The sequence below is a fragment of the Carassius carassius genome, chromosome 2 (assembly GCF_963082965.1).
Source record: "Carassius carassius chromosome 2, fCarCar2.1, whole genome shotgun sequence".
Classification (NCBI taxonomy): domain Eukaryota; kingdom Metazoa; phylum Chordata; class Actinopteri; order Cypriniformes; family Cyprinidae; genus Carassius; species Carassius carassius.
The window spans coordinates 24,469,566-24,540,661 of NC_081756.1; the positions used below are offsets into that span (position 1 = coordinate 24,469,566).

At 38.4% G+C, this 71,096-nt stretch overlaps 5 protein-coding genes across 6 annotated transcripts in view; 3 read left to right on the top strand and 2 right to left on the bottom strand.

Moving 5' to 3' along the window:
- The first annotated feature begins 3,280 nt into the window (after positions 1-3,280).
- Positions 3,281-6,400, top strand: LOC132107034 (troponin I, fast skeletal muscle-like). 2 transcript variants are annotated; one of them, XM_059513178.1, is made up of 7 exons: positions 3,281-3,319; positions 4,748-4,834; positions 5,111-5,147; positions 5,248-5,376; positions 5,782-5,871; positions 5,967-6,143; positions 6,271-6,400. In XM_059513178.1, the coding sequence occupies exons 2-7, from the start codon at positions 4,827-4,829 to the stop codon at positions 6,358-6,360; spliced, it is 531 nt and encodes a 176-aa protein (XP_059369161.1). In that variant the 5' UTR covers positions 3,281-3,319; positions 4,748-4,826; the 3' UTR covers positions 6,361-6,400. The 2 variants fall into 2 exon arrangements, with proteins under 2 accessions (XP_059369161.1, XP_059369152.1); XM_059513169.1 differs by lacking the exon at positions 3,281-3,319 and adding an exon at positions 4,353-4,636.
- Positions 6,401-7,677: 1,277 nt separating this feature from the next.
- Positions 7,678-26,753, top strand: LOC132107054 (lymphocyte-specific protein 1-like). The gene is given in 13 exon segments (XM_059513202.1): positions 7,678-7,941; positions 9,810-9,956; positions 10,328-10,778; positions 10,812-10,939; positions 14,083-14,308; positions 15,581-15,619; positions 16,433-16,476; positions 17,053-17,134; positions 17,596-17,730; positions 18,724-18,822; positions 19,461-19,553; positions 20,485-20,575; positions 26,172-26,753. Coding segments are annotated over 12 exon segments (1,587 nt in total). The 5' UTR covers positions 7,678-7,882; the 3' UTR covers positions 20,569-20,575; positions 26,172-26,753.
- LOC132107046 (mucin-2) lies at positions 20,583-28,329 on the bottom strand. Its single transcript, XM_059513190.1, has 3 exons — positions 28,109-28,329; positions 27,831-27,861; positions 20,583-25,863 (listed from the first exon to the last, which is right to left on the bottom strand). Exon 3 carries the CDS (start codon positions 25,853-25,855, stop codon positions 21,542-21,544), a length of 4,314 nt encoding a protein of 1,437 aa, XP_059369173.1. The 5' UTR covers positions 25,856-25,863; positions 27,831-27,861; positions 28,109-28,329; the 3' UTR covers positions 20,583-21,541.
- A 2,592-nt stretch (positions 28,330-30,921) lies between these two features.
- On the top strand, positions 30,922-42,342 carry tnnt3b (troponin T type 3b (skeletal, fast)). The gene is made up of 10 exons (XM_059513334.1): positions 30,922-30,956; positions 31,061-31,071; positions 36,681-36,699; positions 36,855-36,900; positions 37,002-37,118; positions 38,063-38,254; positions 38,371-38,483; positions 38,603-38,693; positions 39,889-39,929; positions 41,974-42,342. Exons 1-10 carry the CDS (start codon positions 30,937-30,939, stop codon positions 42,008-42,010), a joined length of 687 nt encoding a protein of 228 aa, XP_059369317.1. The 5' UTR covers positions 30,922-30,936; the 3' UTR covers positions 42,011-42,342.
- A 1,528-nt stretch (positions 42,343-43,870) lies between these two features.
- otog (otogelin) overlaps positions 43,871-71,096 on the bottom strand; it is a 54,801-nt gene continuing 27,575 nt past the window's right edge. The window contains exons 24-56 of the mRNA XM_059513215.1: positions 62,641-62,748; positions 62,155-62,293; positions 61,928-62,062; positions 61,472-61,615; positions 61,194-61,313; positions 60,543-60,659; positions 57,555-57,711; positions 57,326-57,352; positions 57,049-57,216; positions 56,596-56,874; positions 56,158-56,275; positions 55,961-56,040; positions 53,264-55,635; positions 51,384-51,561; positions 51,134-51,282; positions 50,962-51,051; positions 50,606-50,792; positions 50,258-50,478; positions 50,019-50,157; positions 49,698-49,886; positions 49,403-49,612; positions 48,911-49,015; positions 48,712-48,816; positions 48,245-48,346; positions 47,852-47,950; positions 47,588-47,628; positions 47,377-47,452; positions 47,064-47,242; positions 46,883-46,987; positions 46,433-46,552; positions 46,058-46,103; positions 44,264-44,343; positions 43,871-44,185 (exon numbers count right to left, since the gene is read on the bottom strand). Of these exons, the coding sequence (XP_059369198.1) occupies positions 43,985-44,185; positions 44,264-44,343; positions 46,058-46,103; positions 46,433-46,552; positions 46,883-46,987; positions 47,064-47,242; positions 47,377-47,452; positions 47,588-47,628; positions 47,852-47,950; positions 48,245-48,346; positions 48,712-48,816; positions 48,911-49,015; positions 49,403-49,612; positions 49,698-49,886; positions 50,019-50,157; positions 50,258-50,478; positions 50,606-50,792; positions 50,962-51,051; positions 51,134-51,282; positions 51,384-51,561; positions 53,264-55,635; positions 55,961-56,040; positions 56,158-56,275; positions 56,596-56,874; positions 57,049-57,216; positions 57,326-57,352; positions 57,555-57,711; positions 60,543-60,659; positions 61,194-61,313; positions 61,472-61,615; positions 61,928-62,062; positions 62,155-62,293; positions 62,641-62,748 (6,586 nt within the window). The 3' untranslated portion in view covers positions 43,871-43,984. The remainder of the gene's footprint in view (positions 44,186-44,263; positions 44,344-46,057; positions 46,104-46,432; positions 46,553-46,882; positions 46,988-47,063; positions 47,243-47,376; positions 47,453-47,587; positions 47,629-47,851; positions 47,951-48,244; positions 48,347-48,711; positions 48,817-48,910; positions 49,016-49,402; positions 49,613-49,697; positions 49,887-50,018; positions 50,158-50,257; positions 50,479-50,605; positions 50,793-50,961; positions 51,052-51,133; positions 51,283-51,383; positions 51,562-53,263; positions 55,636-55,960; positions 56,041-56,157; positions 56,276-56,595; positions 56,875-57,048; positions 57,217-57,325; positions 57,353-57,554; positions 57,712-60,542; positions 60,660-61,193; positions 61,314-61,471; positions 61,616-61,927; positions 62,063-62,154; positions 62,294-62,640; positions 62,749-71,096) is intronic.

The window sequence follows — 71,096 nt, forward strand, 5'->3', positions numbered from 1 at the left end:
GATGGGGGTAGGGGTGGTGTTATCTCCACGTTCTCCCTCAGACGACAAGGTGCACCCATGCGCGTTTTTCTCTTATCGATTATCCCCTGCCGAACGCAATTATGATATTGGTAACTGAGAATTGTTGGCAGTCAAGATGGCATTGGAGGAATGGCGCCACTGGTTAGAAGGATCGGGGGTTCCTTTTATAGTATGGACTGACCACAAGAATTTAGAATATATTAGTACTGCCAAAAGATTGAACTCCAGGCAGGCTCGGTGGGCACTTTTTTCCGGACGTTTTGACTTTATTCTCTCATACCGCCCGTGTTCCAAGAATATTAAACCTGATTCTTTGTCACGTATTTTTGACCGTTCCGAACGCCCGTCCACTCCCGAGTGCATTTTACCTGAGACATTAGTGGTCTCCACACTCACATGGGAGATCGAATCGAAGGTCAAGACAGCCTTAGAAGGGGTAACGCCTCCGCCCGGGTGCCCACCGAATCGATTATTTGTGCCGGAGGGATTACGGTCCAGCGTCATCCAGTGGGGGCATTGCTCTTATGTGGCTTGTCATCCAGGAGTTAACCGTACTAAATTCTTAGTCAAGCAACAATTCTGGTGGCCACTTATGGCTCGCGACATTCACAGTTTTGTTTTGGCTTGCTCGGTTTGTGCCACTGGTCCAATCGACCCCCTGATGGGTTACTTCAACCGCTGCCGGTCCCTTCGAGACCCCCCTGGTCCCACATCGCACTAGATTTTATTACCGCCCTCCCAGGGCAACACGGTAGTTTTAACCGTGGTGGACCGGTTTTCGAAGGAGGCCCACTTTATTCCCTTGCCCAAATTACCCTTAGCCAAGGAGACAGCATTGACCATCGTAAATCACGTCTTTCGTTTACATGGCCTCCCGATAGACGTGGTTTCCGACAGGGGACCCATCTGTTTCCAGCTATTTTTATCTGTACAAAACCACTCATTTTGCTGCTTGCTATTGCAAACTGGTGTGTCTCACCATATTATTTTAGTATATTATCTTAATAATGAACACACTGGTTTGTAGAACAAGCAGTTTGAAGTACCAGTATGAACCGGAAGTCTCACACATTTGCAGAAAATGGCTTACTTCCATGCTGAAAAATAAGGTGGAGAAAAGGAGCAAAGCTTTAAGTTCATATGATCTGTTTGACAGAGGCATGTCTTCTCAGATACAGAAACTGTGATTTGAACACTGCATTTTTGAGTTATACACAGTGAGTGCGATTTGTACAAAGAGCTTTTTGAAATAAATCTTCTTCAAAAGACAATCAAAATGACAAAATTCAAAAGCATCAGCCTGGGACATGGGTTATGAGTAATTTGCACCCAAATGTGACTGAACAAATGTTGTATACAATATTTGTTTGATTTGTACAGGGAGATAGAAAAACCTGGCTCTTCCGTGGGTATGGTTTGTTACTATTCAGTGCCAATTAACGAAAATGCCCAAAAGGCTCTGAAATCTTTTTGAGCTCCTTGACAAACCGTGCATCTCGTGGACACATTACATAACTATTAAGAGCATAGTAAAGACAAGGACATTGACAACCATGCTATACATGGCGTGTCCTTGCACTTTGGGCATCCCTTACTTAAATTAACCATTGTTTTATTATCGTGAAATGCATAGGTGGAGGGTGAACCAACTGTATTAAACATCATAAACCCATTTTTAGGCAAGAACCAGACATGGATGTAATGTATGCTGAAACAAAAATGTTTAATTGGACTGAATTTGTATTTAACGTGGTTAAAATTTAATAAAAATATCAGAAATGTATAATTATATAACTTTCCACGATCATTCAAACAGTGAATAATATATATATATATATATATGTGTGTGTGTGTGTGTGTGTGTATGTGTGTGTGTGTGTGTATTAGGGCTGGTAATTTAACGCGTTAATTAGATTAATTAATTATGGAGAAAAATAACGCGTTAAAATTATTAACGCATTTAACGCACTTGCAAATGTGAAAATGTCTTCCACATCAGATTTTAGGAGCCCAATAACCTGGGCTTGGCCAGAAAATAACAACAACAAAACATTTGATCCCAAAAATACCTATTAAGAGCCTAGACAGGGACAATGATAGCCTTGCTTTATACAGTAAGGTGGTTTGCGACACTGCCACTCTGATGTTACAGCAGCATAAGCCAAGTCAAAGTTCAGTTAAAATAGCTATTTTAATACTATAAAATACAGGAAGTGGTCTCTAAGTTGCATGAACATATCAAAGCCCTGAAGAAACACATTGAACCATAAAGTTAGAAATTAACGGAGGGGCAATAGCTGCCCCCTTAAATAGATTCTGAGTTACTTTACATGTGAATTTCGTGAAATGTATGTATATGCTTTCTGAAATGTGTTTGTGTCATCTTATTTTTCTAATCAAATGAAAATGAGGTTCCAGAAAGGTATCTGGAGTTTTAAATTGGTGACAAAATGGTCCAGCAGATTGAGGACTGATCATTTAAGACTCAATGCCCTAGTTAACATGGCTATAAACAGAATGATATACATTTTTTGCAAGGTCTCACTGTTTTTAGTTTTAAAGACATGAGCTTTTCAAACAGACATGCCAACATAAGTTTGAAGAATAAGTGTATCATTATAACAATTACAAAGCAGTTGTGAGGTTTGCATGTAGTATGTGATCTAAAATGTGTCTACAGAAGGTGTTATTCCTGTGATACAGTTGGAGTTCCCACCTGTTTTATTGCTAAACGGCTGCTAGAGAGCACAACAGGTGAGAAAACACAGAGATTTCAGCAACAGAAGTGATAGGGTGCATCTTAATTTCTTACAGTTCTTGCACTTACAATAAAGGCCTCTAATGAAAGAGTGTCATGTTACTCTGTTCATGGTTTGGTGAAAGATTTGTGTAGGTCAGGTTTTTATATGGTTTTGCATATATTGCACCAAATATCCCCACAGGGACAGATAAAACTGAAATTATTATTTAACATACACATTTCTTTTTTTAATTGAAATGCAGAAATATATTTAGGTGATAGGTAGGATCGAAAGCATCATTAGCTCTACAAAATAATACAAGTTAACAGAGAGTCCTCATGATAGAATGATAGAAAAACAATATGTGTGTGTGCTGATTGTGGGGAGGGAAGGACGGAGGGTGTTGGGATTTGACAATCTCATTGGCTTAAGGAAAGATCTGTTTCCTTAAAGAGAATGGAGGAGCTGTATGGGAAACCTATATAAACCCAACTAATGTTAAAAGCTCATACTCTTTCCCTCTAATTCCCTCTGAACTCTCTGCTGTGCACTGAAAGGTGAGTCTCTATTATTTTATCCATCTCTAACATTGGATCTTCAGAAGATCTCAATCATGCTGAGCAGCCATACTCAACCAAAAAATTAGACTAATAAGGATAATAATAAGCTTTGTAATGTACCGCAAACTGGATGAAAGTACTTGTGATAAAACCGGTTAAGTGGCTGTTGCCTAATATAATACTGCGTTTTTAATATTGAAGAGACCATGGATATGGTTTGATGTCTTCTTTGTGAATAAATTCTAATCAATTTTAACTTTAAACTGTAATGTGAAATGCTCAAAAGGCTTTTATTAGAGCCCAATTTGACATATTTGTGGTATGTGTTGTTGGGATACATTTAAGGCTATATTTCATTCATTGTAAAAATATATGAATCTCATTAAGCACATGCTCACAGTTAGAGAGATCTTGCCTTCATTCATCAGCACCTGTTGTTTTTACGGAGAAACACTGGCAGTTGGGCGTGCCTGAATTATTCAATAAAAATACTGTAAAGTTGAATCAACTTTACAGACCTGTAAATTTAACAGTTTAAAACTTGTAATTTACAAATATATATATATATAGCAAATCCAACCCCCATTTTCTGATGAATTACCATAACCAAGCTGCTACTAAAATCGATTTTAAATTTTTTAACATAACAAACACATAAGGTGTACAGTGTCATACACACAAATTCAAAATACCATGGTAACATACATGACATTAAAATAATGTAATAATCAGTAATTTATCAACATATTCTGTAACATAAAACTATAGTTTTAACAAAATACTGTCAAATGTGAAGTATCATACAGGGAATTCTGGGAATATCTGTTCACTGTAAATTATATAACCTGTTCTTTTTACTTCCAAAGCTGTTCATACATAAAATATCCCAATAAATCTATTTGAGTTTTTTACAGTGTAGTTTAAGGGAACTTACCGTTAACCAATTAAAAGGTTTTACCATAAATCCTTGCAGTCCTTTTTCACAATGTACATATTTCCTCTACACACCTTACGATATACACAGGTATGGAGACCACAACTCATTTTAGAAAACTCCCAACTCAGTCCACGTCCAATCCAAAACTTTATTTGGCAAGTAAAGTAGTTCTTCAGACTAACAGAAAGTATTTTTACAGTTGTGGATGATTTCAGCTGTTGGTTGTTGAAGTTGAGGAGATTCTTCAAAAGGCAGCAAGTTGACTGTCAGCTGTCTCGTCTTCTGTATTGGGTGCAGACCTCCTGCTTCCTACAAAGGAACTCTAAAAAAAGAGCACAAGACAACTGCTTCTCAAATTGAGACCCTTAACACTTAAGGTACCTCTGTGGGTATTGACTTGTACACCAGACGTTTCTCTTTCACATTATCCCCAGCCAAATTTAGACCTGCTGCAGGACAGATGACTGAATGTAAATTGCTTCCATTAGATTAAAGGCAGCTACACCCCCACCTGCCACCCACAGGCGTCTTCACCTTCACAGAGGTTGCCACAAAGAGACTGTCAAGATGTCTGAGTAAGTATTGAATTACAAACCTCATGATGTTTGTGTGCCGTGAAAATGATCAAGTCATTGATTACTGAACTTAGCAAATACATTTAGCATCATGATCATTTTTCATTTATTCTGATGCATATTAGCATAAATGATATTAATATTATTATTGTACATTAATCAAAAGCAGTACATTTTTTGGAGTTCCATCTGTTTCTCCTAACCATAATCATCCAAGTCAGTGAAAAATGCACTGTTCTGTGCACTCTGAAATTGTAAACATTTGCTTTCTGCTAGGAAAAAGATGTCGCCCAGCCGCAGGCAACATCTGAAGGTGAGGTCATCTCATTCTTCATGAGATGTGACCTATATGAACTGTCAGCATCTCTCTTGTTGAATACTGTCTATGCTGCTTTTTTGTCTTTGTTCTCCAGAGCTTGTTGCTTCAGATCGCTCGTGGACTTTTGGAGGAAGAGGCAGATGAGGCTGAGCAGGAAAAACAGAGATACATGGAGGAGAACTGCCCTGATCTCTCACTGCCTGGACGTATGCAGGAACTACAGGTACACACACACACACACACACACACACACACAGGTTTCCACGTTTTATAGGGACATAGACATTATGGTTTTTATACTGTATGAGCTGTATTTTCTACCCCCTTAACCTAACCTAACCCAACCCTATTACCCCCCCACCCCCAAAAAAGCTGTTTTCCTCTTGGGGACCAAAAACATGCCCCCACAAGGTAAAAGATTATATTCCTATCCGTGTGGGGATGGATAACACACACACACACACACACACACAGATTCAGTCAGTAATAGAATCACATCATGCTTATGAACAGTTTTATATTGGCTAAAATTACTTCATCGTATTCTATTGCCTTCAGTGCTGTGTGATGTGCAAAATTGCAGAGGAATAGGTGACATGTAAAAATGGGCATGTATCTTTGTGTAAAGGAGCTGTGTAGGAAGTTGCACCAGCAGATTGATGTAGTTGATGAACAGAGATATGATATGGAGAGCAAAGTGGCCAAGTCAAACAAGGAGGTACTTTTGTTCTGGTTGTTTTGTTCTGTTCTACTAGTGAACCTATTTAACTTACATAACATCGAAAACCTAAACTTTATTCTTGATCTCTTAAGATTGAAGATCTGAAGATAAAGGTTCAGGACCTAAAAGGTAAATTCAAGAAACCCGTTCTTAAGAAAGTACGTATGTCTGCTGATGCCATGCTGCAAGCCCTGCTGGGCTCCAAACACAAGGTGTCCCTGGACCTGAGAGGCAACCTCAAACAGGTCAAGAAGGAGGTCAAGGAGGAGGTGAGCACATATCATTAGCCTTTAAACAGAAACATGTGAAATGAAATGTGGACATAACTCATGACGAGAAGACAAATTACATGAAGGCTTGTAGTTTTAAAACATTGTACTTTTTCTGGCATAACAGGAAAAGGATGCAGTGGGAGACTGGCGTAAGATCATTGAGGATAAGGCTGGTATGGATGGCAGGAAGAAGATGTTTGAGTCTGAGGCCTAAACCAGTTTTTCTTAAATAAATTAACATTTCCATAAAAGGATTTATTCGGTTAGGTTGTCTTAATTCTCATGCTCTTCAGGGTTTTGAGAAAAAAAAATTGGTAATACTGTCTAATTTTGTAACAAGTGATGTGACAATTGGTTATGTATCGTATAAAAGAGGTTTTGATGTATATAATTGTTGGCTTTGCAGCTGAGGCTTTAATTAGTAAAATAATAATCTGACTTTGGGTCTTTGTTATTAGACCAAATAAATTAACATTCATTAGTGAAACCCATTCAAATACTCAAAACAGTACTGAGAGGAGTCTTCTGGAGAAAAAACAACAACAACAACAACAAAAAACAAAAAACAAAAAAAATGAAAGTGTGACATTCTGCTTTTTCATTATTTCATCTTCACCTGTTAAATGCATGGCTCAGTGAGACTAAAGAACAACAGCAACCGATGGCCCTGGTGGTCACAAGGGAAAACAGCCAGACTATCACACTAGTAGTGACTTTCTCTTTAAATGTAACAAGTATGGAGTCGCACACAGAGATTGTTCATTTGATAAGCAAAGCAAGATTAATCTCCCACTTGAAAATGATATTAAGTGTTGCAAATGCATGCTCTCTGTTATGCCATTATTTATTTTCTTCTTTTCCTGTTTTCCATTATTTATATTCTTAAAAGAAAAAAGTGTTTTGTATACAGTACAAGTCTGAACATACTGAATCTATAGTGTTTAAAGCAACTATTAAACTATCAAAATTTAATAAACTGCAGGTATTTAGGGGTGATACAGCTAAAGTGTGATGTATACATCTGAGCCAACATAATTATACACCTTCACAAGCCCACCATTTTATTTGTATATATACACCTAATTTTAACTCACCATCGTGCCCTGGTTAATATTATAATTATTTTCATTCTTCTTCTTCTCCACCCATGCTAGGAAGTATATTGGACAACTATTATTTTCATTATAATTATGTTTTTAACATATTAGTAAGGCCATGATTCATTTAGTTTATAATGGAGATTTAGGTCCTTATCTCTACTTAGGTACTTACCTTAGTCTACCTGTTTATTATCTTTAGACAAGCAAACCATGCATTTGGATATATTGGTTCTGAACTGAGGGCCTGACAACACACAGACTAGTGGCTCTGCAATGCTATTGTTATGAGGTGTGGATGTGTGTGTGCGTGTGTGGTATCATCTTACTTTCCCAGGGATCATCACATGACTGGTTATCTTTCTGATGATTGGAAGAGAGAACTGGAAAAGACAGGAGCCAGAGTTTCAAAGCTCTGAATGAAAAACACATGGAGAGAGACAGAGGAAGGGAGTGAGTGAAACAGAAAGAGAGAGAGAACGAGACTGACTAAATCCTGTTCAGTGAAAGAGGGGGAGCACATTCACACCCTTTAGAGGACTCAGGAAAAGAGTGAGAATTAGAGTAACACACTGAGATACCATCTTCAGTCACAGCAAGGCTGCTGGGTTCTCAGTGAGGAGATTCAGTGAAACAAACATGTCCAGCTCAATCCTGCGACGACATTCCAGCAAAAAGGGATTGGAGAACCTCCAGAGGTCAGTTGATGTTGATTTGTATGCATGTGTGTGAATGTGTTTGTCTGTGGCCATTTGGTCAGAGTCTTTGGTCTACAGAGTCACACCGTTCTTTGATTTGAGTAGTAGGGCTACATTATGCTGCAGTTCATTAAATCCTGCTTCATGCATCTTGACTTTTATAACCTTAATCATGACTTTTAAACTCTTATTGTGCTGATAGTGATAATATGTTAACTAAAAATGCTGAGTTGCACCAGACAGTCATTAGGACAGAAAGGTTTTATCAGGCAGAAGAGAGGGGTCAAGATGGGGAAACAGATCATGAGTTCTTCCTGCTGTTTATCAGTTCCTCGGGGTGTTTGTGGGGGGAGGGTTAAAGTTATTGTGGGTTGTTTTATGGTCACTTAGTATTTCCTCCAAATTCTATGGTCAAAGAATGCATGGATGTGGTCACAGTGAGACCCAAATAATCAGGCCGTCTCAGAGGTTTTGAGGGTAGATGATTGTGTGGTCTTATAGTTGTGAGAGATGTCGTGAAATGATAATGTGTCTGTCCTTTAGGATGTGTCTGTAGTTAATAAAGTAAAATCTGTACCAAAGCTGTCCCAAATGGCAGTTGTTCACACGGCACATGGTGAGTCAATTCATGACATCATATGAAATGGCAGTGACAGGCTTCAATCGCTTCTTTTATTACTGGATTTTTCCTGAGGGTGGTGACATCATCAGATCACCCCCGGCTCTAATCCTGCTGGATCTGTGAGACACAGCAGCTTCCCCCTCCCTCTCTGCCCTAAGGACCCGGAGCAACTCTACTCTGCTGGAAAATTTGAGCTGCTCCACCACCCAGCCATTCTCATTAAGTTTATTCAACAAAGGAAAGAGTGCCGTTATTATTTATATTATAGATTCAGGCTATTCTGTATTAGTGCTTGCTATGGTCAAATTTAAATGTTTAAGCAGAATGTTTGTGTTAAAGAATTTGACTGTTGCTCTGATGTATGTTGATTTTCAGCAGCAATTTCTTTAGCCTTCAGTGGCTTTAGCCTTCAGAAATCATCATTTGTAGAAACCATGATACATTTTTACATCTTTGATGAATGGAAGGTTTAAAACAACATTTGTTTTGGACATTTGATATAGAGATCTTATGGAAAAAATATGTTTACTGTCACTTTAAATGTAATGCATTCTTGCTAATAATAATAATAAAATCTTACCTACATTTTTGAATGCTAGTTTCAAACTATGTTTCTATTTCTTCTCTTTTATATTCTGGCTTACTCTGCCAACCAGCAATGAAGTGCTTAGATTGCACATTAGAAATAGTGCGTAACAATAAGCATGCCTTTGTTCCTCATTCAGGACAGGTTAAATAAAATATTAGCAGACAGTGCATCCATTCCCATAGACGTCTGTAATGTATCTAATCTATAAGCATATTAAACTAGTGGTTTCATTGATGAAAACACAGAAATAATGTTTGATCTGTAAAGGAGAATAAAACTGTCTGGTAATCGTCAACTGCTGCACAATTATTGTAAATAGTCAGTAAAAGTGTTTCTCTGCAGATTTAATTGTGACAGTTTTTTTGTTTAGTTCTCGTAATGTAAGTCTCTGTAAAGGAAGGCAGTGAGCCATTTCCTGTCAGTGGTAACACTTCCTGTCCATGTTTGACTTACTTCCTGTCCATCTCTGACCCTACCTTCTGTCATATGATCCCTATCGCTATTATAGTCATGGTGTTATATCATTGTTTTGATCATTTGTAAATTACTGCTTGAAGATTTACATCACAGTATAATGCGTAAAATTTCTGTTTACCTTCATGCACAAATGCAACATTTTTTTTTATTTTTATTTGTATTATATTTTGTTATATGCAGGATCACTGTTCAGCGCAGCCTGGAGGATGCGGAAGAAATTGAGAGAGAACAACGACGACGTGCAAGAACCTGTTCCTCTACTGAGCCGTCTCAACCCACTGTGACCCCACAGAACAGCCCTCGCACTGCACAGCCTCTGGACAACCAGTCAGTTTCAAAAACACTCCAGTCTTCCTCAAGTACATGTGTTTTCTGATACTGTGTTTGTGTGTGTGTGTGTGTGTGTGTGTGTTTGTTTTGTTTTGTTTCCATGGAATCTCAACCTCCAGATTCTGGCTCAAGCCAACTTTCTCTGTCTAACCCTTTGTGAGCTTCTTAATCTGTTTGTGAGTTTATATTTGTATACGTGTCAAGACCACACCCGTTCTTTTGATTCGGACACTTATTCTATTCTATTCTATTCTATTCTATTCTATTCTATTCTATTCTATTAACATTCTCAACTCTTGTAAGTGGACTTATTCTTATATTGGCATCCCAATGAGAGGCAATTCTGAAGGTGTTTCACTGTTTGTTAGGCATCAGAATGATCTGGTTTCAATCTGCCCATCCTCTTTGGAAGAGGACGAAGGCTTCAGTGATTGGACACATTTGAGCAGACACAAACAGGGACAAATGGAACATAAAGATGTTGAAACAAATCTCAATGGCTCCCGTGACTCAAAACTGCAGCTTTGTTCCAGCTCCGCTCAGCAAAGTAAACGGCATGATATCAATGTGTTTGACAGCACCCCAGTCATACAGACCCGACCCCCCCTTTCAAATCAGCAGAACCTAGATGAGGATGGTGATGATGAAGACTGGGGTGCCAGAGAGCAGGAAAGAAGAGATAACATTAACGCAGCAGAGGAGGAGGAGGAGGGAGAGACTAGACGGTGGTGTGCAGAGGAGGAAGATCCAAGAAGGGTGAAAGGACATGAGTCATCTTTCTGGAAAAAACAAAACCAGAGCTGTGACATGGATGAGAAGGTATGATATTTAAGAAGGCATTTAACAAGAAAGCACTCAAATAATACTTTTAACCCTTGAACCCCCTAGATGAAGATTTCCTACACCTCTACTGTACTCCTCCAACAGAATGGGAGACAATACAGTACTAATGGACAAGAGGGGAGGAGAACAAATGACAGGTACAGGCATAGACACACAAACATTAAAAAAACGTGCAGTTACAATGAGAGCAAGAGTTTAAATATGTATATACAGTTATAGCTAAAGTAGCAGGGGAGACTAAGCTTAAACCAGTCTTACACTTAAGTGACTTTAGGAAATGAATATGATTGTAATGTAGTGTTTTATTGTTATGTTTCTATAATTATAATTATTTACTGATGTATGTAAAGATGGGAATAAAGATCTGAAGTAAACTGTCGCTTGTTGAGGGATTGACTGTTAGTTCACGTTTCAAATAATTGTAAATCTCTGAATGACTCTTTATGAGGAGCTTGTTCATCTGATTCCTGCCAATCACAATATTAAAGCCAATATGATACCGCTGACCTCACTTGCAGTGTTGGGAAGGTTACTTTGGAAATGTAATAGGTTACAGATTACAAGTTACCCTATTTAAAATGTAATAGTAGTGTAACTTTTTTAATTACTTTAATAAAGTAATGTAACTAATTACTTTTGAGTACATTTTGATTACTTTTATAAATTTCTAATGAATGTTAATTTGCAACTGTTAATCATCTTCAACCATTTTACACCATGCAGGTTTAACCTTAACAGTAGTGCTCAATGCTGTCAGACTTTCACCATCCTTCATCACCTGAATTAAGATGATCAAATTTGAACACATCCACCACACAATCAAACTTTAGTACTGCCTTTTACTTAGAGATTGATCTGCAGTTCAAAGCAGATTTAAAATCAAAAGAAATAGTTTATAGATACTGTTTTTGAAACCAAATCTTTGCATAACTACAGGCATCTAACTGCATCTAACAATGGTTTGGGGAAAAATAGTTAATAAAAAAATAAAAGCATATACATCAACTCAAATACGGTTATCTAATAAGCATGTGTCCTATTTTGTGTACTAAACTCCTGAAACATTGGTGTCTTTTTGAAACACTGCTGTCTCTTTGTATATGATATGATGATAGTTTCTCAAAATAAGTAAAAATGAAGTGACTGTTCTAGAGATTAATTTCCATGAGGGGCGGACTGGGAAAAAAATAGGCTGGGAAATCTCACACTCATACACCCACAACCCATTCTGAAACATGGACAACCCTATTTTTTTTTTTGGACCTGACATGAAAAAGATTTGAATCCTTAGGTTGGGGACTTGCAACGTAATCAAGAGTTCTTTCCTGAACTGCACCTTCACTTCCATTATCCATCCATCTCTCTCATATGACTTTAATACTGAAGATTTTTATTTGACTTTTACCATGTTTTGTAAGTGCAATTTTGTTTTTTTGGCAAATTAATTACCACTTGTATTTATTTTTACTACAAATTCCATAATTAAACCATGGTTAGTGCCATACCATAGGCTATATTAATTTTCCTAAGGGTTGTGTATTTGTATCCACTAGCTCCCCCTAAACCTATGATAAAATATGATGATTTGTCTGCTAACTTACTACTGTAACATTACAAAAGATAATAATGACGTCGTTTATACAGTATTTTGAGTGATTGCGAGCAATGTGCTGCTGCTGCTTGACTAAGTAAACAAAGACAAAACTACATTAGCATATTTACAGATGAAACTGACCTGCACCTGAAACCCTGAACAGAAGAGTCGCTTCTCTGCTCCAGCTGTGCGCTTACACAGTTCACTCCGGTCTCTCTCTCTCGCATTGATTACTCGGAGTCTGATCCAAATCGTTCGGCGGAGGCGCGAGAGCGCGCGAGCCCAACCATTGCCAGTCACGACTAACCGATTCATGATTTATTAGAAATTTAATTATCGAATGGCGGATTCGGAAATAATCGCTTTAGTATATTCGCCCTGCAATTACACAATAACAATATTAAAGTAGAAGGCCAAATCGTCTGCCAGGCCACCGGGAATAGTCCCGGTTCTCCCGATGTCCAGTCAGCGCCTGATTTCCACAGACACGCAGAATGTGCAGGATTCATATTCAGTCTTTTTGCGGCTTAATATTCACAGACATCAGTCCATATCGGGTTTTGATTCAAGTGTACTGACCTGCTTTTGATTTATTCGTCCAAAATGTGGCATACTGCGTCCGCGTTATAGGCTGAATTCCATTTTTTATTACTCGATTCTACGAATGTGTTTTCCGCGTCTCGGATATTATGGGCCATATGTCTTAGTGCAATTTGGGAAAGTATAAGCTGTATGTGGATGTGTGTAAATATTCAAATGTAATCCTCTTTGTAATCGTTACAATTTTCATAAGTAACTGTAATTTAATTACTCATTTTTTCTTAGTAACTGTAACTGATTACTGTTACATTTATTTTGTAATTAAATTACGTAACGCCGTTACATGTAACTAGTTACTCCCCAACACTGCTCACTTGTCACTCTAATGAGCATTCATCTGGTATCCCACCTCCACCTAACTCCACTTCCATTTTTAGTCTCTTCAGGGATTCGGTAGAAATGCATCTTTTATATGTCGATTATGCCAGTTTTACTCAAGCCCCACACTCGCATACACAGCTTTACATTTTTTTATTGACTGTGATGATATTAAGAGACCAAGTACAGTTAGATAAAGGCAAGAATGGAGTCTTTAAATGGAGTCTTCCCCTTGAGTCGCACACAAACAAATGAATAGAAACAAAATCTGATTTTCAACAAATGATTTGATTCTTTGAACGTATTGGTCAAAAGATTCACAATCCCGGGAGTTGGATTGAATTAGTATGAAGAATCCTACACTGAATCAGACAGCAAGGTTATGAATCAACATCTGACATACTGCGTGGAGACCATGACTTCCAGCATTGTGAGAGTTACCCTCACAATGCAATATCCTCAGCACACTGCAGGAGAACAGTTTGAGAAGAATGTGCCAATGATTGGGCAGCGATAGAGTTATGTCGATATTGACTCTGTGTTGAGAAATGACATGAGAAATCAGGTGAGTTTCGCAATTTCCCCAGAACAAATCTCCTTCCTGAGTTCAGCCTGTTTAATCTTGCTCAGAGAACTAAAGATACAAAGCAACATGGACTCTTCAGTCGATTCAGCAGCTCTCAGCAGTGCAGTGAGGTAAAATAATGCATGTGAAGTAAAAACATTTGTTCACGAGTTGCTGCTCTTTATGAATCTCTTTGTGTTTAGTGTGTCTGAGGAGGTGTTTGTGAAGAGCAGTGAGGAGGACCAGGAGCACAGACAGGAGACAGGAGATCATGAGGAGACTCATGAGGAGGTGCAGAGGAGGATGAGAGAGGAGGAGCGAGAGAAGAAGAGAAGGGATGTGATGGAAAAGCTGAAGAGGTTGAGTATATCCAGTGTAGATCCAGAGGAGCCCTTCAGTCCCCTCAGCCCCAGGAGCCCCTCCTACATGGTATGACATCATCGTCATTAGACTCAAAATCACATTATAATTAAAGATTCACTACAGATATGTCCACATATGCGTCTTAAATAGAGTTCAAACATTAACATGGTTTACTTCATCTCGTGTTATAATTTTTAATTGCTGCTGACCTGGAATCATTATCTAACTCACAGTTGTTAGCTGCAGAACAAATGACAATATCTGCAGTGATAAGTGTTTTATTAAGAGTTAATGACGCGTGCTTTCATGTTTTTGCATGTGTAAAGGGTGTCCTGTAGGGTTTAGGTCCAATTCTTTTTAAACACGCCTGAACCCGCAATCAAGGTCTTCAGGACAAGGCATATGTATTACTGTGAAAGAGGAGAGACCAATTAGTAAAGTCATGACATCAGTGCATAGAAGACAACATTTATGGGACAGGTCATGTCAGATTTTATTTTCCGATTTGAAATACATTATTTAAATGTGAGTTTGGCCAGCAGCATTTGATATTTAAGTATTTCCCCATTCAAGTAGATAGGAGTTGGTCTTGCATGTAATAGTTGCCCCGGTGGTGTTACAATATTCCTGCAAGTGAACTGACTTTTATTGTTTACACTGACTTTGTTCAGGATTGGTAAAAAACTTATAGTCACACAGGTTAGAGCTAAGGGTGGTCTTGTTTGTATATTCATGTTAGGACAATTATCTCCATCATTGTCCCCAAATTAACAAATATCTCCAATGATAAACCTTAAAAACCTCCAATTTGTTAACTTATTATGAGGAAATAACTTGATTAAGAAAACTTCAGAAAAGGAAATAAAAAATGGCTCATTTCAATTAATAAAACTGCTAAAATGTCTCTTACCTTTTTAAACAATAGGGTCTGTTGCACTTCGACTAATGAGAATGGGGGCAGGGCTATGCCTGGGATGGGGCTGAATGTTCAGGAAATTTATTTGAAAGTTATTTTCGCAGTGCATTTTTTTTTTTTTTTTGCTTTACCATTTGGCGATGTTTGTGGCACAGAAATGACAATGTCAATGATAATGGTAGGTCCCTGTCTGAAATAAAACATGATATACTGTACAACACATGTGTTTGTGCATTGCCCAGTTGCATCTGGTGTCCTCCATATGCTGTTTACGTGAATCAGACATCTTCCATATGCTATGTTTGGTTCTGATCTTTTCCTTGTAATGGTGGTGTGGGTTGTGGGAGAAAGATGCCAGAACAAGCATCTGCTTTACATTGCTGAGGTGCTTTGTGTGTGTATGTGTTGCTTGCTGGTTTCAGGCTGAGGGTGAGGAGTGCCAATCAGAAGGTACAAGCTCGGTGAGTTGCTTACATTGTGCATGTGCATGACAGCATTAAATTGCACGTTAGAATGTTTGTGTGTCTGCTACTGTGTTCCTTATCTTTGCTTTATAAAACTGTGTTTATAATTGTTATAATTGCTTTGTTTTGCATTTGCTCTGTTTATGTCTATGATCAATTTCCCTTCCATCTTACTTTTGCAGTGTTCTGATAAAACTCATTCTGATATACTGTACAACTTTTATGTAAGAATTTTTTGACAGCCTCAATATGCCCCAGATATATACGTGTGGGATTCATTTTAAAGCAACTGATCAGTCAATAAACACTTACTGTAAGGTGATGACAATTTAAAAATATAAAGGAAATGGGTGGCAGGATTACATTCTTTGTTTTTTTTGTTTAGTTTTTTTTGGCAATTAAGGCATAATATCATGTCAAGTGAAACTGAATCTTGAAAGGCCTAGACACTTTTTGTGGAAGAAAGAGAGGGCAACAGGCTGCAATGATATACTGGATCAACAAAGAACGTGAACAGCCAGATACAAAGCCCTCAGCAATGAAATTATGAAATAAATCTGCTTACAACATCAATGGGTTAATCTGCACTTCAGTATTGAGTCAAACTTTTGACTGAGTATGGTTTTACTATGTGCAATCCTCATCCGTTACCCAGTGAAGCTGCACTGCATTGCACATTTTTTTTTTGCCTGTTGCCTGGAAACATTGCACAAAATATTGCCTTAAGGTTTTTTCCTACTCAGTTGTGTAAAGATTTACAAAAACGCTGAATCTATTAACTAATACAGTAAATGTCCTTTTCATCTACAGATTACTGAGAGGACTGAGTCTCTAAACCGCTCCGTAAAAAAAATGTAAGACATCAGAAACACACATACACACTGAGATGAAAGGATACACGTGATTTAATGTAGGACTTTAAAAAAAAAAAGAAAAAAAGAAAGAAATTCCCCCTCATAGTATGGAATGTGAGAAAAAGCAGATGTGAATTGTTGTTTTTCTGTGCTGTGGTATGACTTCATGGGTTCATCGGTATTTTCTCCTTGATCTAAACATCACACATGAATGATTCATTCATGAATGAACAACTGTTTAAAACATGGTTTACATTTCAAGCAGGCTGGTAGACATGATATGACATGTTTTCATCTATGTATCCTTCTCCTATTCACTAAATATGAAAATAGAAGGATTTGTTTAGTTGTTTTTGCACATGTATCAATCTCAGAATCCAATTTATCACTGGGTATTCTTTTCCACATGGTTCATTCTGGTATGAGGTATAAACAGTATACTTCACACAGCCTTTGTTTATGTTTCACACTGCTTTGAGTCATGGTGCTCTTCGTGTCCATGCTTGTTCGGAGATGGTCTGTGTCTTGAAAGAACAGTGGCACTTTAGATAATGTTTCATTTGTTATTGAAAACAGGAACAGCATAAAGAAGACCCAACCTCCCACGATTATCTCGAAGTTAGATGGCAGACTGGAGCAGTACAACCATGCCATTGAGGTGAATTACCTTCACATGCACTTGTGTAATGTCAGTTTCATAATTAAACCTTCTGCATATATTCACGTAAATGCACCTGCATGGCTATATGTTGCTGCTTTTGCATGAATTTCTTTGCACATGTAGCTCTTATTAGGCCTACCACACGCCCAGTGCTTACTGTACATTCACCTGCTCTGATGTTTACCACTCTGATCTCACTACAGTGGTGCTTTCAGACAACCTGCATGCCCAGGCACTTCCTCTCATGCTGATTTGCTCAAACATTTTTGTTTTCAGCCGGTTCTGTTTTCCTGCCACCTAACCGTCAGGAAACGTGTAAGAGCCCCCTGGCAAATGTGTGCATTGAGGAACCAGGTGTTACTGTGCTTTTATTGTGGAGAGTCAAGCAGGTGTTTCTCATGTCCCAGATAGCATAATATTTTCGGTCATTATATGTGTGTTTTGGTCCATGTGTGCAGGAGTCCTGTAAAGAGGGCAATGTAGTCAAGGTAATGGACGTCCCAACACCACCAGAACCTGTATCTGCTCGGAAGACCCTGTTTGAGGCGGGAGAGGCCTGGAATCAGAATTCAACAAAGGCTGTGTCCTCCAAGGTTCATACAGTCACAAAGATCATCCATATAATAAAACATTATTTATTATATGTTAAAGGGATCATTCACTCTCATGTCATTCCAATCATGCATGGCTTTCTTTTTTTTCTTTAGAACATAAAATGATATATTTTTTTGTAGAATTATTTTTTATTTAGCCATTCAGTGGAAATCATAGCCTGCTGCAAGGATGACTTATTTTTGTAGGCCAAGAGCCGTTAAAAAGTTAGTATTTTAGCATTTCCAGTTTCTATATTCCGGAAGACATGTGTTTTTTTGTTTTGTTTTGTTTTTTAGTTAAATGTCTGAAGATATTTTATCATTTTATTCTACAACAAGCTTTTACTTGTTTTGAAAAATGAGTAAATTGTACCTCAGAGGTTGTTGCGGACAGAGGTTATCAGTTGAATACTCTTCATATCACTAGTCTGCTTTCACAGCCTCTGTGTGTTTATAATCACACTTTTGCAAACTATTATAACTCAAAATTTCAGAGAAAGTTTTTTTTTTTAAGTGAAGACTGAAAGAGTTGTTAGTCGCTTGGTGATGGTGTCGTGAGGGAACCAGTATAATGCTAAAAGCTTCCAGGTTTACCTACAAAAGTATGTTATCACTGATGCACTCTGTTAGGATTCAGTGTAGTTTTGGACCCCAATGACTTTCATTCTACGGACAATTATTAATATTATTATTTTTTTTCAATTGTGTTACACAGAAGAAAGTCATAGAGATTTAGAATGACATTAGGGTAAGTGAATCTTGACATAATTATAATTTTTGGGTGAACCTTACCTTTTAAGGCACCAGATTGTTTACTCACAGAGACTCATATTGTGTTATTAGTTGTTGTTTAGTTACTATAACTGAATTTCTGTTCCCTTGTGACATGAGCATACAGATATGTTGCACACTCTTCATCATTCTGGTGTGACTGTAAAAAGTAAGTGAATGAGTAATTTAATGAATAAAGGATGACTAATTACTCTGATTCAGGATACAGAGGGAATGAAAGTGGGTGTGGCAGATCTGATTAACCAATGGGTGAAAGGAAACAGTGATGTCAGCACCAAGAGCTCCTCCTCCAAAGCAGCTGTATGTCTAAATAATGTATATGTTATAATGTTAATGTTAATGTTATAATTGCATTTTTTTTTTATCCAGCCGATGGTACATTTTTCTTCTGAATCTATGGTATCCTCTATCCTATTTTAATTAATCTTTAGTTCTCTTCTTTACACTTTTCTTGTGTCTGCTGTTCTTCTCATCATTTTCAGTAAGGTAAACAATTCCTATCTCCTTTTCTTTCCATCAATACTTTATAGTTGAGTGGAAGAGATAAAGTGAATTTCTTTTTTTACTAACTGTTTGTATGTTTTCTGGATATATATATATATATTGGGTCTAGAGCCTGTAATAAAGTTATATATATATATACTTTATTACAGGCTCTAGACCCAACAACAAGACCAACAACATAACAGAAGGAATAGAATCTATGGAAAATATAAAAGATGTAAGGTTAAAGTTCATGCTGTAGCAAGTCATGTGATGGGAGAGAAACATTGAAACAAGCTTGTGGTTTAAGGACACCATCTAGTGGTTACGACTAAAATGAACCTGTTAGACTGACTGCAATTTGAATTATAATAAATGAAAAATTATTATTTTATAATAGGTGATTTTTTTATGTTTATTATGCCATTTATTATCTTTCTTTGTGTGTGTGTTAGTGTCAGGATGTTAAGGCTGGTGAGGTGCGTAACATAAAATCCATATGGGAGAATCTGGGAGACGCCTCATCACAGGATAAACCAAATGCAAAGGTACATCATGTCTCCTCGTGGCACTAAACCATGATCCACCTTATAGAAATATTTCTCTAAACTTATGATAGGATTTAATTGCGTTCAAACCAACCAATGAGCAACATGCATCAGTTCTTATAAACATCACTGGAGTTTGGCTGTTCACAAGCACAGGCTCGTTCTCTTGTAATCTGCTACTATAGATTAAGTAGTACTTAAAGGGATACTCCATCCCAAAATGAATCACTTGCTGCCACCATATTGTTCCAAACCCGTAAAGTCTTTGTTCTTTATCGGAACACAATTTAATATATTTTGGATGAAAACCGGTAGGCTTTTTTCTGTCCCATAGGCTGCCAAATAAATAACAGTGTCAACGTCCAGAAAAGTATGAAAAGCATGGTTAGAATAGTCCATCTGCCATCAGTGGTTCAACCGTAAAGTTATGAAGCGACGAGAATACTTTTTGTACACAAAGAAAACAAAAATAACGACTTTATTCAACAATTCGCTGTGCCTCTGTGTCTCCTGAAATCAGCATGGTGTCATTTTGGCAAATCTGAGCTGTACACAGGCAGCATACACTCTTCTGTATCAGCCTCGGCACAAGGATATGTTTTTTTACGTGTATTTACGCTTTTGTTTGAAGGAAAACAGCTCATCGGTGCAACATGGCTGATACATATGATACATACAGTATAAAGTCGTTATTTTTATTTTCTTCATGTACAAAAAGTATTCTCATCGTTTCATAACGTTACAGTTGAATCACTGACAGATGGACTATTCTAACCATGCTTTTCATACTTTCCTTTTACGGGTTTGGAACGACATGGGGGTAAGTGATAAATGACAAAATTTTCATTTTGCGGTGGAGTAACCCTTTAATCCCTTTTCACTGGGTTTTTCAAGGTTTTACAAGGCTGTAATTTGACCTTTACCTTTTCAGGGAGTTTCTGGGAAAAGGTGCAAATTTGTTGAGAGTGGGCACGGGAAATATGAGAAGGTCTTCATTAATAACGACACAAACTGAAGAACAAGTAAGACATTTACTTTCTTTATTAAAATATTTTTTTAATTCAAAATAACAAAATATAAATTCAGCATTTTCATTACTACACAGACGTAATTTATGCTTTACCAAAGTAACTAAAATATGATAATGTGCTGTACATGAGCTGCTGCATATCTACAAAAACAAAAAATAAATACATTTCACATGGCTGCTGTCACACCTGTCAGTCTAATCATCCTCAGTACTCATCACACTGAACAAGAAAATAATCGAAGCATGAAATCACTTGCAACATTTTGAAATGTTTTAGTAAGAAAACATCCAACACTGGTTTTAAGCTATATAAAAAAAGAAAGACCAGTTCAAAAGGGTCATATACGGTACATTTTAATCTAAATCCATGATCAAGATCTTGAGATTTCGATTTTTTTATTTTAAAGGTCTCTCCTACCTGTTCTAGTTATACTTTTCCTATTTTCCCTCTGCCCTTTTTTTAAATGAACAACACCACCATCATACCATAAGTCATTCTGAGCAGGGCTCTTGACGCCGCTCAAAACATCACATTCTGAAGCTCTCTATTCTAAACATGTCTGCTCGCACCACGCGCCTCAGCTGACGTAAGAAAACCTAGACCCAGGATCCATTCCCCAGATGCCACACCACACTCTGAGCCTCTTTCCTTGTTTGATCATTCTCACCATTACGTTTTCAGCCCTCGCTCCCTTCCTCACTCGCCACATCCTGAACAGATGCACCCATCAGTCAGCAGGAATGCACTAGGCCTCCATTTCTGCTGACCATCTCTTTACTTGCACTGCTCAGACCAGAGCACAGTGCATAGCTTGTTTGTCTCGATGTTGATGATTTCATATAAAAAAGGAAAATAAATTTACAGTGCTAAAACACTACATAATTGTATAAATTGTAAATGAATTGTAATTCTAACTAACTCTTAGTTTAAGCTTTACACTGTGCATTTGAAATGCAATCAAACGGCTGTTTTTCCTGTAGATGCACCGAATCCTTTGGCTGTTCTGTTGAAGTCTTTCGGCTCTTCACCTTGCTGTTTGCGATGCAGCAGCCCTCTTTCAAAGGCTGTAGCTATTTTGTTGAGAGGTTTCGCAGCTGCCTCCTTCAGTTTCCGGGCATCAAAGCGCGGACTGTAGAGAAGGATGGGCAGGCGATGGACGAAGGATGGGACTAACTGGCCATCCTTCTCAATGTTTTTCTGCTCTCCTTCCTCGGTTTTGTTGCTATGTATTTGTTTCATAATTTTCTCCTTTGTTGCAAACATATGAAAAAGTACAGCATCCCACATTTTTGTTGCCCTGGGATCATCTTTCTTTTTTACCACATCCTGTCCACCCAATGACTCTTCTTTGGCCCCTGCAGATTTGTCTTTACCACTTATTTTTATATCTGTTTTCTGAGAATTTTTCTCCACCTCAGACTCTGGAAAACTGGGGGCTTCAGGTTCAACCACCATGTGCTTTTTCAGTCTTGTCCAGCCACTGAGCTTGGCCTTCAGGCCTTTGGGTTTCTGAGCCCCCTTAGGTTCATTTAGTTTCTTCTGATCATCTAGTGTGGGTTCAGAGAGAGTCTCTTGGCTAAACTTGCCATCATCAGTGGCAACAGCCTCGTTCTGTTTTTCAGTTTCTAATGAATCTTTTAAACACTTTTGAGGTTTTGAGGTATCAGACTTAAACACTTTGACCTCAGCATCTATGACAAGATCAGCTTTTGAATCCTGAGCATGTTGTGCCTTTACATTCATATTAGAGGCTTTGGCTTCTGTCTGGGATTTAGCAGAGCTTTCTTCAGATAAAGAGAGTGGTAGAGATTTGGCAGCCTTGAGAAGCATGGCGGCAAGACTATTGTCTGCACTTGGGGCTTTTCGAAGAGACTTCATATTTGAACACGGTAAAGGCTTTTCCATATTCGATTTGGTGTCTTGGTGTATGTTATTTGATGGTTTGATTATTGCATTTAAATGTCTTTGTTGTGTTAGTGAATTGCTTAATTTAGATTCGTCTGTGACTTTAGCTACCGCTTTGAAATCAGTGTTTGTTTTATTAGATTCCTGTAAGTCTGATGCCAAATGGCGCTTTTGGTTTGGCTCTTTTTTATTAGCACTTAGGGCTATTAATCCTTCATTGCTGTTGTCTGGATTAGAAGATTTATCCATTGCCAGGTGGGTGACTGGGGCTTCAGTGATAGGCGCAGGTGAAAATATCTGTACATCTGGGGGGACTTTGGATGACCTGTTTGTTTTGTTTGTAGGGCATGGAATAGATTTCACATTCATGTCATGTTTCTGTTTCTGCATCTGCTGATCTTTGGTTTCTTCAGGGGTTTGATTGATTTTAGCAATGGTTTTCAAGGAGGGAGGTGTTGAATCTGGATTTATTAAAACATCAGTTTTATTTTCTTCTGATTTAGAGTAAACTACAGGATAAGATTTATCTGATTTTGCAAGTTGAGATGGCTCTGGTTTAGAGTGACTCAGAGTATTAAATATATCTGTTTTATCGGGAGTTGGAGAATTAAGTATGTTTGATTTGGGCAAAACATCAGGACTGTCTGCATTAGATATACATGTGGCTTCAGGTCTGGATATTTCTGTCTTTGAGGGGGCTGTAATGATAGATGCACCTAACTTTGAGTGAACTGTAAATTTAGTTTCCTCTGGCTTTGAGAGGGCTGTAGGCTTAATATCAGGGGGGACTTTAGTGTAACTTCTGGTGTCTGCAGATGGCATTCTAGAGTCTGTGACACTGGTTGAGTTTGTCGTGATTTTATTGAAACCTTCAGTTTTGGTGTTTATGATACTGTGAAGTTCATTACCTTTATTGATAGCAATAGAAGAGTCACAGACAGTGGAGTAAGTCTGGTGGGTTTCTAAACATGACATGGTTTTCTGCTCTTGATTTGCAGAAACTTGTAACTGCATTGCTTTCACTGACGCAGGATTAAAACTTTCTGTTGGATATATAGATCTGTGTGCATTCTCTGACTGCCCCGTTTGCAGTGGGATATTTTGAACTGATAAGAAATTCTTTGTTAACAATCCGGTTATATTTGAGTTCGGAATATTTGATTGTACGAGGGGAAAAGGGTAAGTTGGCATTTTTTTCCCCTCTGCTGTAAAAGGAGGGGAGGCTATATCTGTAGACCCTGCATTTAGTTGTCTAGGAGCCTCTGCTACAGCAGTGGGGTTTAGGGCCTTTCTTAAAGGTGTAGTTTGAAGCCCATTGTACATTGTATCTTCAGGATTTAAATCTAGATATACTAGTTTTACTCCAGGGATTGTTTCTTGCTCTGGTATTTCCGAAGCCGAAGTTTTTAGTTCAGTTTTGTCAGTTACTTGTACCATTTCTTGGTTTGTCATCAAGATTTGTGAGGGCAATGCAGCCACTGAAGTATGTAAAGCCTCTGAGGATTTCTCTGCATTGAAATTAGAAATAATACTGAATGTTTCTTGTGATGTCTTGGTAGGAGATTTGATCATGAAATTCTCATATGCCATGTTTTTAAAATCTTCTGGTACTTCAGGCTTAGATACAGAAGGATCACCATGTGAATTCACCTTGATTCCACCATAAGCAATATATTCAGCAGGTGTTAAACCGTAATAAGTTGACTTTGGTTTCGGGATGTTAATATCATTTTGTGATGGCCTCTGGTTGCCCAAAAACCGTGCTGGTGGTCTAGGTGACCAGTATACAGGCATACTTGGTGTTTGAAAGTTTTGGGAGAGTACAGGCATGGATGTCTCCTGAATTATATCTGTTGGAACAGACTTGCCTGGTGTCATTATACAGGTTTCTGGAGTTCCAGTTTTAGACATTGGATACTCCTGTGGAACTGTAGATGTAAGCACCTCACATGCTCTAGAGCTTGACTTACTAGCCTCAGCAAGGGTCTTGGATAAGGAAACCTCACATTTAGAAATCTTTGGTGTCAAGCATTCCTCAGAATAGGCATTAGAAATAAACGTTTTAGGTCCTGTGGTGAACACAACACCGTTTGGAGTGGAACTCCTTATTTTATCCAAAACATTATTTTTCAGACCATCATCATGGCCAACTGCTGCACTTTGAGCTTTTACATTAGTCGATGAGGGAGGTTGGAGCAGGTGATTTTGAGGCATGGGCCCCTTTTGGTTTTCTGTAGAAATCATTGTTGTGGATAATGTAGAGTTAAATATAAATAAGGGTTGATTATCTGCAGAAGCCTCCAAAACAGGTCTTTTTGCACCTGTAACTTGGCCTGCATATGTATTTATCTGACAAGAAGGTGTTTGAGCTTCATACAGCATCCCTACATTTTGTTTAACATCTATCACTGAAGTTTTTGCATTAAATGGTGCTCCTCCTTGAAAGGTTGAACCACAAGTCCAGGAGTCCTGAATAGGTGGCTTTGATATCTCATAAAAGGAGGTTTTTGGAGTATAAATTCTTGTTTGTGGAAAATCTGCTATTTTCTCCGCTGTGGAAATCTTGAAGTGTGACCCAGCTGTTTCCATGACGTGATTACATTTGAGAGGTGTGTGAGTAACAAGTGCAGGTGCAACATTTTTATATCTTTCCCTGTTGGATTGGCTCACTGGAACCTGAGATATGGGTTGTGTCTGGTAACCTGAAGCACAGGCCAATGTCAAATTTGGAGCGGGAAGTTGAATTGGAGCCAAAGGGGGAGCTTGTATTTGTACTGAGGCTTGATAGGTCTGTCGTTCACCAAGTGTGCCATACATCGTCCCTGCTCTTGAGGAGCTGGACTGAAGCGTTTGGCTTAAGGCTATCTCAAAGGATGCATCTGGGTCAGCATCTGTGGCCTGCTCTGAGTCATCGTCAAAAAGGATAGATGAGCATGTGTATAGAGGTGCTATCTGGTGCTCCAGTGATTGGGCAGGGTAAGAGTATGGCTGTGCAGACAGTGTGGGCGTAGAGCTGTAGTGTGAGCTGTTGGCAGGGTATAAGTAAGGGGAGGCAGAGTGACTGTAGAAAGGGCTGCAGGTGGAATATTGAGAATCGAGGGTCCTGCTGAAGAGAGGGCTTTCTGGAGTCCTTGGAGGGGTGGAGGGGTCACTGTGCTCCAGGTCAGGGCTGGCCTCATTTACTGGCGACAAGTTCGACCTGAATGGGATGGGCGTCTGAGAGGAAGAGCCGACTTTTTTCTTAGAACTTTTCTTCAGGAGTTTCTGCAGACGGGCATTGTCTGGCCCTGGTTTTGGCAGTAGAGGAGGAGGGTATTGCTGTGAAAGCAGATTAGGCTGACTACCATAACTTAAAGCCATCAGCATTTCAACACCTGCATTAAAAACAAGCCACAAATAGAGGTCTGGGATTAAAAATAAAACATCGATTCAGACTGAATGCTAACTTTGGCTTTAAACTTGATCCCTATTTTTCCATATGAACTGTGAATTTCACTCCATCGTGCTCAATACATGCTTCAAAAAATTCAAACGGATGGATGACATCATTTGGGATTATGCATATACACTGTAAACATGATTTTTCACAGTTGTAAATAAATAAATGAAATCAATTTTATATATATATATATAACTGCCTGCTCTAAAAGTTTTTAAATATTTTTTTTTTCTCTCTCTTTAGCTGGATGCCAATCACAAAGATGTCTGAAGACAGGATGCTGATATGATCATTGTCCTTCAGTTATTGCACTGTCAAAAATTTAAACCCACTAAAATTGAAAACTTGTTTTAATTGCTGCCTCAAGTTTTAAGTAAAATCAAAGTGGTGCCAAGGCCACAGACTAATGAAGAAAATCAAGTTGAAACTTTAAAAAACTAATATAAATCAAGTACAAGTGACAGAAATTAATGTTCAAAGTTAAATGTTTGGAAACAGAGATGCTGTTGTAATGATGGAAAAATTATAGTGGGGTTTTTAGTTATTGTTTAAAACATCTCATTTATGTGTAAATCTAAATGTGTCCAATCCTGCTCCTGGAGAGCCACTGTCCTAATTTTTGTCAAAACAAAAAAAAAAAAAAAAGTATTTTTCCACTTACACATGTATTATGTCAGGGATTTTCAGTTCAGTGACTGTCTAGGTGTTTAGTACAGATGGAGGAACAACACCAGTCAGTATTAAATACAAAATGCAGTCCTGAAGTGGTTATCAGAAATAATCTGATTTGTCATTTTAGAAAGTACTATATATTCATTTACTGAAGGAATTCTCCGAAATATACATGTACCTTTTTTGTCAAAATGTTGTATAATTTTTTTATCTGTTAAAATTCTCTTTTTAATAAGCATTTCATAGTGAATGTTTAAGCCTCTCCATCCTGCTCTCGTTTTTTGTCATTTTTCTTCCCTCATGATTTTTCTAGAATTGTTTACCCATATAAGTGAATACTATTCTATTAAGTAGCATTACACAGTCAACACATGTAAACCAATCAACTAAGGGACTGAGCAGTGGAAGGTGTATTTGTCACAAAAAGTCCAAACTTATACATTTTGTATAAATGTTTTTATCTCTTTGTCCATACTATTGAAAATCTGTCCTCTTCAGTTCCATACTTTTATATGAATTTATAAATTCTGTAACAAGAAGTCATTTTGTAGAGAGGTAACCTCTGTTAATTTAGGTTGATGACACTTGCATAATATGACAGAATTGAATATACAGAATTTCACCAAATTAATATTCTTCCAAGTAATACAGTCTGTGACTCACTCTGTGTCTGTATCTGCATGTATTCTATTGCCTGTGTGACAGTAGTGTCACTGAAATGTGATCATAAGCTGCTCTACATTTTATTTTTGCTCACTGAATGACTGCACATCCTGAAGCCACAATAAGACTGGAAAGATCAACACCCCAGCCTCAATTCCCACACAACAGCATAGATATGAAGATGATACTAATTGATACATCCATTAGAATCCATTTAATAATTCACAGAAGAACCAATACATTATTGCATTATATCTGATTGTTAAGCATGTTAACCTGGGCGACTCAATTCCCTGGCTGATTAATGAACTGTGCTAAGGTCTGTGTGAGTATATGCTTTCCTTAGATCTGTGTGAGATATCTGAGATAAGTGCTGAAGAAGTAGAGACCTGAGACATGCCTGATTTAGACTCTATTTCCCCGTTCCCCAACATAACAGAGAAAAGACTTCATGCTGAAAGTTTGCACTGTTAGCAATAGTGTATTCTAATACATGCAACTGCAGTATTTTTTTTTTTTTTTTTTTTTTTTTTTTTATTACTTCCAGGTAAGATGATAGTGACTTACGGTGAGGCTAGAGATGAGAGATGATGCTGATCTGCAAAAGAGATGAACATACAGATATGAGATGGATATCAGTTACCGCAGTACTGTACAGGTACTACACACCCTAGCTGTGCATATTATACATGTCAAACAAAGACAAAAGCAGCTTTCAATGGTTTTAAATCAGGCACTTTGACACTTTAGTCAGCACAACAAGCCGAGGCCTAATGTCTTTCACAGAGCCAAAACAAATCACACTCACACTGTTAATGAAAGTTAAATTGTGCAGTTTTTCTTACCTGTGCAAATATTACTGTGCAGTTAAGTGTGCAGCTGCAGGGTACAACTCCGAGTGTGCTGGCGGAAGATTAGTAGAACAGAGCAACAGGACATGGTGACCTACCCCTTTTCCATACCAAAAATAAAACTCCTTGCCTTGAATTCAAGCTGCACTCTTGACAGCCAGTGAGCTGTAACCAGGCAGGGGCTTTCCACTTCACCTGAAACCCGGTGCATGCGCTCGGTTATCAGAAGTCTGTTTCTCCTTAGCTATCTTTGCATGCATTTATGAATGCATGTCTTTTGAAGATCACATGAAACTGGTGTGATATGCTGTGGTAATAGTGGTAACTTGTCTGCCATAGTCTGTTGGCATGTTTTGTTCGGGGCATCAGTATAGATTCAGGTATGGTTAGAGGCACAAGTTGCATGTTTGTTTGTATGTAAAAGAACATTTAATTCACATTTAAATTTAGACTATAAAAAATAATAATAATAATGATAATATAAAGAGAGAGAGCTGTGCAAGAACCAGGATCACTTAAATAATGAAAACTATTTTCAGTGTTGTTGTTTTTTGGACATTATATTCAGTGTACAGATTGTGGTGGACAACTACAAATTCTCAAATCTAAACAAGAACAACTGATATGCTCTAAAATCTTACAGTTTAGGCCAAAATCTGCATAGCTTCATATTAAAATCTACCCCTTGTATAAGGTGCATTTAGTAATTTATTTCTCATTACATGTGTAAAGTTTTACAAATAAACAAATTAACATTTTTTTTTATAAATGATATACAATAACACAAGAAGACTCTAGCCAGTGGCCAAATACGAGCTGCTTTATTTTACATAGAGCTGGTGGCCACATGGGGGCAGATATGTTGAGATCACATGACCAGCCAAATAATCCTGGCTTAATTTCAGTCTGCCCCAAAATTGGAAATTGTGGCTGACTGTTAATAGCCCGTTTCTACAACGGCTTAAATTTGAAACTTTCATTTTTGCATGACGCTGCATCGTGCACAACATAAAACCCAAACCTAGACAGAATCGCTATTATAGACAACAACATGGGTTTGTACAAATAATCATCCACCTTAACATGGAAAAAGAACACAGCTAATTTAAATTGAACATGTATTGTATAATCAGTCCATAATGGCACTTTTTAGTTTGTAATGTCTACCCTGTGCCCTGCTCCCAACAGCATCCACAAAGACATTGTGTGCCCCTCTGTTAACCACAGCCAGATTTCTAAAAGATCCTCAGACCCTTAGCATGCTCTCCTTCTTAACTTGGGTTTATTTTTGCTTGCCTTGTGCTATGACAGATATAGCGACTGGGGTGCCTCAGCTTTCCAAATCTGATCGTCCTTTCATCAAGCACATTCTGTGGATCTCCTTATGGTCCAGATTCCCTCCCCCCAACATTAGCTCCTCAGCCAATGAGACTCCTTAGAAGATCAAATATCAGTATAAGTTAAGGACTTAAGAAGTTTCAAGGTTTGCAGAGCCTTACAGCCAGTCTTCGCCATCAAGACACTCTCTTCTTTCGGCTTTTCTGAGGTAAGAGTTTAAAGGTTTGGTATCTTCAAAAAAGTAAAGACAAGGCTGGGCTAGGTCTGAGCGGACACTTCTTTCTTTCTGCTCACAGCTGACAGCGCTTTACTCTTTTAAAGGTTTTTGGTATTTGATATTTTTTCCTCTCTCACATGTTGTAGTAAATAATTGTTGTAAATGATGAACTTGATGTATGCTAACAGATTTCACCTCAGTTGACAGCCTTGGATCATTTAAGGGTGGGTGCAGGCACTTCTGTAAATGGTTCTGTCTCAGTATGGCACTTTGTAGATAACACACCAAGGCCAACGCAATGCAATTTAGGATTTACACTGTTGGCTTCTTCTTTGTCCTATCCTGTAGATCACCACTAATGATAGCAAAGACAATAGCGTCTTAGCAAAGAACAGCTGACAACAGATAATGGCACAAACAGGGTGGTCGCATTAGATCAATGCTCTAATGATTTCTCAAACACGGACTAGATAGTTGTCCTTTTGACACTAATAAAATAGATGTCATAATTGTATATTATATTGGGTCTATTTTTATGTTGCATTCACTTTTTGATTCATGTCAGAATAGAAATACGTAAATATTCTGGCATTCTTTCCTTTAATGGCTCATAATAATGTAAGCAGACAGTCATGCCCACATAAGGCAGGGCTGACAGGACCAGAGCCTCACTGTCAAACGAGAGAGAGAGAGAGCTGATGCTGGGAAATCTGATCATGTGTTAATCTCCAAACGCTTCTGCAGCTGTGCTGGAGATATGAGTCACAGCATGCACACACACATTTCTCAAGCTATATTAGTAAGGACATCTGTTAGATGCAATAGTAGTTATAGTTAAGATCATTATATTTATTTTATCACCATAAAGCTTACAGCATATAAACCAATTGACATTATTTGATATAAAGCACAACATTTGGCTAATTTGTGTTCAAGATTTATTTGTGAGGAAATAGTCTTAAATTTGGCCCTAACGGCTGTAGACAAACCTGTGGACTCACATTTGTTTTCCATTTTGCTCTGCTTTGAGCATTTATCATTTCCTTGAAGTAATGAAGTCAGACAGACAGTAAAGCCATTTGCACAACTGGATGAAAGGATGACATAAAATGTTACGAGTTACCTAAAATATTTAGCAGGTTGAGGTGCCTTTCACACCTGTCAAGTCAGTGATTAACCCTGTCACAGTTGTACAAAATAAAGTCTAGAGAACAATTACAAACATTCTCGCTGTCTGCTTTGTATAGGTCTACAGTTCCCTGTCATCATGTCCGACACAGAGGATGTGTAAGTATTCTGATGTTTGATGTAATAGAATATATATTTATATATATTCATGCTCTTTGGTCAAGACAAAGTAATGATAAATCTTCTTCTCTCTCTTCAATCAGTGGGGTTGAGGGTAAGTACTAAATTTGAATTCTTCATATTTTTATTTATTTACTTATTATTATTATTATTGCAGTTAAAGTAAAAATGCATATGCCTTAGCCAGGATTTTCAAGTCTGTCATATCCAGAGATGGGCAGTATTTAATTAAATGTATTTAAAATATGTATTTAATTACTTTTGATCGAGTATTTTGTCATTTATACTTTTCTAGAGAACAAAATATCAAATGTAATTTGTAATAAAATAATTTAAGAGACAGTATTTTGAATTTGAAATTCTTAAAATACTTAATCAAGTAGGTCACTTTATTCTCAGATAATACAATATCTTTCTGCGCCTGTCTTAATAGTACTGCCAATTATAGCCTAGCAGAGTTTTTGGCTAGATACAAGTGAATCATATGACATCCTGTTGGATCCATAGGCAGATTCTTAAACAACTAGTTCATCCAGAATTCTGTTGTTAATTACTCACACTTGTGTAGTTCCACTCCTGTAAGACCTTTGTTCATCTTCGGAACATAAATGAAGATATTTTTGATGAAATCTGAGATACTATCAGATATTGCTCACTGAATGTAATTACAGGACAGAAAGAAAAGCTGTGCTTCTCTACAACTTTGCTTGCTAGCTGACAAGTGAGCTAGGTTAAGGTAGCTACTTGCTTCTATGGACAAAATGAATTTTTTAAAGGGGCTTGATGAAAGAATTTGCCAATGTGGGAACAGTATGTAACAAAACTTTAAGAAATTAGAGCCTGTAGACTCATTTTTATGTGAAGGACACAGTTTTGCTGGGAAAATCCAAGGGAATCTATCATAACAGTGTCATTTTAATGAACCTCATCTGTCCATATGATGTCGGTGGATCACATTGGCCATCGCTCGCTCGCAAGAGCATGAGCAATAAGTTGTTGGCCACAACTCATTTAATGGCCACTGGTGTCGCTAATAACAAGGGTTTTTGAATTCTACAAAGAGCCATTTAACAGCTTAATGTCAGCATTTTTATTTATATAGTATTTGGTATTTTAAAATAAATACATTTGATGAGCAAGTAATTGTACTTTGTAATAAAATATTTTTGATGTATTTGTGCCCATCTCTGGTCATATGCACATTTGTCCACTAGATATCTGTTTCCATTTTATTGTAAATGTTATGTTTATGTATTTTTTCAGTCAGCATCAGTGTTTTCTTGGTATGTCAGCAGTTACCTTGATTACAGTGTATTTAGAAACAGTGAGAGCCTTGATGATATTTTTTTGCAGGTTTGGCTTTTTTCTATTTAGCATTAAAAAATCATTAATACAAAAACACATATTTCAAATAGAAATATTTATCCATTGCAAGAGGGGTGCCCTGAATTTGCCTGTAGTGACTGATATTGTGCCACCTGCTTTCTGGCAGCTGCTTCGTGAATCCTGAATCTCATCCCAGCATACTGCCTTCTGCCACTGCCACAGAGAGCTATTTTAAGACATGTCAAACGCATGCAGTGGCTGAAGGCAGTATTAATGATGCTCATGTTACTGGTGTTCTCTGAAGTGAATGCTCATGTTAGGCTAGAAAGGCCAGAGGTCAGACCAAATTATTCATTTACAGGAATTCCTATTACAAATTTACAACTTTCCATATAGAATGTGATCAGTCTGTACTGAACTAAGGAGCACTGACTCCACAGAACACCACCAACAAATGAAAGGCTCGGCATGCATTTAATATATGATGCAATTAATATAAAATAAATAAATAAAAAGCATTTTGTAATTTTTCTATTCCTTTACTGCTTTCTTTTCTGGCATATGAAGAGTTCGAAGAAGGAGGTAAAAAAATAAACAAACAAATAATTTAACACCACAACTACAACCAAACCAACCATGAGGATTTGAAAATTAACTAGTCTTTCAGTGTACTAATTCAACAAAATGTCCCCTTATTCGTTTTAAACTGCCTGACATTGCTGACACTGTCCGTAGTAAGTTGTAACTAAATCAAATAAAAAAAGAATTAACAGAAAGCAGAAAATGATTTGCTCAACTAATTTTGGTCTGATTCAAGAATCTTTCAAATGTCAACCTTTTCACTTAACTCATCATAAGATTAACTAAAACCATAATCATAGTAATCAAATTCATGGCAGGAGATCTAACCAGAGCTACCCAGCATGTGCTGCCCCCTACAGCTTGAAGGGTGCCATGACCTTTGAAGACCTTTTGAGTAGAACACATAAAGCAGATTGGAATATTCCATTATCTGGAGGCTTGAAGTTCTAAATTGTGTGGCTGCTGAAAAGGTCTTTGAAATAATCTGTTGTTTTGATTCATTGGCTGTGTTTTTGAGATGTTAGTTTGTGGATTTTATCTGTGCATAAGTTGTGAAATTTATTCTAGTTTATTTTCCTATCAAACACAAACTAGTTGGAGATGACTTTAGATCGTTAGAATAGATGGCTTTGGCAAACAGGGAAACGCAAAGTCATTTCTTGTGGGTATTTTATTTGGCATGTGGTATCCGGGTGTCTCATCATTTTATAACAGGTTCTCCCGCTATGTGCATCCTCTCAGCCACCTGTCCAGTTTTATACATTTCAAACATGAATCTTTCTCTGTCTTTCTCACTTTAACTAATACATAATCTCCCATTTCTGAATGCTCCCTCCTCTGCAATGCATTAACTGTTGATAACCTTCCTTCCCTCGGTTGCTTGCTGCATGTACTATTAGCTGAAGAGGTAGTAGAGGTAGAGGTAGCCCCAGAGGCAGCTCCTGAACCGGAGCCTGAGCCTGAGCAAGAACCAGTGCCAGAGCCAGAGCCAGAGCCAGAGCCAGAAAAACAGCCAGAACCAGAGCCAGAGCCAGAACCAGAACCAGAGCCAATACCAGAGGTGCATGAGGAAGGTATGTGGCATGAATATTCATTCATCCTTCCCATTTCCCCCAAAACAACTAAAAACAGGCAGCACACCTCATCTGCTACTTGAAAATGAGCCACATTAATGTAGTTCCCCAGTAGTACCCTTGCCCCCAACCCCAAAAAAAACTTTAACCACTACTGGCGGTACCTCCTCTTCGTTCAGGCCCACCATGAGATTGGTGTGGTACTACCAAATGTTGACAGAGTTTAGATCCATTCCATTTCAGTCCCTTGTGGTTCATTTGAATTTTGTTTTGCTGAATTGGACAATTTCCACCCTTTATGAACAAGGAATATTTTCCAATTCAAATTCACTTGCAGACCAGGGGAGTGAGCTGGATCGATCAAGCTCTGTCAGACATGGCGCTCGCCACACCTAAAATGCAACTCTCTTTAGGGTGGATGCAGAAGGCCTGCAGTGTTGGGAAACAAATAGTAGCTTAGCCATCAAAACAGTGTAGCATTTTCAGTTATCAGATTCTGAAAAAGTCAATAATTAAACACTTTCCACTTTCTTTATTATCATGTCATTTTGGAAAGTCCCAGTAATTCAGACTGGTCTTGTAAATTCAGATTCAGTAAATGATAAAAAAAAAAAAAACATGCACATTGTAGCTACAGTATACTAAATACTGCTGGTCTTCCCCATTTTTTTTCTTCTGTTCAAGGTTAATTCTATTACACTAATTAAGTTCATTATTGTTTTGTGCAGAATATTTATGTATATTGATTGTAAAAATAAATCATAGAATCTGATATGATTTCATTTATGTATTTTTTAAAAATATGCAAACCCCTTAAATTGCTTCAGTGTACTTTCTTTTAGAAGATGAACTTTTGTATATCAGGACGGCAGTAGCTTGGCAAACAACAGTTTCAAAGTAGCTTCCCAACACTAGAGGCCTGAGCTGATAATAAATCACATTACAGATCCTGCTCTTTCCAATTACAGTGCAGCAATGATGCTTATCAGACTTATCAGTCACTGAATGTCAATGCTTATCAGTCACTGAAAACTCTGCACTTTCCTACATTCAGAACTGTCTCTGAGTTGCCGCCAGCATAACGCTACTCTAGGCTGCATCTTGAAGAAAAATCTATTCTGTTGCCTGTGTTATAATAATTCTGCAACAAATGCAACTGCTTCAGTTGCTATGCTGTTTCATTATATTCATGCAATGAATATTAAATGGTCAATAAATGGTCAGTATATTCAAAATAATTTTCAAAGGGACAAAAGGGGCTATAATATGTTGTTATACTTATTCTTTCTAATTTCCCTGGTTAGACACTGGAAAGGCTCTCTTTGGCACACTGAGATATAGTTAAACATTAAATAATAAATGACTAAAATGATGACTAAAATGTTTATTCTAAAAGCAAAATTCTGAAAGTGTCAAACAAGATGGCATCCATTATTAAGATGTTTTTGTCCACTTTGAAATACCCGTCAATGTTTTATTTTAATATGTATGCTAATATAGATTTTTCATCAGTATAAATGTTGTTATTTAGCTTATGTTCTTTTAATGACTTGCTCATTTTGAGGTGTCCCACTGAAATGTATTTATCTGAACATTATTGTGAATTTTGTGTAATTCATTGATTTCTGTCAATGAATCCTGATATAAGTTGGCACCTCAATCTGAGCTTCTGCTTAGCTGAAGTCTGCATCTGAGCACGCGGCCCTGCTTAGGGCAGCAAAAAGCACACAAAGCAACATTAATGTTCTCTATTTTACTCTTGCTTTCAACGCTTCATGCATGCAGAGGCCTATGAAGAGGAAGGTATGTTTGTCATTTTCTTGTATTTATCATTTCTGATTAGAAAGACGGCATGGGGGAGGGGTTAATGCCTGCAAGGAACACAGTGAAATCAGGTCCAAAACCTTACAACATAAGATTCTGAATGGGGAGACACAGTGAACTGGCCTGAAGTGTCAGTTGAAACTGGCACTGGTTTACCTTAAGTCAATAACAAGGGTGAAAGAATATGAAATGCTGACATTGCTCTGTGCTTTGCTTCTTTTTGCATGAATGTGCTACACCAGTTGAAGAAGAAGAACAAGATGGTATTTTTAATTCCCTTCTGGAAAATGTCTGGTCTGGATGTGGCTTTTTGCTTGTGTTTTTGGTGTGAAGGTCAAGCCAAATAGTTATGAAACATTGCAATGGCTCTAACATCTCATCTAGGTCACCTGCAGGTCTAGTCAGAGGTCCAAAGTGACCAAGGATATGTAACAAACTCAGATTTAGATGCTTTAAATCAAAAGAGATGGGAAAATGAATGAAGGATAAAAAGAAAAACAAATTCCACAAGGCTTTGTTGTTATGTTAATTCTTGGAAGAGTGAGAATGGTCCACTTGCCAGGAGTTGTGTCTGTTTATACTCATGTACTTATAAGCACCTCGTGATCTGAATACTTATGCAGTGATTATATTTGTTTCACAACTTTCAAACTAACCCAGTTTATTAACATTACTGAAACCACTGAATTAATATGTGTAATTTACTTTGTAAACATACTTTCAGAAGTTACATCATTCTTAAAGCTCAGGTAATATAAACCAGCACTGAGTTGTTACTAAGAGTAACTCCATGTTCATGGATATGGCTAACAGAATTCCCACTGATTGTTGACTGAGTTTGTTTTAAACTCTCTAACCATGTTACATATCCCTCTCCTTTTTTATTTTTTCATAACAGAGGAGAAGCCCAAGTTCAAGTAAGTGGAATTGACCAATAAGCACTTTTTATAGCTGAGAAGCCAATTTCTATGTTGCGACGAAACACAGCATGCTCTGAGTTTCACTGAGGAGCTTGGGAAGATTGAGATACACAGAATCCCACTTAAACACATTTTGCTTTAATTTCCATCAGACCAAGTGCACCAAAGATACCTGATGGGGAAAAGGTTGACTTTGATGTAAGCAAGTTCTTCACTGTTTACATTGTGTTATAGTGTTACGTATTGAACAGTGTAAGAATACATGTTTGAGGTATTGATATTTATGTGTGCGCAAACAGGACATCCAGAAGAAGCGCCAAAACAAGGACCTTGTTGAGCTGCAGGCCCTGATTGATGCCCACTTTGAGCACAGGAAGAAGGAAGAGGAAGAGCTCATTGCCCTGAAAGACAGAATTGTGAGTGTCAGCCATCCGTACATTATCGCTCTTAATAGACGGATACTCAACAAAAAAATAAATATGTGGACATTAAACATTTGAGTTGACATTTTTTTTTATAATCTTACCTGTATCTTAACTTAAAGGTGCTGTATGTAGGATTGTCACCGAGTGGCTGAACATAACTGACTTTAGCATTGTTTTTCAGATAAACAAGTATGTTAACTTGGCATTTTTCTTAAATATCTACAAACATGCTTTAGTAGAGTCAAAAACTTACATACAGCACCTTTAAAATTTCTTCTAAGAAAAAACAATTAGCCAATCAACAAGACAATCACTGCAACAATATTTCAGTAATAATAATACTCACAAGTGCTAATTTTCACTACAATCAATAACTGAGAAGCAAGATGGGCCAGTTTCATTTATAAGAAAAGAGACCGAGCTCACAGTGTGACGCGAGAGATTCTCGTGCCAGATTCCTACAGATTCCTATGTCCACACTTAGAAGTGTATTTTTATAAACTGAGTTTTTAAACAAATCTATGTCCACATGAAAACCCAAATGCATGCTATGAAGCACTATCAAGAGCATGCCAAGCCAACAGGTGGCAATGTTGTAATCTCAACCGTAAAACCATGTTGGCCAATCAGAAGCCTGAAAAAGTATCCAGTAGGCGGAGAAAACAGTGAATGCTCCCACAAGAGGGTCTGGTTTCGTTGTCTACATGATAACACTGCAACCGCAGTTTTTGAAAATTTTCACCCTGGCAGGAGTTTTCAAAAATGTGGGTTTCAGTGACCTGGTGCTGCGTCTGCATGTGGATATATTTATAAAACAAAAAATATTAAAATAAGACTGGCTTAGATGAGCAGAATGATACAGCATTCAGAATCGAATATTCCAAAGCGCAGTGTATCAGGATATTATTATGGACAAATGTATTGTGTGTGTGCAGGAGAAACGTAGGTCTGAGAGGGCAGAGCAGCAGAGGATCCGTGCTGAGAAGGACAAGGAGCGTCAGGCAAGACGTGAGGAAGAGAGGCTGAGGAAGGAGGAGGCTGATGCTAAGAAGAGGGCAGATGAAGATGCCAAGAAGAAGTCTGCCCTGTCTAGCATGGGCTCCCAGTACAGCAGCCACCTGCAGAAGGTTTTTCTAGCAAACCCAACTCTGATTCTGTCAATCATCACTCGAAGTACAGTACTGTATATGATTGTGAAATGTGAATAGGCCTAAGTGTTTCGTTTGCATATTGCTTAAAATAGGCTGATTCAAAGAGGGGAGGTAAGAAGCAAACTGAAAGAGAGAAGAAGAAGAAGATTCTGGCAGACAGACGCAAGCCTCTGAACGTTGACCATCTGAATGAGGACAAGCTGAGGTCAGCACCAATCTGACAACTTTAAGCCTACAGTCAATGAGGCTGAAAGAAAAACACCTTGTTCTGACAAAACAGAGTTTGTGTTCTAAATGTGTTCTGGTATATATGTGTGTTTACAGGGAGAAAGCTAAAGAGCTGTGGGACTGGATGTACCAACTGGAAGCTGAGAAGTTTGAGCACATAGAGAAACTCAAGAGGCAGAAGTATGAGGTGAGGGAGCTGACTAATTTACAATTTACACAATACACCATCTATAAACTTCTTTTACCTTTTGTTTCATCACAGCCTACATTTATTTTACAAGGAGAGATCCTCTACTTTGTCAACTGCACCCTGGACACATTATAACCTAAAGGGATAGTTGACTTATAAATGGAAATCTGTTACAAAAAGAGATGTTAGACAAAATGGCCATCTCAATCACCATCAATTTACACAGTATGTAAAAAAAGAAAAGAAAAAAGCATTAAAGTCAGTGTTGTCTGAGACGCACATTCTGCCCTCCACAGAAGAAAGTCAGACATATATGTTTGGAATAACATGATGATGAGTAAATGACGACTTTCATTTTTTGGTGAACTGCCTGTTCAGTTAACAAGCATTATGTTAAAACACAGTTTATGTACAACTATAATATTTGTCCACCCAACTGGATTCAGCTGGCCAAAAAGAAAGTCAATGCCCTGTTAATTATTAATACAACATTTAGTTCGGGTCCTCAAATTTTATTGTGTTTCTGCATTAGTGGCGGGGATTTTTCAGTGACTCTTTCTGCAGGTTACATCGATAAGGCTGTTGGTGGTGACAAGTCTTTTTAAATCATTTATTCAACCCATTCGTTCAAGAAAGCGGATTCATTCAGAAACAAAACATCACTATTGTATAGTGCTTGGATGGACATGATGGTTGATTCTGCTTTGGCTTAAAAGATTAAAGATGTGGTCACACCTCTTTATTCCACATGATCTATTGTCAAAAGCATAGTGATGTATGAAGCAAAGAATTCTCACACAGAATTCACCTTAAATCCAATAGCTTTCTGTTGGTCAGTGCGGTGAATTTGAGTGACCAAATTGAACCCGCTGCGAAATTCCTGATCATGTGGATTCGTTGTTGACTACATTTCATGAAACAGTAATTGTGACCACCCCTTAAGTAACTGGAAATATTGTCTAAAATGTAAGTAACTTAATATTTATTTATTGAAATATTGTATAAAAGCAATAGTGCATTCCCTCATTTGCATAATGAAACCACTAAGACAGCTAGGCATTAAAAGAACATGAACAAATTCACAATGGCACATATATGTATAGCAGGTCTGAGTGTGTCTGAACAGGTGATTCAGATTGTGTGTGTGTGTGTGTGGTATTTCGGGTCTCAGATTTGTTCTGGTGTTCTGCAGGTTACTACCCTGCGTATGAGAGTGGAGGAGCTCAGTAAATAGTGAGTAACTGGAACTGTAGGAAGTTAAGGATTTGGTCAGCAACAGGGACATGACGGCATGATCTGCATGCATGAGACTCTCTGGTGTCCACGGCTTCTGGGAAACAGGTCGATTCAGACCACAGGTGAAAGGTTGAATGTACTGTCACTCCTAAAAAGAATCTATGGTGAGAGTCTTCATAACAAGTTGATCTCTTTCACACAAGAAGCTAAACCAAACAGTAGATGTTTAAAGGAAGTTAGTCAGCTTCTGAGCTTACATATTCCGAGATGTTTCTCCTGCAGGTAAGTGTGTGTGATTGTTTAAGCTCAATACCATCTTGCTGAGGGATTCTCCACTAAGGCACAAAACACTCATGCCTGTGACATGCCCACACAATGCTGCTTTATACCAGCTCCTGGCATCTGCTGAGGTCCTGAGCATCAATCCAGAATGATTTGTGTGTGTTTGTCAGCACTCAATGCTAGAGGACAGCTGTCACAATCCAGGATCCTGTGGTTAAGGTATGATCTGGCAGCTTTAAAAAACGCTCATGTGTTGTTTTCAGGTCATCTCTCTCAGAAACCGCATTGATGAATTGCAGAAGCAGTGAGTAGCTCCTTGCCACCACACACAGCACACGGATGGACTGAGTACTGGCCTTCTGCCTTTACGCTAATATTTCCATCTAACTTCACTCTAATATTATTCTATAATCATTTTCACACCCCATGAAAACTCTCAAAGAAACTGTCACACAAAAGCTGCCAGTCAAATTGGATAAAAAGTCGGATATCTGTCATTGGCAGCAAGACTTTACAAAACATGTCCTAAAACTTGATATAGGGTTGTAGTTTTGAAGCTGTTGTAGAGGTGGTAAGTATTTGGGACATTTTTGTAGCATAGTGACAGACTTACTGAAGCGTGAAGCCTTTGAGAGGGAGTTTCTGCAGAGTTGTATGAGTTCCATCCACCCTGATCTGACAGTGAACCCTCTTTATAGTTTGCTCATACAAGCTCCCCTCTACGTTTACATGCACTCAAGTTTGATTTCAGTCAGACTAAAGTAATTATTCATCTGTTTTAAATGTCATGTAAACGCTTTAGTCTGACTTAAATCATGCCAGTCTGGTTTTTACGTTGAACTATCCAGATAATGACTTGTACAGAAATCGAACTACAGTTTACAGTCTATATTATAGGTCAGTGTTTCTGCCAGGTTTCGACACGCCACTTCCCACGACACAACCCTGCAACTCAAGTATCATGAAGAATTCTGGGTTTCCCCAGTTGTAAATACAACATTGCTTGGTCATTCATGTGTTTGAATTTCATAATTGCGAAATTTCTGACTCCACTTGGCACATGAATCCTTCAAATATTCGCTAACGCATTGTGTCACATATACTTGGAAAGACAGATGAAGATTGTAGCTCGATTACAACGGTGCATGTAAACATACTTGATTTCTGAATTGATTTACATACAATGAAAAATAAAGCTAACTCTTTTATTGCCAAACATGCGATATGTAGCGTGGCCTAAGTGGCACTATAAAGCACTATTCACTATTCCCGATCTGGTTTATTTTTCATTGGTGCCAGCAAATCTGAACTGTGATGAATGTGTTTGATATACATGCGGTAATTAGTGGTAAAAATGTGATGTGTATCAGCTGCTGCTGTGATAAACATTTAAGACTAAGACAGGCCTGTTTAACAAACTGACAGAGCTCAGAGAAAGAGCGGTAAGTCCTGCTTGGAGTGAATGCGATTTCATTTCCATGTGCATGACAGACTTTGTGTGGACACAGTAAATGAGAGGAACATCCTGCAGGACTGGACTGAGAAAACTGGGAAACAATTTGGTGTGCTCGTAGTCACATTATGTAGTAGTCACATAGGCTGTTGTGCTTAGGATTTAAGAACTCAAAATCTGAGGATTGACAATTAAAAAAAACAAACTAACGGATCCCTGTCCTGTATGGTGTTCTTGTCACTCTTCTACTAGCAGGTCAGTAAAGGTCAGTGCCACTAACTTGCTCTCTCTTTGTCTGCTATTCAGCTCCAAGAAGGGCGCCGCTGCTCGCCGCAGAAAGTAAGCGTTCATGGAGAAATCTACGCTCGTGGTCAAGACATGCCTGCTCCCTGTGTCTCCGAGCTCTGCCTTCAATCACCAGGCATCTCTGATCCCACCCACCTTTTGCAGTTTACCAGAGGCTGTCAAAGGCGATCTTCCTCACCCTGCGTGACATTAACACTGTCCGGTCTTAGCAGTAGTTGCAGTAGGAACTCCCTGCCCCCCCCCCCCCCCTCCCCCGCTGTGTCTTTTGGTTCCCACCTTCCGTTTTTGTAAATAATATTTGGCTCGCCAGCTTTATCTGTTGCATCTGGCAGTTCAATAAAGTTATTCTTCAAGACTGATAAACTAGAACTGAGCATGTGTCCTGATTGTACTGAGATACAAATCTGATGCTAAAACATTAAGTCGAACTGAATATGAACCTTATAATCCTAGCTGACATGTTCACGATGAATCTAGAAACTTTTACAATTCGAAACGTAAACTAGTACAAGCCATTTTTATGCAAACGAACAGACTAAGGCAGAGAACATTTCAAGAACCACATGATCAGTCCTGTCATCTTGAGAACTACAGAGGGGGGCCTGCATTTCTCTAACTCACAATGGGCCCCATGATTTGGATGCCCTGATCATACGTATTCATGTTTGAATACCAGTGATGATATGCCATCCACCCAAAAATAATTATTCTTATCTGTAAATGGATCTAAATGTCTTAATGCAAAGTTACATTTTTCTAAATCTTGGTTCTTGACCGTTTTTAAGCCAATGAGTTGAATATACCATGTATTACACTGAAGCTTGAACAAAAATGACAGCAGTGATTGGCTGATAACACCACATGAAGGGAAGCAGACAGGAAAACAACGTCTTTAAGAAGCCTCCAAAAATAAATACTAGTTGACATGTTGGTTGAAAAAGTGCACCAGCAGGAGCTAACACGAGCCATGCCTACTAGCACATCCAGAAACCATTGAAACTGCAGTTTTGAAAAATGTAAAAAGTCTGATATAATATGCACTGATTAAAACTCAAACACAAATAGAAACTGCAGGGGGGTTTTGTGTAAGATTTAATTGAAAATGGAAATATACATATAGTATAGTACACAATTAAAACCTATGCATGTTATGTATTTAGCATTTTTTCAGCAGGTAAAATCAAAAACCAAGAACGTAAAGAGGGCTCCATGTAGAATATTTAATTCTATAAAATATTATAAAATATTTTAGTCTATACAGAGGTATTCATTATGACCGCCCTTTACATTTTATCGATGCAACACTGCAATACTGTGAACACAGATATAAAAACAGGAACTTCACATATTCAGTTTAATGTCTGTATATAAATCTCACAAAAAAAGAAAAAACATTCTAAAGCTGTTCTTAAAATGTGCCATACTGTATAAAGCAATTTTACGTTGACTTTGCAATAATTTATACCAGATTACAAAGAGAAACAATTATTCTGCATCAGCTGAAGTGCTTCATAGATCAAAGCCCCGCATAATTCATACCATACGTGTATAAAGTCTTGTATTTTGAGTGAAGCGATTATATATTAATAAATAAATAAAGTGCTCAAAATACAGCGTAAGGTCAATTATTCAATAAACATGTGATTGCTGTATAACATGTCAAATCACATAATATTCAGATCATTAAGCAGTAACATCACCTGTAGAAAAGCATCTAAATATGACTAGTAAATCTTTATTTCAGTGGGCTCTGTGGTAGCATTCCATATATACAGATCAGGAGCACATAGCTAGTATCATTACTGTCACTGTTGGATTCATATGCTTCTATATTCCTTACACTTCAAACATGCAGCCAGACAATTTATAACATTTTCTGAAATATTTGAGAATTTTGATAGAACAAACAGTATAATGTGCACTGTATTTTACAACACTATATTTAAACTTCAGATTTGATGGTCCTTAATGTTCAAGTTGAATGATAAGTAACACTTTCCGTTGTTCTGGTTTATGACCACTGGCAGGAACAGTCCGTCGGTTCCTGTATGGTGTAACTAACCCACGTGGAGTTTCCACTGCAGTAGAGCTGGACTGACCGCCGCTGCAGCCCCATCTCTCTGCAGCACTTACAGAAGCGTGCATACGTGTTGATGTTGTAGTTGTAAATACTTGCAGATGGACACTTTCCATCACATGACACTATGTTAACCTGTGAACATGAACATGACCTGTAAGCCAGTTTACAACCAAATCAGGTTGTAATAGGTATATTCTGAAATGAACTCACCGGTCTGTTACTACGGCAATCATTCTTTCTAATTGTCATCCTTACTGTCACTTTCTGACATGACTTGCCGTCCTCTTTACCTACAGCATGAGAAGTCAATTAATGATCTTTTTCATCCTGTGTTACAGTTCAATTCAATAATACACATACTAACTTCTGCCCTCACTATGTTAGGATTAGATTCTCATTTATATGCTTGTTAATTGCTTGATTTCCTGTTGCTAAAATTATTTTTAAAAGATTGAATTGCTTACCATCAGTTTGGGTGAAGAAAAGTTATTGACAACAGTGCACTGCTCAAGAACACTTTAAGTGACATCACTGGATGACTTAAGGTTTTAAAGTAATCTTTGTAATCAGCACGTGCTAGATAATGCATTAGACAATGCTCATTTGAGAAAGCGTTGTAAAAAAAAAAAAGAAACAAAGTAATCTATCTGAAAAGTACAAAGCTGAATATAGATGATGTCCTTGTGCATTAAGATGAATCCCGATGGACTATTTTAATCTAGTTTGTGTCTGCAATTTATAGCAGGATGATTATGTTACATTAATTTTCAAAGTCCAATTATAAAAATGTATAGTATGAACGGTAAACAGAATTTTTAAAATAGATTTTATGGTTCACCTTTTTCATCCTCCTCTAAGATTGAAGGCTTTAACTTTAACTTTGCAAGATTTTAACAACTTTTCCTTGTGATGTATAACTGACAGTGGAAAAATACTATTCTTTCCCCACTTAGCTGATAAAAAAGTAATCACTATAAAACTACTCATCTACTGAAAATAAGTGAGACATGAATTTACTTGAATGTACTCAAGATCAGAGTCGTTCCACCACCTCAAAATTAAAAACAAACAAACAGACAAACAAAATAAAAGACCCAAATGATTTTCCACTAAAATGTACTGTATAGGTCAGTAGTGAGCAGAAGCTGTAATGGTTTGAGTAATGTGGCAGAAAAGGCAACAGCACTACAAGGAGACAACAGATGTAAATGCTTTGTATTGATAATGTTGCCATATCACCCAAAACATTACCAAACACCCCATTACTACAAACTACACATACTATGTGACTAGAGGCTACAACCTAAACACTCTGAATCATGCAGAGCTACAGAAACTCTCTAACAGGCCACTACCAACAGTACATTGTTGGCAATCAACAATGCACTGCCCGACAGAGCGAAATGGGGAAAGATTTAGCTGCTTCCAAGAAACGTCTGGGAGAAAAGTGACTAGAGGAATAAATGACTTCAATGAGCAGTTAAATTCGAATCTGTTGAGAGTCCTGTATTGTTTGAATGGGGGAGTACATTGTTGGAAATCAACAATGGTGATGGCGAGCCTTGAGGTCTGATGATAATATCAGGTACCTTGTTCACAGTTTGTGCTAACTGTGGGTTTCAAAGGGCTAACAGTGAAGGGGAACAGGGAGCTCGCAGCGCCTGGAGAGATTGTTACAGAACGTCACACTCAGCCCGATGCAACAAATGAACTTTTTGCTGTTGTGGTGCATGTCAGTGCTTTTACTTTTCTTTTGTGTGAAAAAGTGAATTCTCGATTGTTTCCCAGGATTTATTGTTTTTATGTTTAGGTTTATGAATTTTGCTCTTTACCTTGCTGGTACAGAACAAAAGTCCTGTGCCATGTCTCTTGTTTTCATTCATAGATATTGAGTGAAAACAACTTGTGAAAGAAACAGATGAATCTTTTAAATTATAATATTACCCATGTTTTTTGTTAAAACAAGAGCAGAATTGAACAAAGGAGTGTAACTTCTGTACTCACATGTCTTGCAGCACCCATCCATGTAACTCACAGTGGTGCCCCCAATCTAACACAAGGTGAACATTTTGAAAAATGTAGTTGGGGTCAAAAAGAAAGGACCTTTTTTTTTTTTTTAGCAGTAGTATATTTAATGACTAGCTATAAGCAGTTTGCAAACTTTTTGTTACTTATTATTGTTTCATATCTTCTGTCATGAAGGGAGCTGTCAATGAAAGTATGTAACCATCACTGAATCAAGAACAGCATTGTCTCAGAAATGTGATTATGTATTAGTTTTATATAGTGCATCTCTGTCACTTACATATGTTTGTGTGTATCTTACCTGTACCATGATGTATTATTTAGGTTTATGTTTATCAAAGAGAGAGAATTCACCTTCATGCACTCAGTTTCGTTGAAGGACGGACAGCTGTAAGGGTGGGAGACGAGCACAGGTCCTGACATAGTATCTGTACAGTCATAGCGCATGCAGTCAGACACCCAGCTGCGCCCTGGCTGGAGAGGAGAACACAGAAAATACGTTCACATCACTGCAGAACAGACCCCTATAGGAAAAAAGTCCTTCAGAGAGTCCTTCGAAAATGAGAGATTTAAAAAACTATTAATTTGGGCTTCAATACAACATACATACATACACACACACACACATATATATATATATATATATATATATATATATATTTAAACTTTCATCAAAGAATCCTTATGTTTTCCAAAAAACAAATATTAAGCAACAAAAACTATTTTAAAGATTATTGGTAGATCGGTAGTTTTTTCTGTGCAGCTTTTGAGTGGAGGAGAACACGAGCATTTGTTGAACATCACCTTGTACATAATTACAGATCCATTCTCACTCCGGGTCAGGCAAGAAATGTTCTTACACACACCACAGCAGCTGCTGGGGTCTTTAGGAGGGATGTAGATCTGGTTCTGTAGAACACGTAACACAGTTAGGAGGTATTTTGTGTTTGGCTTGTGTGTGTCTTTTTGCATTTCAAATACTCACGGGCTGGCAGTGTGCAGTGCAGTTAGTGCCAGTGGCTTTAAGGAGATAGAAACCTGTGGCAGAGTCCAGTGTGTGTGTGCAGTGTGTGGTGTAACACACATCCTGATCACGGCGCTCGACCAGTGTCTGCCCCGGCCGCATCACTCCCCGCTCACCATCCACACACACTGCCTCTCTCACTAGAAGTACACACACATAGAAATGCACACATATTTAAAAAAAAATTACACACACATATATATATATATATATATATATATATATATATAACCTAGGTATTTTCAGAGCATTTCAAACAGATGTGTGTTCTCACCACAAATGAATCGTTTGCAGGCACAGCGGTTCTCAGGATCAGACAGAAATGCTCTGTCTAACTGCATACTTTCCCCCTAAAACACAATTCATCTGATATCAGATATGAACCAACCAGTCAAAAAAAGAGCATTATCAGACACAAATAATGGAAGAATAAATGTGCGGAAAAGTACATGGTCATTTGGATACAGTTATTTATGGACACTCACCAGAGCACATTTAGGACGAAGGTTTTTCTCACATGCACATTCTAAGAGAGAATGAGGAGCTTTAGTCTTTTTCAGAAACATACACTTAATATAGATCTGAATTCTGTTTCTTTAACACACATTCACAGACAGACACACACAAACACAGAGCAATATACATTAACAGTACTGACACACTCACCCTCACACTGATATAATTTGAAAAAAGACAGTCTAATGCACAGTAAATAGTTCTAAACATTATTATTAGGTTGAAGGTCTTACCACATGTCTGTAATGGACAACACTGATCTTGAATCCTTGTGGAAACTACTGCCATGCCGAATGGACATGTGATGTCTAAGCATCGAGACGTCTCACACACTGCATACATATACACACAACACAGTTACAATAACACTTCCCTTCCTCAACTAATGTGGTGTTTTGAAGATATTTCATTTCGTGGAGCTTCAGGGCTGTCAGTTTTTATGTGACATGCGGGTTTAGGCTTCTTGTTCTTCTGTGGAAATGGTTGTTGTTGTTGTATTCTTCTACTGTAACTGGTTTAATATAAGCGTTAGCTCACAATTTTCTCAACTGCTTCTATTGGCTGTATTTTCCACTAGGAGTAAAAATGGTAAATAATGAAATGTTTAATCACATGTTTGTACTCACAGCAGTGATAAACTGGACAGCAGCGCTCTGTGCTGTTTGTGTCCACAATCAACAATTCTCCATCTTGACACACTGGAGCTGCCTCAGAACATTTGTCACACACTAACACAATAATAAACACACACACACAAATGTATTTGCTAAAAGATTGTGCTAAAGATTTACATTATACACATTAATGCAGTACAAATGCCTGTCAAAGGTTAGTTAGGCCGAAATCAAATAATGATTATAGGGAGGAAATTAGTTTTAAATTAGGGAATTTACCCAAACTGTTGCCCACTATTTACTCAGAGAACATGACTTCTAAAGACTTGGAATGTAATGAACAAGTCAAAACAACATTTATATAACATCTAATTTCTACTGTACAAGTCTTAACAAATTCTCACTTTTTATTCCACAGAAGAAAATCAGTCATATGGGATTGAAACAACATGATTTGAACCTGAATCATAATGACTTACTGCAGATGTGTGCCAAACAGCAGCTGCCTTCAGCACGAGTAGCGATCAATATCTGATCCTCGCGACACACAGGAATGTCCGAGACACACTGATCAGGATCACACTCTAAAAAGACAATAAACAAACTCGATCCTGTATGCATGGACAGATATACAGACTCCGACACACAAGCTAAGACAAAACATATGTCCAAACTCACCACATGAATATTCTGGACAGCAGGAATCCTGCCTATAATACGAAACCAGCTTCTCCCCATATTTACAATCGGTAGGAGCCGCCGCACACAAACTCTGATTACAAACTGTCACAAAACATTAAGCATGAATTAAACAATTTCCCAAAGCATCTGAACTAATTACATAATGGTCACATAATATATTAGTTATATAAATCAATATGAGTTGCATTAATACATGAGTTATTTACAGTACATTAACATGTACAATGCCAAATTTAGTTTTGGATTAGTCATTTGACTGGAAATCCAACTCCAGAATGTATTATAAATTCCATCACCATGTAATGATGTCTATTAAAAAAAAAAAATCTGGTGAATTAAATGCTAAATAAAAAAATAAAAAATTAAAAATTAAAACTTGATGGATGTAAGCCCAGTACATTTTTAAAAGTTTTCAATCATTCTGCCCAGCCCTACTAAAGTTATGTGTGAAATGATTGTGTAACAGACCACAGGCTTTGTGAGGGCAGCAGCTGCTGTCATCTGCAAGGCTGACAGGGATCTCTCCTGTACGCACACAGACTGGCTGAGGGATATTACTGCAGTTATACTCCACCGGCACTATGCTGTCGTTCTCACACTTATACATGCAGCAGCCGTCCAGCGAGGCTTTCCAAACCTCCCCAAGTGCACGTGGGGTTCCAAAACTATCAGTACATGCTGCAAACACATATCATAACACAAATAAATTCATAACAAGGGTTAAACGCCTTAAAAAAGAGAGAGAGACAAACAAGGGACATACCACACTTGCTGGGTGGAATGCATAGGGCTGAATAGGGCCGGTGTAATAGAGTTCCCTCTGGACACACACAGCCCTCTGAAAGGCTTGTACATTGCTCTGGGACAAACTCAAACTCTTGGTTTGGGCAGGATGGGGCAGTGCAAGCAGGCAGACATGCTTGGTACTGCAGATTTTCTGGGCACATGAATGCTACACAGGAAAACATACTACTATTAGAAAACACACCACACAAAACACAGATAAATGGCACATAACACCATACACTGCTGCGGAAAGCATTGTTACTTAAAGTTGTGTTGGTATGCCTAGATAACTACATACGGCAGAAATCAGAGCTCCTCCATTCCATGCAGATGTTGAATTTGTGGCAGGAAGCAGCATAAGCGGCCAAAGCAACACATGGATTATTTACATACTCCACATCTCTCACCCATATCTCACAGAAAATTGCTGGAGGGACCTGCAATACAAAAAAAAAAAACATTCAGGAAATGTAGTGCATAATCACAGGTGTGGTTGCAGGTTTGGTATTGGTGGGATGTGCATGTTGTGTGCCGTACGTAAGGATGGCAGATGGTGAAGGTACGGTTGCTCAGCATGCTCATGCATTGGGAGCAGTCACCCGTGGTGCAGTTGGCCTCCCTCCGTCTGCTGTGACTGATGTAGCTGGTGGTATTGGGAATCTGCCAGCTATCGATGTACACGGCCGGATCCTCTTGCTCAGACACAACTGTACCGTTAGATAGAGTCAGATCATTCAGAGGATTACCATCACAACTACCTGGACAGGGTGACAAAGAAAAAGATGAGAGAGAAGGAGAGTGAGGAACATGAAGGAAGTAGATGGCATTAAAATATGACACAATCATTTTTACAGTACATATAATCTGTGGTTAATAGCTTCGTACCACACAAGCCCACTGTGGGGAGTCTGTTGTTATAGCTGTCCATTTCAATCACCATCATGCCTGTAGAGTGGAACCACTGGATCTTCAGACCAGCCGGGCTTCGGATTAGATACATGTTTCCTGTGTCCAGAATCTCAAAACCAAACTTCTTAAAACGTGGCTTTGTGTACCTGGAGTTCACATATAGCTGGAAAAACAACCCATTGTATTTCTGAACTTCTTTCAATCATGTAAATCTGCCAGGCTGGAATAATAATTGTCCAGGTTTATTCAAATCTCTCTCTTTTTTTTTATTATCCATTACCACTACAGAAGTTGCAGCAAATTCCAAGAATTGCAAACAGATGGATACTCACATGTCTCTGCAAACGATTGATGAGCACTTCATTGGATTTGTGAGTAATGTTTAAAGCTGCCAGACACAAACTGGTAAAGTTCCACACAAGCTGGAATCAATAGAATATATCACTTGAGTTGTGAAGAGCTATCCTGAAGTTAGGCAAAACAACAGAGTTGTGCTTATCTTACAGTGTCATCTGGTCCAGAACACTCTTGCACCAAGATGCTAACCGTCTCATTGGGAAGCTGAGTCACCACATATAAAGCAGCTTTATAAATTGCAACACTTTTCCCATCAAATGTGATCAGATTAAGATCTGGAAACACTGAACAATGACCTACATGAAAAATTAAATGTATCTTAATAAACATTCAATAGTCGAACAAACGACAGAATAGAAAAGATCAAAGTAATGTGTGTAATGCAGGTGTTCCTCACATGGACAGTCCCATCGTGGACAACACTTATCACCATTGACCAGTACAGCAAAGCCAAGTAGACCACAGTTTGGAGGTGTAGCATCATATGGACAGCTCTGAGACTTATTGAAGAGGAGCAACTGGCCACTGACACAAATAAGCTTTGTACATTCATCCACTACCTCTGTATATGGAGACTACACACACACAAACACATTATTTAGTTTAGTGTTTAATAACTGACTTTTGTTATACAAAATGTTACAAATTATATATATATATATATATATATATATATATATATATATACAGTCGTGGTCAAAAGTTTTGAGAATTACATACATTTTAGTTTTCAAAAAGTTTGAAGAACTTTTAGATCTTTGTTTCAGTTGTTTCTGTGATGTACTGAAATATAATTACAAGCACTTCATACGTTTCAAAGGCTTTTATCGACAATTACCTGACATTTATGCAAAGAGTCAGTATTTGCAGTGTTGGCCCTTCTTTTCCAGGACCTCTGCAATTCAACTGGGCATGCTCTCAATCAACTTCTGGGCCAAATCCTGACTGATAGCAACCCATTCTTTCATAATCACTTCTTGGAGTTTGTCAGAATTAGTGGGTTTTTGTTTGTCCACACGCCTCTTGAGGATTGACCACAAGTTCTCAATGGGATTAAGATCTGGGGAGTTTCAAGGCCATGGACCCAAAATTTCAACATTCTGGTCCCCGAGCCACTTAGTTATCACTTTTGCCTTATGGCACGGTGCTCCATCGTGCTGGAAAATGCATTGTTCTTCACCAACTGTTGTTGGATTGTTGGAAGAAGTTGCTGTTGGAGGGTGTTTTGGTACCATTCTTTATTCATGGCTGTGTTTTTGGGCAGAATTGTGAGTGAGCCCACTCCCTTGGATGAGAAGCAACCCCACACATGAATGGTGTCAGGATGCTTTACTGTTGGCATGACACAGGACTGATGGTAGCGCTCACCTTTTCTTCTCCGGACAAGCCTTTTTCCAGATGCCCCAAATAATCGGAAAGGGGCTTATGACTTATGAGGGGCTTATGAGAATATGACTTTGCCCCAGTCCTCAGCAGTCCATTCACTATACTTTTTGCAGAAGATCAATCCGAAGTGGCTTCTTTGCTGCCCTTCTTGACACCAGGCCATCTTCCAAAAGTCTTCGCCTCACTGTGCGTGTAGATGCGCTCACACCTGTCTGCTGCCATTCCTGAGCAAGCTCTGCACTGGTGGCACTCCGACCCCGCAGCTGAATCCTCTTTAGGAGACGATCCTGGCGCTTGCTGGACTTTCTTGGACACCCTGAAGCCTTCTTTACAAGAATTGAACCTCTTTCCTTGAAGTTCTTGATGATCCTATAAATTGTTGATTTAGGTGCAATCTTAGAACCCACAATATCCTTGCCTGTGAAGCCATTTTTATGCAACGCAATGATGGCTGCACGCGTTTCTTTGCAGGTCACCATGGTTAATGGAAGAACAATGATTTCAAGCATCACCCTCCTTTTAACATGTCAAGTCTGCCATTCTAACCCAATCAGCCTGACATAATGATCTCCAGCCTTGTGCTCATCAACATTCTCACCTGAGTTAACAAGACGATTACTGAAATGATCTCAGCAGGTCCTTTAATGGCAGCAATGAAATGCAGTGGAAAGGTTTTTTTGGGATTAACTTAATTTTTCATGGCAAAGAAAGACTATGCAATTCATCTGATCACTCTTCATAACATTCTGGAGTATATGCAAATTGCTATTATAAAAACTTAAGCAGCAACTTTTCCAATTTCCAATATTTATATAATTCTCAAAACTTTTGGCCACAACTGTATATATACACACACACATGCTATTTAAGAGTATTTTATAATTGACTTACAGTGCATACTCTGCTTGGCTCAAGAGCAGTAGTTTTTAAAACTGTATGTGTCTGGCTCGTCATCCAGTGCTCTGTTTCTGTCGTGTAGGGGAGACTGGTCATCACAGATGAACTCAGTGTTGTTTGGGCAGTGTCTGGAGCAGGTGCCATGGCTGTGACTGTGGTGTGTTTATCCACCAGAGGGCGCTCAGTAGAGGCCCTTGTACTGGTTATGGGACTACTCTCAGTGACAACAGAGGAAGTAGGGGGCTGTGTTGAAATGGTAGTCTGTGTAGCAACTGATGCCACACTAGGCACTGGAGTTGTTCCAGTTGATGATTGCAGTGTTGTGGTCTGACCAGATTCAGTGGTGTACTCTGTAAATCCAAAGGTGTATTCAGTGGTGTCAGGACTATGTGTGCTAGAAGCAGCAATAGGGATACTAGAAGTATCTGTGGAAACAGTGGTCACTTTATCGGTATAAGTGTATGCCGGTGTTGTCAGTGTCGTTGCATTCCTAGTTGGAAGTGATATGCTGGTTGTGGCCACAATCCGTGCAGTTTCTCGCAGTGTGGTAACCACAGCCACCTGTGAGGTCAGGACTGGGGTGACACGGGTTGTGAATTTCGAAGTCATTGTGGAAGTAAAGGTGCTGGAGGTCTCATGGACCAGTGCTGGTGTCTGAGTTGTCGCAGCAGTTAACAGCACAGCTCTATCTGTGTCAAGAGGAACCCTAGTTGTCTCCGTGACAGAACGTACACTCCAAGGTCCAGCTGTAGATGTTTCACTTGTAGAAACAATCTCCATCTCAGCTGCAGAAGACGTTAGCAGAGGTTTCTCAGAAGTGATGGTTGTTTCTGTGGTTTTTGTCGGGGCTTCAGATACTGATGTTGCCATTGTAAGTATGGATAGTGAAGCTGGAGAAATCTCAGGCAGTTCAGATGAGGGGGTCATAGTTGTCATAGAATAAGGAGGATGAACTGATGATGTGCTGACTTTGTCTGAAAGGAGAGCAGTGGTGGAAACTAAACTCCAGTGAGACTCTGTAGGGCTCAGCATAGTAAAAGTTGTTTTGTCAGTAGGTGACACATGTGATGTGAGCAGGGTTGATGTGTCTTCTGTAGGTGCTGAGGTGAATGGAATGGTGGTGTAGGTGGTAAGTGGTGTCTCTGCTATCCTGGTAGTGGTTTGGGTTGTTTCTGGTGATGGAGTTGATGTGGTTTGGATCCCTCTCCAATCTGTCTGTAATGTTTCATCGGTTGTTGGAACATCAGGATAAGGATATATAACAGATGTTGGTTGATAGGTTGTTTTTGCTGTAGTTTCTGTTGGCACAAATGCAGTTTGGGAGGACACTGTGGTGAAAAAGGTTGTTGGAGCAGCTGTGGAAACAGACACTGTTGATTTTGAAGTTTCGGGTTGCTCTGAGGTTGATGCTGAAGGAATAAAATGTGTTGTTTGAGCTGAAGGTGGTATTGGAAAAGCAGAACTTGTGGATTTTACTGAAATGTGAGTGGTTGATGCTTCAGTATGTGTAGGGGAAGTGGAAATGGTAGTGATGTCCAAAGGTTTCTGGGTTACAGAGGTGCTCCCAGGGGTCTTCACAGTGTGTAAAGATGATGGAAAGGTCAATTTTTCTGTGGTGACAGAGGTATTCAATTCTAACATAGGCGTTGTGGTCGATGGTGAGGTGGACTTTGTCATGCTGATGGTTTCAACAGAAAACTGTGTACTGCCATTTGAAGTCACAGAGGGCAATGTGGTCTTTTCAGTAGATATAAAGGCATCTGAGACTCTGGGGGTCTCAGTACTAGAGGTAAGAGGAGAGGACACTTTGACTGTTGGGGAAGTGGCTTCTGTGGAACTTATGTTAGTTGAGACTGGAAGTGCAGGTAGAGTGCTTACTCTGGTCGGCTCTTTACTTGAGGTAGACGACAGAACAGGACTAAAAGTAGAAGGTGAGGGGATAGTTGTGGTACCTGTGAGAAGTGTCAAAGACTCTGTTGGCTTACTTGTTGTAGAGGTGCCTGAGAGAGTTTCTGAGATAGACATTGGGCTAGTGTGCAGTGTGGTGGCGGAAGTGGAACTGTGGGTGCTGCTTGATGCTTTAGTGGTTCTCTCAGTAGAAGCCAGTGGACTTGGAGAGGAAGTGGATGTTGTTAATGTGGTAATGGTTTCCACCACTCCAGGTCTGATAGGAGAAGATGTAAGCTTGGCAGTGCTTGGCATGTGTGCTGTAGGTGTGAAAGCAGTGGTGCTAGACCCTGACACTGTTGAAGAAGTGAGTGATATTGAAACCACTGGACTGCTCAAGGTGGAATGCTCAGAGAAGGACGTTGATGATATTGCAGTACTGGGTAGCGTGAACAGAGGAACAACAGCAGGCTTAATGCCTAAACACAAACATGATATTTATTAGACACTGCGCAAAATATCAAATTTAAACTGATTTAGCTAATTGTGTTATGTTAAGCTATCTTAACTGGAGCTTAGCTTTACTATGGAAATAAAAAGACAAACAACAAAATTATTTTTAAATTGCTCCATTTACAACTAGTGTTAAGAAATGTTTTTTTCTCAAAGATTGCTAGCATTAGCACTGGTTGAAATGGCATTTACAAAGTTGTAACTGGAAGGTAACATCATTAAAACAAAAATGGTCAGTGATTTTATTTTACACCAGCATTAGTGATAGAAGTAGCACAAACAGTAGCTTACAGTCCTCCATAAAGACACATCTGTGAGTGACCTCATCTAGAACCATGTGACTTGGACACTGAGGCAGGCATCCCTCAACCCTACAGAAAGGTGCATATCAGCCATATATTTACGCAATTTATACATTTACACTTACGTAGATATTTGCAGAAAACGAATGTGTGCATGTTTGCATGCATGAATCTGTGTGCTCTTACTTCAGGATACTGGCACAGCTCAGACTTGATGGGTCACTGCATGTCCTGAAGCACGGACTCACACATGATTCATACCGCCACTGACATCGAGGACCTATTGGATAGTGTGGTATGGCTCCTGTAGTAAAAGTAGTGATTTAGGCAAGGCAAGTTTATTTATATAGCACATTTCGTACACAATGGTAATTCAAAGTGCTTTACATAAAAGAAAGTAAAATAATCATGAAGGAAAAATAAATCACAAAAATAAAACAAGCAATTTAAAAACTTTGAAAATGATTAAAAAAAATACTTATTTAAAATTAATTTTAAACATTTAAAAATATAAAATGATTTGACATCAAATACAGTGAATATGTAGAAAAAAAAGGATATTTCTGTGTAATATTTCTGTGTGATTATGAGCAAGTTTGTACAAATATGTAGCCACATGCTGACCTGTCAGTTTGAATAGAGTAGCTCGGCGGTAGCGATCTGAGTGACTGTATTTCAGGAGTTGGAGTCTAGACAGCATGAAATGCAGAAAAAACCCTGGCTTTGCCAGGGACTCAAGCGAATCAAAGCCTGAGATCCAGGTGTCTCTATGAAGAATAAATGTAGCTGAATCCCAGAATGCCTCAGTTTCTTCCCACTTCTGCAGCCTCAGCTGACCACTGCGCTCTGCTTTTAAGTAGTAGTTGGGTCTGTCTGCCACTTCAAATGACACCAAAGATGTGTCTGTAGCATTAACAACATACTCATTAAAAAAGAAAAAAGAAAAAAAAAAAACACATACAGAATATACATAGAACAACAGATCTAAAGTGGATGGTTTGTGCTACAAAATATTTTGATTTTTGTTCATAAAAGTCACATTTTTATATGTTGATTGTGTGTTTATGTCAGACTGACCATGTGGTCTGGTTTTGCTGATGCCTGGCATCATCATGAACAACATCAGGATCTCATCAGTACTGGTCATTTCTCTTTTTGGGAACACTAGTCCACTTGTCTTATTGGCTGCCAACATTGTTCCTCTCTCTTTGTAGGTCAACAGCTTCAGTGGCCCTTTCCCTAAAGCTATGCAGATGTGCATTCCCACATACACAATTGTCAAAATTATATATGTACACATACACATATATACATATGTGCAAATGTCATTGTTATCAAAAAACTACAGATGTACCTTTGTTGTAGTATTCACAGTCATAAGCTGTAAGAAAAAGCAGATTGTATTACTCATTATACAGTACCACATAAACCAACCATGTGATAAAAAACTGTAATACAGATCACTCAGTTCCTCTGGACTATCATTGTCTTTCAAAGGAATATATGTTTTCACTGTTATATATTCAGTTGTTGGTTATTATTACAATGATTGACTCATCTTATAGGAATATGGTGTCACTCACGGCAGAGAGAGGGGGAGCGCCAATCAATGGTGATGCCCTTTTGGCAGCAGCGGTGAGCATATGCTGCAACACTGGTGCAGAAACACTCACAGTCTCCTCCACGGTTGCAGCCACAGGTGTCCACCAGGCAGTTCATATAGAACCATGTGACATCTACCTACAGAGTATAAAACACCTTTAAACACTGAAACCCTCTTTCATTCACATGCACAGGTGCATCTCAATAAATTAGAATGTCGTGGAAAAGTTCATTTATTTCAGTAATTCAACTCAAATTGTGAAACTCGTGTAGGCTATTAAATAAATTCAATGCAGACAGACTGAAGTAGTTTAAGTCTTCGGTTCTTTTAATTGTGATGATTTTGGCTCACGTTTAACAAAAACCACCAATTCAAAACAATCTCAACAAAAACAATAGAGTCTGGAGGAAGGGTGGATAAGCTCATAGCCCAAGTGTCACGGTGTCTGGTCTGTGTTTCCCTGGGTGTCCACTAGTGGTCTCACTTCCCCATAGTCACCTCACCGCAGGCACTACATTTCCCACATAGCTTTGTCTCTTCATCACAGTTAAAGGGTTAGTTCACCCAGATAGCAAATTTATTTAATTAATAACTTACCCTCATGTTGATTCAAACCCGTAAAACCTCCGTTTATTTTTGGAACACAGTTTAAGATATTTTAGATTTAGTCCGAGAGCTCTCAGTCCCTCCATTGAAACTGTGTGTACGGTATACTGTCCATGTCCAGAAAGGTAAGAAAAACATCATCAAAGTAGTCCATGTGACATCAGAGGGTCGGTTAGAATTTTTTGAAGCATTGAAAATACATTTTGGTGCAAAAATAGCAAAAACGACGACTTTATTCAGCATTGTCTTCTCTTCCGTGTCTGTTGTGAGAGAGCGTTCAAAACAAAGCAGTCTGGATATCCGGTTAGTGAATGAATCATTCTGTTCACCAAATCGAACTGAATCGTTTTAAACGGTTCGCATCTCTAATACGCATTAATCCACAAATGACTTAAGCTGTTAACTTTTTTTTAATGTGGCTGACACTCCCTCTGAGTTCAAACAAACCAATATCCCGGAGTAATTCATGTACTCAAACAGTACACTGACTGAACTGCTGTGAAGAGAGAACTGAAGATGAACACCGAGCCGAGCCAGATAACGAACAATAGACTGACTCGTTTACGAGTGAAGAAGCGGTTGCATCGGTTTTCGGATCACCAGTAGTTCTTTCGGACAGTTCGATTCAATAAACCGGATTGAAGAAAACGGTTCACTGGTTCTTTTGCGCTCGACGTATAATGGCGTCATTTGTGATGATTGCCCTTGATTCAAGCCTTCGGTTTACCCGCGCTCATAACACTAGCACAGAATCAGTTCAGAATCAATCACCAAAAGAATCAGTTCAGTGTGTCGGTCTGCTTCACGCTGAATCACACATGCGCAGTATCATCAGCTCCTCGGTTCACGAATCGGACGCGTCTGACAGAAACAGTTCTTGACTCGAGAACGAGTCAATGTTTTGTTCGTTATCTGGCTCGGCTCGGTGTTCATCTTCAGTTCTCTCTTCACAGCAGTTCAGTCAGTGTACTGTTTGAGTACATGAATTACTCCAAGATATTGGTTTGTTTTAACTCAGAGGGAGTGTCAGCCACATTAAACAAGTTAACAGCTTAAGTCATTTGTGGATTAATGCTTATTAGAGATGCGAACCATTTAAAACGATTCAGTTCGATTTGGTGAACTGAATGATTCTTTCGCGAACCGGAAGAGGTTTTACGGGTTTGAAACAACATGAGGGTAAGTTATTAATTACATAAATTTGCTATCTGGGTGAACTAACCCTTTAATTGCAGCTGTCTCCACTTCCTTCGTTATCCTGTCTATATATACCAGTCTTTCTCATTCTATTTTCATGGAGTCCTTGTTTTTCTGTCACCTAGTTTTCTCGCGGCCCCTTGTAGTTTCTAGTTTCTTGTTTGTTTTGTTTCTGGACTGATTTTATTGTTATGACCTCTTGCCTGTTTGGATATTGATTTTTGGATTACCCATTAAAACACACTGCTATTGGATCTCACGTTTCCTGTGATCTATCATTACACCAAGTTGCTTGAAGTCCAGTGTTAAGTTTCCACAGTCTGTGATGATTTGGGGTGCAATGTCATCTGCTGTTGTTGGTCCATTGTGTTTCTTGAAAACCAAAGTCACTGCACCCGTTTTCCAAGAAATTTTGGAGCACTTTATGCTTCCTTCTGCTGATCAGCTTTTTTAAGATGTTGATTTCATTTTCCAGCAGGATTTAGGACCTGCCCAAAAGTTGGTTAAATGACCATGGTGTTGTTGTGCTTGACTGGCCAGCAAACTCACCAGACCTGAACCCCATAGAGAATCTGTGGACTATTGTCAAGAGGAAAATGAGAAACAAGAGACCAAACAATGCAGATGAGGTGAAGATCACAGTCAAAGAAACATGGGCTTCCAGACCACCTCAGCAGTGCCACAAACTGACCACCTCCATGCCACGCCGAAGTGAAGCAGTAATTAAAGCAAAAGGAGCCCCTACCAAGTATTGAATACATGTACTTGCTTTGCTTTGCAATTATTTGTATCGTAAAAAGCGCTATACAAATAAACTTGAATTTAATTGAATGTACAGTAAATTAACACTTTCCAGAAGGCCAAAAATTCACTAAAAATGTTTTTTTTTTTATTAGTCTTATGAAGTATTCTAATTTGTTGAGGTGAACTGGTGGGTTTTTGTTAAATTTGAGCCAAAATCATCAGAATTAAAGGAACCAAAGACTTAAACTACATCTACATCAGTCTGTGTGCACTGAATTTATTTAATACAGGAGTTTCACAATTTGAGTTGAATTACCGAAATAAATGAACTTTTCCATGACATTCTAATTTATTGAGATGCACCTGTATATTTTGACTCAATGTGAGCATTAATTTCTGCTGGTTTTTGTGATAAGCTTACCACAGGGTGGCAGACTTGGAACACCTCACTGAGCAAAGTCCCACACTGTCTTTTTGCAAAGGGTTCTCGAAGAGGATTCAGATTGCAGGGGTGCCTTATATCAGGACTGTTCACACACTGATGGGACATCCACACACAAACAGACACAGTCAGTGTAAAGAGTTTGATTAGAGTGTTTGATTTGTAGCTACCGCCAGATTTGGGACATTCTGAAGGGCAAAAACACGTTTAGTCATCTAACAAAGTGTGCATTTATGTTTTGCATACACTACTGGTCAAAAGTTTATAATAAATAGGATTTTTTTTTATGTTTTTGAAAAATGTATCGTATGCTCACCAAGGCTGTAAACAGTACAGTACTGAAATGCAATATTACAATTTAAAGCAACACCTTTCTATTTGAAGCCATCAAAGGTATAAATGAAATTTTAAAATATATTAATATAGAAAACCTTAATTTGGCTGGGTATAAATTTCAATTTCATAATATTACGGTGGTTACTGTATTTAATTTGCATTACTATTTTAATCAAATTTAATGCAGCCCATGGTAAGCATAAGTTAATTTTTCCGAAAACCTTAAAAAAAAAATCCAAATTTATTTCCAATTGTTTGATCAGTAGTGTATGTGTGTTTATCTGTTTGCCATGCCTCTGCTGCCGTCCAGCTGTTGCCAAACTCCTGTGGTGTTGATGAGTCAATGTTCTCTGGTGTTCTCATCTCATTCGCTGTCTTCTGATCAAAGTTCCCACAAAGACCAGTAAGCTTGCCCTAAAATAGCATAAACACACAAATACTTGCTTGTAAGGAAATCAAAATTGATCTGCAAATGATTTATTCGCAAAACTTAATGAATCAGTTTCACCTTTGTTGTGTGTGTGTGTGTTGTGTGTGTGTGTGTGTGTGTGTGTGTGTGTGTGTTTTTTTACCTGCCAGCGTGGTCCAGCTTGTATGTGTACAGTGGTTTTTCTGTCCCACAGCACTGTGAGGTCTTCCCCAAGCAGATGCACAATGATGTAGTATCCTGCTTGCCAGATATATACTTTCTGCCTGTCGATCACACTGGATGGGTTCTGCATATGAAACATATCCGCCGATCATTATCAACCATTGTTAACATACCTCAGTCATTGCAAAACCAATGTTTCAAGAAACATAATACTACAGACACAACACCATCCAATTTCAACACTACGACGCATTATGACCAACACTATGATGAATTAAAAATATATTCTGAATATATTCAAAGTATATTCACTCCTACCCAGGGGCGTACCGGAATGAGCTGAATATGGTTGGGGCACATTATACTTATTAAGTGACAACTAATTATAATCATAGTTTTTATGATGTTTTATCCAGAAAGAGAAAAGGTCACTCACAGGTTTTCCGGTGTCATCATCAAACACGATGAAGGAGCGTCCCAAGGAGATGAGGAGAGATTTCCTGCAGATCACGCCACTCTCAAAGCAGTCAACATTCTCTGCTGTGACAGTCATCATTGCATCTAATGAGCTCTAACACACACAGGAGCACACGTTAGTAGTCAACAACAAGACATTTTTATAATATGAGTTATGAATACCTGGATATTTCGCTAAAAGCTCACCTTGACCAAGTACACCTTGCATGCCCCAACATAATCAAACAGGAAGCCATCAAATGTTCTGTAGTGTCGATCTCCATAAGCCGTGCACATTGAAGGACATGGGCGGAACTCACACTGAAATGTGCCGTGCTGACACACACTGCAAAATAATAACATTCAGACCTGAGAAAGTTCCACTGCACATTTTCTCTCTTCCCTTTTCCCTAGGAGATGCTACGTGAATGTTTATGCTGAGTTTCAGTGACATTTTATGTCTCTACCAAATGTAATATTTGATTTATTTAATATAAAAAATTGGGGAAATTACACTGTTATGCATACGTTTTTCTTCATACATAATTTCAAAAAATAAAGTACCAAAATTCAAGTGACCACATAATCTTTGATATAACAATTCTTGTAGTATATAAAATGTAGTATAGCAAAATGACTGGTGTACAAACACATAGAAATGAATGCACAGAATATAAGTTAATGTAATCTCACCACTGATGGCAGGGGGACGAAACTCTGTCTCCCGGATAATATTCTTTCCCTTTCCACAAACACGGACATGCATGTGGCTCGAAACATTCATCACCATGCTTGAGGAGCCTGAAATACAGAGATGCACACAGTGTATCACGCCTGTGAACACACTGAAACAGCACACAGGATGCATTTGTGAGTTTATTTATGCATGTAAATATGCCATGCAAGTATGATGCAAGAGCTCTGAAGATTTTGTCGGAGACAAGAATATTTGGAAGGGTAGAGGGATGAAAGAAAAATCTGACTGGTGACATGAGAAAAGCAGCCTATTCTCATTCTCACAGATCCAAAGAACTTCTCTCTCTGATAAAGATCTTGTAATATTGCAGTGAATCATTTCCATTGGCCTGAGGGTCTCTGAGAGTTCCCAGCACACTGTCTGTTAGAACTGAGTAAACTTACACCCCAGATAGACAGGCGTTAACAGCTCTCTTTATCCCTCAGCCAGAACGCTGGATCACTTACTGCCATCAAAGAATGTGTGATCACCTGCTCCTGTTCTGCATGCATTAATTAAGAGACAAAGAGATGGATCCATAACTAAACAATCACAAACTCCTTTGCTCACCAATTATCGTCATGAACTGGTGATGCTGCTCTCTCTCTCTCTCTCTCTGTACAGAGCAGGCATGAGAAAATAAAACTAAGACTAAACTAAAACTCTTGAGGGATGAAATTACAAAAATACTGAAATGTATGTTTGCATAATTACAATAACTGTTTTCAAATGACTAATTTATAAAAATCCTTATGTTGGATTGAGTACTGATGAGGTGGAATTTCATAATTAAGAGTGGCTCATTAACACACATTGACTGTCAACTTCTCTTTATTCTGCTAGAATAAAAATTGGACAGAAAAGGAGCTGAAGAAGTTAGTATTCTGTATGCAAACAGCACTGTTGGGAACGTTACTTTAAAAAAGTAATTAGCTATAGTTACTCACTACTTGTTCCAAAAAGTAACCGAGTTAGTAACTGAATTACTTTATAATAAAAGTAACTCGTTACCAGGGATAGTAACTATTTGCGTTACTGTTAAAAAAAAAAAAAAAAGTTGCTATATTTCAAAGAATTTTTTTTTTTTTGGAGCAGTTTTCACAAGTCAGTTAAAATGAGAAGAACAGACAGGTGTTCATACATAACTTTCAATATTTATTGCACGTCAACAGACAGCAAGAGTTTTATCCTGCACTTCCAAGTATTATCTTTGTAAGAAAAGTGTTTTTGGCCACTAGCTTTGTAGATGCGTGTGTCACATATTACATGTACACATTACATGCACGTTCTTGCCTTTGACCACAATGAATTTGAAGTAGTGCTTATATCTCCACCTTGAAAATGCCAACTTTCCATCGGATTGCTCCTGACTCGCCATCTCTGCTGCTGCTGCGAATCTCGCATGCGTGCATGTTTGTGTGTGACGCCGCTGGCGTAAAAACACTGGCTCTGATTGGCTACCATGAAACACATGACTCTGCCTTAGCCAATCATAATCGCTTTATTAACCCACCTCCTCACTCGCTGTATGAGCCAGGGGTGCCTTCGGATTACATAAATTATTAAATCAATGCAAAGTGACGCACCGCATTTAACGTCCAGTAATGTTATCGCCGTTATAACGACGGGAAAAGTAATTAGTTAGATTACCCCGTTACTGGAAAAACAACGTCGTTACCTAACGCCGTTCTTTTAAATGGCGTTATTCCAAACACTGGCAAACAGTCATTTTGTCACATTAAGGATAAATCCACTGAATATGAATCATGGATTTCAGGGCAGGCAATATTCACAGTTTGCACATTTGATGAATACACATCCTATGGTCCTTGTTCCTTTTAATCTTTACAACTCCAGCAAATAGATTAATTAATTTGGTGTTTCTGGGTGAGGGATTAAGGGTAGCACATGTACAGGTGCTTCTCAATGAATTAGAATGTCGTGAAAAAGTTCATTTCAGTATTTCATCTCAAATTGTGAAACTCGTGTATTGAATAAATGTAATGCACAAAGACAGAAGTAGTTTAAGTCTTTGGTTCTTTTCATTATGATGATTTAGGCTCACATTTAACAAAAACTCACAATCACACCCTCTGTGTGTCTATACTATATGTGTGCGCTTCCCTTTATACACAAACTGAAACCTCTCAAGCAACAAATAAACTAGTGCATGCTGATATGCATTATCATACAAATTTTACAAACACAAAAACTTCTTCCAAGCACACCACTGACTGAATACTTGTCATATGCTGATATATTGAATACCATTAAAGGTTGTTCAACTTCAATGTTGTTCAATTGTTTTGCTGAGAATAGCAAACATGTTCATTCCTTTAAATTATGCCTTCTCATTGTAAACAAAAATACATTAATTGATTAAAACAGACTACAAAATCATCCTATGAATTGCAAACCAAAACTAAAAAATGGCAAAGCACATAATTTAGTTCAAACAGTTCAAATAAGGTCAAAGTCAAAACTGGAAGTTCACTGATTAAAATGAAAGAACAATCTCTGGGTGAAAAGTTGTGAGTACCATTACCACTGAAAAGCTTCATTGAATAAAACACAATGTATAGCTATCTAGAAACTCAAGTGTGGCATAATTTCCTCTATGAAAGCTCTGATCTCAGACCCAGTGAGATGCATTAAACCTGAGAAGAAGTAGAGGTCACCTGCATTGATACCTGACCTTAACCCTGAACCCTAAACCTGACCCTAACCCTAAGAGAAAGGAAGCAATTGATCAGAAAACCTATGCATTCACACAAGCTAAAGGTCTGCGGCAAAGCACAGAAACATAAAGATGCCTTTTTTCTTGTAGTTTCCTTTCTTTTCTTTTCGTCTTGACAAATGAAAATGTGCAGGAATGCATTTAAGCAGCTTATCGGTTATTTGATCCAGCTGTGCACCTGTTTACTGCGTAAATAAGCATCACTGCCATTAACCACTTTGCTTGGGGGTGGACGAGGGGGTAATTACTCCCTCTTGTTAGTGCAGGAATTCCCCTGCTCACAAAAACACTCCTATACCTGCTGCTCCCATGAGCATCACCCACAAGAAAGAAACAGGTTACAGAGTCTGCCCTTGCTGAAGCATCTTTAACAAACTTTGACCAAAGTTACAGAGGTTTGTTTCCTAAAAGCATCGATAGCCAGCTATGTTTGTTCTGTCAGTGCCAACATCTGGTTCCAAGTTCAGCAATTTGTCTTTTCTCATAAGCATTGTTCCAATGAACATTCGCAGACAGCATCACAAACTTGTGTGGTTGGAACAACAGCTCTCGATCTGTGGTTAGAAGCATAGTATCTTGTTAGCGTAAAAAGGACTTTTAGTGATTTTACAGTCAGTGTCATTTTTGAAGAATGCACATGTGCATAAAAGTGTAAGGAAACCCCAGTGTATGATGTAAGAGGGAACCTGTGATTAATTATTTGTTCAGGACCATGTTACTGTGGTATTGGGAAACAGTCATGACTAGCTACACTCTAAAAAAAAAGATGGTTCTTTAAAGGTTCTTTACATGCAGTAGTGGTTTCATTTAGAACCATAGCATTCTGAAGAACCCTTTTATGCTGAAATGGTTCTTTGAGTTAGAGTTTAGGGTTCTTTGTTCCCGCCCTTTTCTTTTTTAGATCTGTAACTAAAGCAACTCATTACTGACTTTCTGGAGCTCAGCCATCCAACTACACAGACTGTCAACAAAATCTCAATGGTTAAATAATTTCTTTCTTAAAGTGTCTATAAATTATAAAAATTTTAAATCCTAATTGGTTTCCTATGTCTTTTCTCTTTTTAGTTTGAGGACATGTAAGTGTGACCAGCTCTATTCAGTCAACTATACTCTCCTCTTCTTAAGTAAGTAACAATGGTATTGAATTTATGGTCCATTTTGTTAGATAACTTGTTTGTTATTACTGGGGTTTATGAATAAATGTACCCAGCAATCACATGACTTTATATTACTTTTTCCTTTGAACATTGTAAAATGCTCATATACTACTTTAGACCTTTATAAAAAAAATATATATCTCGCCAGTTTATGTTTCGCATAAACAAACGAAAGGAGACCAACTGTATATCTAAATGCAATTGTGCATTTCAGATGCTGTCACGTCCTACTGTACAACCTCATCATCTGCAGAGAGAAACTGCCATTCAATCACACCAAAATACACATAATGATTAACTTAAAGGCATCATAGAGGATTGTGAAGATATATCACTGGAGCTTGGTCTTCAATACACTATATTGTTAATAACTGTTGTTAGAACACTGTAATTTTTGCTACAATTTCACATCATAAAAAAAAAGTACCTAATTGACACACTGTTGTAACGGATATGCAGGTCATCGATTCATGGGTTCTGAACTAATGAATCACGGTTCGTTGAATCTAAAACAATGCAAACCTAACACTTGTAGATTTTAAACTCAGGCATACAAATGAAACCTTTTTACTCTAAATGCCTGGCCTGGCGCCAGCCTGGCTGGATTTAAATTATTTACGACACAGGATGAGACATTCCAAAGTCACGTGAGCAGCCTCAAAGGAGAAATTAACTCTCCTTTCAACTTACACACACCCACGCACACACACACCCACAAATGTTTTATCTTACACTCATCATGTAAATCCTTAATAATGTGTATTTTGAATAGGTTTGTGTATTGCATAAAAATGATTAATCCTGTGATGCGAGGATTATAAGTATGACTTGTAAATAGGAAATGTTTCTCCTCATTTTAACTTTCTCAAATAGAATCATGAGCTGTAACCCAACTCCTTCAGAGGTCGTAAAACTTTACGACTGCATCGGGGAGAAACAGGGAAGCCAGCTCTCACTGGAATTTTTGTAAGGAAAGAGAAAAGCACCTTTTAAAGGTATAGAATGTATCTCTTTTTGTGCTTAGATGTCTCCCCATATCAAATTGGAGTATCTGCAATTTTATCATGTGTTAATCAAATTTTAAATGTGTGTAATTCTGCATTTGAATGTAACTTCATGTTTTGATCATTTATATATGTCACTTTTGGTGTCTGTTTAATCGTCATGCTTTGACGAACTCATTTATCTAAAGCAAATTAATGAAAAATTTATTAATCTGGAATTATGAACGTGCTAGGATATCACTGTTGAAATCTGATAAACCCTAATTTATTAGGGTGGGTGTTTCCACAGAGACAAAGGAACTTTTTCCCGCTTCAGATCACGGACGTTCATTGGTTGTTCACGCGAACAGAGACGTGAACCATTTCAAGCCATAAGAGCTGACCCCGGAAGGTCCAGCCTCTCTCTCTTCTCTGGTCCTCGCTCTCCTCTTACGCGCTGCTTGTCCCTCTGCGCGGCCTTGGGCCGCTCTCCTATCGCCGTCCCTCGCAGCACGGCGGCTGAGAGGACAGTCATTCTCATGACTCCTTCGGAAGCTTTCGTTTTCGTTGTTTTGTTTATTTTCATTACTAAGTTTATTCACCTATTCGCCTCTCCCCACGAGGAAGACGAAGTCTGAAACATTGCTGTCTTTGAACTTTCAAATATCGCGCAATTCCACAGCAGCCCGGAAAGCAGAGAGGACACGCCCAGACTGACGCACGCTACACGCCCGCTCGTCTCCAGCACACAAAGAGACACAGAGACACTTGCAAGTATCATTCTCTATGGAGATTTTAAATGCTGCTTAAAAGCTTGTCTATGATTTGGATTTCTATGTTGCCTCTCAAGGGTTAATGTCTGTGAGTTTGCATATCACGCTTATTCTCTCATTCTCCCTCTCTCCCTCTCCCTCTCCCTCATTTGGATTTCGTTATGTCTTGTACAAAGTTTACTGTCTATATTGTCGTACGCGTATTTACTCTGTATAAATCGTAGTTGATGTATTATTAGTTCAATTATTAAATTCCATATACTCCAGATTGTCTGTCTAAGTCGCTCATGTTACGAAGTCAATGAAATGCCGATCTTAGCTACAAAGCTCATTTGTTACTTTTAAGTAATATAAATTTTATAAGGACAGGAGAATGGTTTCATGGCCAGAAACTATTTGTCCTGGAATTATAAGAAGTGATAGCGTTACTGAGAATTAATAAGTAGTGATGGGAAGTTCGATTCTTTTCCGCGAACCGGTTCTTTCGGACGGTTCGATTCAATAAACCGGTTGAAAAAAACGGTTCACCGGTTCTTTTACGCTCGACGTAATGACGTCATTGGCGATGACGTAATGGCGTCACGTCTATCAAACATTCAAATATATAAAGTCAGTAATCATAACTTTAGTCAGTTAAAAACCTCATAATCATGAAAAGTTTACAATTAAATTTTGCAACAACGCACCCAAATACAGTAACAGCAATAATGTGCATATGAGGATTTAAGTCTTGAAGATATAAAGTAAATAATTAGGTGTCATCAGTGCAGAAACCACTATACATAAACCATTGCGATGTATTTGTTATTAAATGAACTTACGTTTCGCCAGATTGCCCCTTCATTCAAGCCCTCGGTTTACCCGCGCTAATAACATTAGCACAGAATCAGTTCAGAATCAAATACCAAAAGAATCAGTTCGGTTCAGACGCGCTGTGAGTCAGTCGGCTTCACGCTGAATCACACATGCGCAGTATCATCAGCTCCTCTGTTCTCAAAATGGACACGTCCGAAAGAAACGGTTTTGGTTCAGTGTACTGATGATCCGAAAACCGATGCAACCGGTTCTTGACTCGAGAACGAGAATCACTCTAACCGGCACGTGCTGCAGTTCAGTATAATCAGTGGCTCTACTCGTGTTCATGTTCTGTTTACTACAAACTCAATTTGTGAATGTGTCATCATTAACTATAAATACAGTACACATATTTCATAAATCATCCCTTATTCCTATTAAACATGGAGTCTTTAGAGTTCTTAATTATTGTCCAACTTCCCTGAAACCCCGTCTGGCCTATTCATAATCTACAATATACAGATTAGAAACATTCATCTTAAAAAAATAAATAAATAATAATAATAATAAAAATGTATATAGATCTTTTATCACACTTTCCACGCATGCGCAGTAGCATCAGTTCATCGGTTCTCAAATCGGACGCGTCCGAAAGAAACGGTTTTTGTTCAGTGTACTGGTGATCCGAAAACCGATGCAACCGGTTCTTGACTCGAGAACGAGAACTGCTCCAGCAGTGGGCGTGTTCGTTCGTCATCTGGCTCGGCTCGGTGTTCATCTTCAGTTCGGTCTACACCTTTTACAGTCTATGGTCTACACAGCAGTTCAGTCAGTGTACTGTTTGAGTAAATTAATTACTCCGGGATATTGGTTTATTCTGACTCAGAGGGAGTGTCAGTCACGTTAAAAAAGTTAACATCTTAAGTAATTTGTGGATTAATGCTTATTGGAGACGTGAACCGTTTCAAACGATTCAGTTCGATTTGGTGAACTGGTTCAACCGGTTCACTAAGAAGAGCCGGTTAAATTGAACGATTCGTTCACGAATCGGCCATCACTATTAATAAGTGAAGGAAGAGGGGCCAAGATGGTGACTGTGTAACATCCATGTGCTGAAGCTCTGCACTTATTTTATAGTTGACACATGTAGAAGGGAACATAATAATACTTTATTTGCTGATCTAAGTACATGTTTTTTCGTTCTTTCGTCTTTCTAACTTTTTTCTAACCTTTAACGAATATCATGGAAGAAGATAAGCCTGTTCGAAGTGCCATGCATTCTTACGCGAGGAAATCTCTGGATGCCGCCTTCAAAGTGAATGACGCTGCGAATGCCTCTGGATCGAAAATCCCATTACCTGAAACTCCTAAACCGCCTTCCAAAAAATCAAAAATGGTCGACAGAGTGGCGTCGGACAATCAGACGGTCTCCAATTTACACCTGATGGAAGTTTTGGAGCGAGTAGAAAAAATGCAATTGGATTTTCTGAATCGCATGCAGTCCCTTGAGGTAACAGTGAAAGACAATACGAATTCATTAAACAGTGTGACTGAGGCGCTTGAGTTTATGAGCAATCAAGTAGAAGAGGTTACAAGCAAGGTGAGCTCATTACAGAGCAGGGTGGAATCACTCGAAAAGGAAAACTGTGTGCTACGGGAGAAATGCGACGAACTGGATGCTTACAAAAGGAGGTGGAATCTACGAGTGGCCGGTATTCACGAGCAGCGAGGAGAAGATGTTCAAAAGATTCTAATCGACTTATTCGGTAAAGTTTCTCCTGGGATAGCAGACCAGCTCATCTACACGCTTGATGTGGCCCACAGACTGGGTGCTCGATCTGAGGGAGCGCGCTCGAGCCGACGCATCATTGTACAGTTTCTTTCACGGAACGTTCGAGATCAAATCTGGAGGGATGCCCGAACCGCCCGCGTCCTCAAAGATCGGAAAATCAGGATTTTTGAAGACTT

Excerpts from the sequence above, each read along its gene's own strand:
- tnnt3b (XM_059513334.1), top strand. The coding sequence starts at position 30,937 with ATGTCCGACACAGAGGATGT. Across the intron at positions 38,484-38,602 it reads CTGAATGAGGACAAGCTGAG|GGAGAAAGCTAAAGAGCTGT; the intron begins GTCAGCACCAAT and ends GTGTGTTTACAG. Across the intron at positions 39,930-41,973 it reads GTGGAGGAGCTCAGTAAATA|CTCCAAGAAGGGCGCCGCTG; the intron begins GTGAGTAACTGG and ends TCTGCTATTCAG.
- LOC132107034 (XM_059513178.1), top strand. Across the intron at positions 5,377-5,781 it reads GACGTATGCAGGAACTACAG|GAGCTGTGTAGGAAGTTGCA; the intron begins GTACACACACAC and ends CTTTGTGTAAAG. Across the intron at positions 6,144-6,270 it reads AGAAGGAGGTCAAGGAGGAG|GAAAAGGATGCAGTGGGAGA; the intron begins GTGAGCACATAT and ends CTGGCATAACAG.
- LOC132107046 (XM_059513190.1), bottom strand. The coding sequence starts at position 25,855 with ATGCTGATGGCTTTAAGTTATGGTAGTCAGCCTAATCTGCTTTCACAG.